At 39.6% G+C, this 72,089-nt stretch overlaps 1 pseudogene; it reads left to right on the top strand.

Annotated features, from left to right (window-relative positions):
- The first annotated feature begins 47,331 nt into the window (after positions 1-47,331).
- Positions 47,332-56,192, top strand: LOC127663659 (WW domain-containing adapter protein with coiled-coil-like; annotated as a pseudogene).
- The last annotated feature ends 15,897 nt before the right edge of the window (positions 56,193-72,089 follow it).

Below are 72,089 nucleotides of genomic sequence, written 5' to 3'. Positions count from 1 at the left end.
CCTTGCTAAATTTTGTTGTTTTGTTTTTGTGGCTTCTTGCTCCCACTATGAAAATCATCATAATTACTGTCCAGCTTCTAGTAGAGCTGACACCAGTCCTTTCCAATCTTGGGAAATAACTCTATGCTGCATAGTTATTTAGCATGTTCTTATCAAAGGGAGAAGCAAGTTATACAAATAGAACAGCCTCTTTAAAATGCTTTAGATCTAGCATTTTATCAGATGACAGGTGAATTCATTATTTTCATGACTCTAATTTGTAGCAGGCATATGCTGCACTAAGACTGGGAAGGCTGAAGGTGCCTGTGTAGCTCCAAGCAAATCCTCTGGTATTACACTTGGCTGAATCTGTTGAGTTTCTACCACCCTCTATTCTTCTTGTCCCCTTGTCTCATCTCACAGATGCTCTGGGCACTTGATAGTGAGAGTTAGGGATAGAGTAGGGTGGGGTGGAAGTTTGCCTTCCAGCCTAGTTTGCTTTCTCCTTTCATCATGAGGTAAATTTCTGGTCTAAGACACTAAGCATGACGCCTGTTGTTTTTCTCCCACCAGCCCTTTTCGTTTTCCAAGCACTTCTACCTCTATCTGCTAACTCTGTAAGTGCATAGGCAAATCTGCAATCTTCTCTAACAGAGGAGAATTGTATCTTTTCCCTTAAACTTTTTTCAAAATTGTATACATAAAAGCTATGAAGCAAAACCAAAAAATCCCCTCTGGGAGCAAGGCAGGAGACCAACCACTACCCGCAGCTGCTATTTTGTGAACCTCTTTAAACAACATTGCTAATTCATCTAGTACATTAAAAGTAGAGTTACTCTAGTATGTTAGAAGTTGTTATTCATAATGCCTAAGCCATATTGGGCACCACCTGTAGTCTTATATTATTTAAAACCAACTTTAATAAGTGTACTTAAATGTTTTAACCTCCATTCAAGCCTGCCACACACCAAAGGTAGTGAAAGGGAAAGATTAATAAGTCAGAGGAGGATATGGACCTGTTTAGTAATAATTCTTTGGGGGCAAATCCAGTCTGCATTGTCAGGATATCAGCTGTTCAGTTCATACAAATCATCAGCAATATCCACTCACAAATTCACCATTCATGAATCAACAAAGGCAGTTTGATCCAGACGAAACTGCTCTGCCAATTGCTTGAGTTTGCAGAAGTGTCGAAGCTTCCAGAACACCACCAAAAGTTCTTTGGTGTGTTTTTCTCTAAGAAGTCATGGCAAGAGATGATTGGCAAGGAGTGATAAAGCAACCCAATACAACACAGTGTCCTCAGTGAAGACCAGCATCAGCAAAGCCCAGTAAAGACCAGCAAAGAGTAGCAAGTCAAACCAATACCACACAGCATCACCCACTGTCTGCTGGTTTATATTTGTACTTTTCCCAAGCATCATGTATGCTTTCAAGCATCCACTCTAGCAAAAAATCACTTGCCCCCTTTAAAGACAGCTTCCAGAAAAACACCAGGAATCTGTTCTCAGAAAAACATCCACACATATGTCTGCCTCAGCAAAAACATCCTCTCATAAGAGTTTCTAGAAAAGCACCACGTGATACAACTGAGTCTCCAAAGAAACCAGAAATTTCCACTTCACATTCCTGAGGGATTTTTACAAATCTGTTTTATTTTTATCTCTATCTTTCCCCCCTTACATCAGGTATATTGCCGTGTAAATTATGGTAATGGTACCAGGAATAAAATTTAAGTAATTTTTAATTAAGAAATTATATTAAATGGTTAAAATATTAAAAAGGAAAGAATTACTAGCTTTTGAAATCCATCCTGCTTACTTTCAGTTTGCCTGAACGCTGGCAAGGATCTAGCAGCACTCTCCTTGCAGCCCAAAGAGCAGATTAACAGTTCTTTCAACCAAGTCTCAACCAAGATGCCTGCCATTTTGTCCAATTTATTAACCCTTTCCTGTCGTGACATTGTCTTCAGTGTAAACTAAACCATAGAGAAAACTGTTATGTTCTATAATGATAGACCAAAGAAAGGTTAGAAAAGTTCTAAGTCTCTTTATAGGCTATGTTTATAGATTAAAAAGTTTTGTTTTGATACTAGAAGAGCTTAAACTAAAAATCATAATCTTAAGGCTCAAACATAGTGGATTTATACTCAGTAACCTTGTAAATGATCAAATTCTTTAATATGTTCAGAAATGTATATGAAGTCATACTAATAACTGATGCAGTTAATTTCAAAAATCAAGCTTTATTTAGTCTCTGTTTTATGTTTAGAGGAGATAACTAAAAATAGACAAAAATTGTTTAACTAAGATATGCTAGGTAGGTTAATAGCCTTCAAACCTGTCAGAGATCTGCTCTTTATGGCATTTAATATGTTTAGATGTACCATGATAGACAGAAACTCTCATATCTTAACAGTAACCCACACAAGGTCTCCAAGAAGAGATGGGCACTACAACACAGGCACTAACTGGACTGTGGTACAATAACCACTGGGCATAACTGCTCCAGTGCCTTGCCCACTTGCAGGTTCTGGCCTGAGCTGTTGACAGAGGACACCAGAGAATGGATAGCCACACAGTGCTTAAGACAAGATGAGGTCAGTCTCTCTTGTGTTCTTCCTCTAAAGAAAAAGCCTCTTAATCTTCTTGGTCTGACGACCAAAGACTGCCTTTCCCCATGAAGACTAAGAGAACCTGGGACAACTTTTCAGGTAGTAAAATATGGACTAATTTCTGCATTTTAACTGATTTACAGGCTATTTAGATAACAACTTATTCTTATCAGTTCACTGATCACTTTGACGGCTAAGCTAACTAACTGTACCTTAACTGCTAGACAATGGGCAACTAGCTCATTTCCTCAAAGTAAGCCACCATTGTGTTAGTTTAGAACAGAAGTCAGAACAAAATTGTACAGTTAGCCATAATAATCTTGGACTGATCCAACAACCAACTATCACTTCCAGTACCTGTGTATGAACTTTTATGGTATTTGCCTTTTCAAGATGTTCCTGGGATGAACTCCAACATATGAGAGACACTTGCACCTATTGAGAATAAACTTACATTTTATTTTATTTTATTAGATATTTCTTTATTTACATTTCAAATGGTATCCTTTTTTTGAATTACCCATCTGAAAACCTCCTAATTCATCCCTCCTTTTCCTTTTCACACCCCCCTCGCCCCCCAATATCCTGACTTGCATTCCCCTATTCTGGGGAATTGAGACTTCACAGCACCAATGGTCTTTCCTCTTACTGATGTCTGAAATGGTCATCTTCTGCTACATATATAGCTGGAGCCATGGGTCCCTCCATGTGTACTCTTTGGTTGTTGTTTAGTCTCTGGGAGTTCTGGAGGTACTGGTTGGTACATATTGTTGTTCCTCCTGCAGGACTGCAAACCTCTTCAGCTCCTTGGGTCCTTTCTCTAGCTGCTCCATTGGGGACCCTATGTTCATTCTATTAGTTGTCTGTGAGCCATGGGTATGATTTTTAGTTTAAGCTCTTCTAGTATCATGTGATCCACTTTCCAGTAAGGATCAAAGTATCCACACTTTGGTCCTCCTTCTTTAGCTTCATGTGGTCTGTGAATTGTATCTTGGGTACTTCGAGCTTTTGAGCTAATATCCACGTATCAGTGAGAGCATACCGTGTGTGTTCTTTTGTGATTGGGTCGCCTCACTCAGTATGATATTTTCTAGCTCCATTCATTTGCCCAAGAATTTCATGAATTCATTGTTTTTAATAGCTGAGTAGTACTCCATTGTGTAAATGTACCACATTTTCTGTATCCATTCCTCTGTTGAAGGACATCTGGGTTCTTTCCAGCTTCTGGCTATTATATATAAGGCTGCTATAAGCATAGTGGAACATATGTCCTTGTTATGTTGGAGAATCTTTTGGGCATAGGCCCAGGAGTGGTAGCTGGGTCCTCAGGTCCAATTTTCTGAGCAATTTAATAGATATGGAGAGAGTGGGCAGCCTTGTCTGGTCCCTGATTTTAGTGGGATTGTTTCAAGTTTCTCTCCATTTAGTTTGATGTTGGCTACCTGTTTGCAATGTATTGCTTTTACAATGTTTAGGTATGGGTCTTGAATTCCTGATCTTGCCAAGACTTTTATCATGAAGGGATGCTGAATTTCATCAAAAGGTTTTTTCTAGCATCCAATGAAATGACCATGTGGTTTTTTTTCTTTCAGTATGTTTATGTAGTGGATTACATTGATGGGTTTCTGTATATTGAACAATTTCCTGGGATGAAGCCTACTTGATTGTGGTGAATTATTGTTTTGATGCATTCTTGGATTTGGTTGGCCAGAATTTTGCTGAGTATTTTTGCATCAATGTTCATAAGGGAAACTGGTCTGAAGTTCTCTTTCCTTGTTTGGTCTTTGGTTTAGGTATAAGCGTTATTGTGACTTCATAGAATGAACTGGGTAGTGTTCCTTGTGTTTCTATTTTGTGGAATAGTTTGAAGAGTAGTGGTATTAGCTCTTCTTTGAAGATCCGCTAGAATTCCCCACTAAATCCATCTGTTCCTGGGCTTTTTTTTTGGTTGGGAGTCATTAACAAATGACTGCTTCTATTTTCTCAGGATTTATGGGGCTATTTACATGGCTTATCTGATGCTGTGTTAACATTCGCAACTAGTATGTGTCTAGAAAATTGTCCATTTCATCCAGATTTTCCAATTTTGTTGAGTATAAGCTCTTGTAGTAGGAGTTGATTTTTTGAATTTCCACAGTTTCTGTTGTTATGTCTCCCTTTTCATTTCTGATTTTATTAATTTGGGTAGTGCCTCTGTGCCCTCTGGTTAGTCTGGCTAAGGGTTTTTCTATCTTGTTGATTTTCTCAAAGAACCAGTTCCTGGTTTTGTTGATTCTTTGTATAGCCGCCCTTTTTGTTTCTATTTGGTTGATTTTGGCCCTGAGTTTGATTATTTCCTGCCATCTACTCCTTTTGGGTATATTTGCTTCTGTTTGTTCTAGAGCTTTCAGGTGTGTTGTCAAGCTGCTAGTGTATACGCTCTCCATTTTCTTTTTTGAGGCACTTAGAGCTATGTGTTTTCCTCTTAGCACTGCTTTCATTGTGTCCTGTAAGTTTTGGTATTATGTGTCCTCATTTTTCATTAAATTCTAATAAGCCTTTAATTTCTTTATTTATTTCTTCCTTGACCAAGTTATCATTGAGTGGAGCATTGTTCAATATCCATGGGTAAGTGTGTTTTCTGTTGTTTTTGTTTGAACTTAAGACTAGCCTTAGACTGTGGTGATCTGGTAAGGTGCATGGAATTATTTCAATATTCCCATATCTGTTAAGGTCCATTTTATGACCACGTATGTGGTCAGTTTTGGAGAAGGTGCCATGAGGTGCCAGGAAGATGATATAGACTTTTGCTTTAGGATGGGATATTTTACAAATATTCATTAGATCCTGTCCTGACCCGCAGGACAGTCAACAGGGTCGCCGGATCACCTAGGGAAAGGCAAGAGACAAGAGACACAAGAGACGGACAGCAACACAGTATTCTGATCAAGCTGTCAAATTTTATTTTTTACACAAGGCCATATAAAGGCAAGCAAGCAGGTGTAAGGAGGGGCAAAGGGGGAAAGTCATTGTATTCAGGGAACAATCTCAGGGGCTTAACTTTTCTCAAGAACAGTTTCTTAGAATTATCTCTCAGAATCTCAGGGAAGAGTTGGCAAGTGCTGTAGGAACTTGGCATAGAAAATGCATCTTGAGGTGAAGTGGAAAGGAGTTGCTATGGTAACTTAACCACAGGTTGCTATGGTAACCTGATCACAGGTGAGCTTTGTTTGTACTGACCATTTAGCTTACTTGGCTAATCTTTAAACTAGTACATTTCCTTCTAAAAGCAGCCTAGAGAAAGCAGGCTAGAAACGGCTGAGAGGAGGGGGTTTTGAGATCTATGTGAGAATGGCTCCTGGCATCTCCCCATTCTCTGTATTAAAGAGAGCAGAGGTCAGACAGCCATTGATGGAAAGCAGATGAGGCACCAAGATAATGGAGCAGGGCCTGTCTTAGGACCATCCCAGTCACTAACCATCACCCTTTCCTGTCCTTGGGTATCTCCACCAGCCTCTAGAGACCCTGTCTTAGCTGGGTGAGGTCCTGGGAAGGTGCCCATCATCAGCAACTGCTCAGCAAATTGTTTATTGGTGCCTCCAGTTTGTGGGCTCCTTCTGGAGTCCTGACTGGAATGGTTGTGACAGGAATGCTCTCTCTGCCAGGGCACTCGAGTGTGCCATTTGGGCTGTTCTGTAACTGCCCTGGAGGGCTGGGTAGCCATCTCTTGATCCTCCATAGCCAAACAATGGTAATGTATCTGAATGGGCTTGGCTGCCAAATCATCTACCTGCTTTTTAATCAGGGCAGTGAGGTGATTAAAAGCCCATGGTCCAAAAGAACCTAACAATAATAGACCTACAAAGGGTCCTAGGATGCTGGGTAAAAGTGTAGTGAGCCATGGAGAGGTGAAAAACCAGTTTTTATATCAACATTTTTTCTGTTCTCTTTCTCACGTTTTTCTAGTCCCTCTCTGACTTTTTTCATGCTATCTCTTACAACTCCTGTTTTACTAGCATAGAAACAGAATTCTTCTTTTTTTTTTTTTTATTATTCGATATAATTTATTTACATTTCAAATGATTTCCCCTTTTCTAGCCCCCCCACTCCCCAAAGTCCCGCAAGCCCCCTTCTCTTCCCCTGTCCTCCCACCCACCCCTTCCCACTTCCCCGTTCTGGTTTTGCTGAATACTGTTTCACTGAGTCTTTCCAGAACCAGGGGCCACTCCTCCTTTCTTCTTGTACCTCATTTGATGTGTGGATTATGTTTTGGGTATTCCAGTTTTCTAGGTTAATATCCACTTATTAGTGAGTGCATACCATGATTCACCTTTTGAGTCTGGGTTACCTCACTTAGTATGATATTCTCTAGCTCCATCCATTTGCCTAAGAATTTCATGAATTCATTGTTTCTAATGGCTGAATAGTACTCCATTGTGTAGATATACCACATTTTTTGCATCCACTCTTCTGTTGAGGGATACCTGGGTTCTTTCCAGCATCTGGCAATTACAAATAGGGCTGCTATGAACATAGTAGAACATGTATCCTTATTACATGGTGGGGAGTCTTCTGGGTATATGCCCAGGAGTGGTATAGCAGGATCTTCTGGAAGTAAGGTGCCCAGTTTTCGGAGGAACCGCCAGACTGATTTCCAGAGTGGTTGTACCAATTTGCAACCCCACCAGCAGTGGAGGAGTGTTCCTCTTTCTCCACACCCTCTCCAACACCTGCTGTCTCCTGAATTTTTAATCTTAGCCATTCTGACTGGTGTAAGATGAAATCTTAGGGTTGTTTTGATTTGCATTTCCCTAATGACTAATGAAGTTGAGCATTTTTTAAGATGCTTCTCCGCCATCCGAAGTTCTTCAGGTGAGAATTCTTTGTTTAACTCTGTACCCCATTTTTTAATAGGGTTGTTTGGTTTTCTGGAGTCTAACTTCTTGAGTTCTTTATATATATTGGATATTAGCCCTCTATCTGATGTAGGATTGGTGAAGATCTTTTCCCAATTTGTTGGTTGCCGATTTGTCCTCTTGATGGTGTCCTTTGCCTTACAGAAACTTTGTAATTTTATGAGGTCCCATTTGTCAATTCTTGCTCTTAGAGCATACGCTATTGGTGTTCTGTTCAGAAACTTTCTCCCTGTACCGATGTCCTCAAGGGTCTTCCCCAGTTTTTTTTCTATTAGCTTCAGAGTGTCTGGCTTTATGTGGAGGTCCTTGATCCATTTGGATTTGAGCTTAGTACAAGGAGACAAGGATGGATCAATTCGCATTCTTCTGCATGCTGACCTCCAGTTGAACCAGCACCATTTGTTGAAAAGGCTATCTTTTTTCCATTGGATGTTTTCAGCCTCTTTGTCGAGGATCAAGTGGCCATAGGTGTGTGGGTTCATTTCTGGATCTTCAATCCTGTTCCATTGATCCTCCTGTCTGTTACTGTACCAATACCATGCAGTTTTTAACACTATTGCTCTGTAGTATTGCTTGAGGTCAGGGATACTGATTCCCCCAGATTTCCTTTTGTTGCTGAGAATAGTTTTAGCTATCCTGGGTTTTTTGTTGTTCCAGATGAATTTGATAATTGCTCTTTCTAGCTCTGTGAAGAATTGAGTTGGGATTTTGATGGGTATTGCATTGAATCTGTATAGTGCTTTAGGCAAAATGGCCATTTTAACTATATTGATTCTGCTGATCCATGAGCATGGGAGGTTTTCCCATTTTTTGAGGTCTTCTTCCATTTCCTTCTTCAGAGTCTTGAAGTTCTTGTCATACAGATCTTTCACATGTTTGGTAAGAGTCACCCCAAGATACTTTATACTGTTTGTGGCTATTGTGAAGGGGGTCATTTCCCTAATTTCTTTCTCAGCCTGCTTATCCTTTGAGTATAGGAAGGCCACTGATTTGCTTGAGTTGACTTTATAACCTGCCACTTTGCTGAAGTTGTTTATCAGCTGTAGGAGCTCTCTAGTGGAGTTCTTTGGGTCACTTAGGTAGACGATCATGTCGTCTGCAAATAATGATAGTTTGACTTCTTCCTTTCCAATTTGTATCCCTTTGACCTCCTTATGTTGTCGAATTGCCCGAGCTAGTACCTCAAGTACAATATTGAAAAGATAAGGAGAAAGGGGGCAGCCTTGTCTGGTCCCTGATTTCAGTGGGATTGCTTCAAGTTTCTCTCCATTTAGTTTGATGCTGGCTACCGGTTTGCTGTATATTGCTTTTACTATGTTTAGGTATGGGCCTTGAATTCCTGTTCTCTCCAAGACTTTAAGCATGAAGGGATGCTGAATTTTGTCAAATGCTTTTTCAGCATCCAATGAAATGACCATGTGGTTTTGTTCTTTGAGTTTGTTTATGTAGTGGATTGTATTGATGGATTTCCGTATATTGAACCAACCCTGCATTCCTGGGATAAAGCCTACTTGATCATGGTGGATGATCGTTTTGATGTGTTCTTGGATTCGGTTGGCAAGAATTTTATTGAGTATTTTTGCATCGATGTTCATAAGGGAAATTGGTCTGAAGTTCTCTTTCTTTGTTGGATCTTTGTGTGGCTTTGGTATCAGCGTAATTGTGGCTTCGTAGAAGGAATTGGGTAGTGTTCCTTCTGTTTCTATTTTGTGGAATAGTTTGAAGAGTATTGGTGTTAACTCTTCTTTGAAGGTCTGGTAGAATTCTGCACTGAAGCCATCTGGTCCTGTGCTTTTTTTGGTTGGAAGACTTTCTATGACTCCTTCTATTTCTTTAGGCATTATGGGACTGTTTAGATGGTCTAGTTGGTCCTGATTTAATTTTGGTATTTGGTATCTGTCAAGGAAATTGTCCATTTCCTCCAGATTCTCCAGTTGTGTTGAGTATAGGCTCTTGTAGTAGGATCTGATGATTTTTTGGATTTCCTCAGTTTCCGTTGTTATATCTCCCTTTTCATTTCTAAGTTTGTTAATTTGGATACTTTCTCTGTGCCCTTTGGTCATTCTGGCTAAGGGTTTATCTATCTTGTTGATTTTCTCAAAGAACCAGCTCCTGGTATTGTTGATTTTTTGTATGGTTCTCTTTGTTTCTACTTGATTGTTTTCGGCCCTGAGTTTGATGATTTCCTGCCTTCTACTCCTCCTGGGCGAAATAGCTTCTTTTTGTTCCAGGGCTTTCAGGTGTGTCATTAAGCTGGTAATGTATGCTCTCTCCATTTTCTTTTTGGAGGCACTCAGGGCTATGAGTTTTCCTCTTAGCACTGCTTTCATTGTGTCCCATAGATTTGGGTATGTTGTGTTTTCATTTTCATTGTGTTCTAAAAAGTCTTTAATTTCTTTCTTTATTTCTTCCTTGACCAAGGTATCATTGAGTAGAGTATTGTTCAGTTTCCACGTGTATGTGGGCTTTCTGTTGTTTCTGTTGCTATTGAAGACCACTTTTACTCCATAGTGATCAGATAGGAGGCATGGGATTAGTTCGATCTTCTTATATTTGTTGAGGTCTGTCTTGTGAGCAATTATATGGTCGATTTTGGAGAAGGTACCATGAGGTGCTGAGAAAAAGGTATATTCTTTTGTTTTAGGATAGAATGTTCTATATATATCTGTTAAATCTAATTGGTCCAAAGCTTCAATTAGTTTCATTGTGTCCCTGTTTAGTTTCTGTTTTCCTGATCGGTCCATTGAGGAAAGTGCAGTGTTGAAGTCACCCACAATTATTGTGTTAGGTGCAATGTGTGCTTTTAGTTTTAATAAAGTTTCTTTTACAAAAGAGGGTGCCCTTACATTTGGGGCATAGATGTTCAGGATTGTCAGTTCTTCTTTTTGTATTTTTCCTTTGACCAGCAAGAAGTGTCCCTCAGGGTCTCTTTTGATGACTTTGGGTTGAAAGTCAATTTTATCTGATATTAAAATGGCTACTCCAGCTTGTTTCCTGAGACCATTTGCTTGTAAAATTGTCTTCCAGCCTTTTACTCTAAGGTAGTGTTTGTCTTTGACCCTGAGGTGTGTTTCCTGTAAGCAGCAAAATGTAGGGTCCTGTTTACGTATCCATTCAGTTAGTCTGTGTCTTTTTATTGGGGCATTAAGTCCATTGATGTTAAGAGATATTAAGGAATAGTGATTGTTACTTCCTATCATTTTTGACGTTATTTTTTAAATTTGAATGCTTAACTTCTTTTGGGTTTGATGAAAGGTTACTATCTTGCTTTTTCCAGGGTGAAGTTTCCCTCCTTGTATTGGTGTTGTCCTCCTATTATCCTTTTTAGGGCCGGGTTTGTGGATAGATATTGGGTAAACTTGGTTTTGTCATGAAATATCTTAGTTTCTCCATCTATGGTGATTGAGAGTTTTGCTGGATATAGTAGTTTTGGTTGGCATTTGTGTTCTCTTAGAGTCTGCATGAGATCTGCCCAGGACCTTCTAGCCTTCATAGTCTCAGGTGAAAAGTCTGCTGTGATTCTGATAGGTCTTCCTTTATATGTTACTTGGCCTTTTTCTCTTACTGCCTTTAGTATTCTTTCTTTGTTTAGAACATTTGGTGTTTTGATTATTATGTGACGGGAAGTATTTCTGTTCTGGTCCAGTCTGTTTGGAGTTCTGTAGGCTTCTTGTATATTCATGGGCATCTCTCTCTTTAGGTTAGGGAAGTTTTCTTCCATAATTTTATTGAAGATATTTGCTGGCCCTTTAAGTTGTAAATCTTCACTCTCCTCTATGCCTATAATCCTTAGGTTTGGTCTTCTCATTGTGTCCTGGATTTCCTGGATATTTTGGGTTACAAGCTTTTTGCATTTTGCATTTTCTTTAACTGTTGAGTCCATGGTTTCTATGGAATCTTCAGCATCTGAGATTCTTTCTTCTATCTCTTGTATTCTGTTGTTGATATTTGTATCTCTGTCCCCTGATTTCTTCCCAAGGCTTTCTATCTCCAAAGTTGTCTCCCTTTGAGTTTTCTTAGTTGTTTCTACTTCTGATTTTAGATCCTGGATGGTTTTGCTTAGCTCCTTCACTTGCATGTTTGTGTTTTCCTGTAATTCTTTAAGAGATTTTTGTGTTTTCTCTTTCATGAGCTCAGCCTGTTGACCAAAGTTCTCCTGTATTTCTTTAAGAGATTTTTGTGTTTCGTCTTTCATGACCTCAGCCTGTTGAGCAAAGTTCTCCTGTATTTCTTTAAGTGTTTTTTGCATTTCCTCCTTGTTGGCTTTTGTATTCTCCTGGATTTCTTTCAATGATTTTTGTGTTTCCCTTGCAAGGGCTTCTACCTTTTGATCCATTGTCTCCTGAATTTCTTTATGTATGACCTTCATGTGTTCCTGTACCAGCATCATGACCAGTGATTTTAAATCCAAATCTTGATTTACTGGTGTGATGGGGTATCCAGGACATGTTGGTAGAGGAGAATTGGGTTCAGATGTTGCCATATTGCCTTGATTTCTGTTAGTGACGTTCCTGCGTTTGCCTTTTGCCATCTAGATCTCACTGGTGTTAGTTTATCTTGTCAGTGCTGGACTCACCAGTGCAAGCTGCCCCTTCCCAGTTGGCCTCTGGTGCACAGCTTACCTCCTGCACTGCTTGTAGACAGTGTGCTGCTGCCCAGGCTGTTCAGATCCCAAAGCAGGCACCCGAAGGCTCCCGCTGGGGCCCGCTGGATTCACTGGAGCACACTGACTTCTCCCAGCTGGCCGCCCGGAAGCCCAGCTAGCCACTTGCAGGACTTGGAGATGTAATGCTGCCGCCCAGACTGATCTGGATCCGGAAGCGGAGAGAGTAGAGCTAAGGGCTTCTGCCTGAGGCCTTGCCCCAGATTGTGTCTGTGGAGCAGATGGAGCCTGTGTGCACTCCCAGGGAGTGCCGACGGTGTATGCTACTGTGACCTCCCCTGAGTTCCGCTCACTCCGCTGGGCAGCCGATCTGCCAACCGGGCTATCGCACACAAGGTTAGCCTGGCCGCCCAGTCCCTGAGTCCAGGCAAAAGCCTGGGAGGCCAAGGTCCGAGCAAAGTTCCCCTACGGCTTTGACTGTTAATTGGGTTTGCCAGGTGACTAGGATGGCGGGCGTGTGCGCCCGCGCTCCCTGAAAGCGCCGGGAGAGTCTGCTTTGCTAACAATCACCTGGGCGGGTTGACTCACAGATGGCCCACCAAGCCGCCCAGTTCTTGGGGTCAGTCCTGTGCCTTTTGGGGCCTGGACCCCCGCTTTGTTAGCCTTAGGCTATGCCTGTTACAGGTCTGCCCGCCTGAGCTCTCTGTCGTCCTGCAGGCAAAATGGCCTGGGCAAAAAACCTCCTGGTTGGGTTGGCACCCCGATGGCCCCCCGACCCGCCCAGGGCCTGGGTGCAGGCCAACGCCCGTCGGGCTCAGACCACCGCGGTGTTGGCCTCGGATTATGTTTGTGTACCTCAGTCTGTCCGATTCCTGGAGTACGGAACCAAGATGGATCCTCCTCTCCTGACTGGTGGGAGGCCGAGTTCTGAAGTGGCCTCCGTGCAGGAAAGGCGCCGCACAACTGCAGCTGCTTGCTGTCCGGCTGGTCAGCGAAGGTCAGTGGTCGTGGGCGCAGGGCCTAACTGGTCCCTGTGACGCCTTGGTTCCACTGCTGATGGCCCTTCAGCTGGAGCAGCCACTGCTGCCGCTGCTGCCGCCGCCGCCGCCCACACAATAATTTGAGGGCCAGTTGATAATGGTACAAGCTGCCCACCTAGATTGGACAAGTTATTCCAGTTGTTCTATCCTTTATGATATCATATCTACTTGTGGCTATTTAAAGCCATGCGGGTTCAGGATCTTCTTCCCGTCTGTCCTCCATCTTGCTTCTCCTCTCTGTCCCTCGATATATTTTTTATTTACATTTCAAATGATTTCCCCTTTCCTAGCCCCCCCCAACTCCCCGAAAGTCTGCTTGTAATTGTCAGATATAATATTTGTCTTAATCTGATTTGGAAAATTTAGTATAGAAAAATAACATGTTAAGCAATTGTAAGCCATGATATATATAATCAATATGTAAATTAAAAGTTTGATTTTTTTTTAACATTTTAAAAATAGCAGCTACAGCACCCAATTTAATCTGTGCTGAAGCAAGGGGAAACTCAAAAGAATAAACATGTTATCTAATTTCATGAGCTTTATTCCCCCAGTAGATGTATTTTTTAGGATTTATGTATAGAAATATAAAAGCATGTATGAAAGCAATTCCTAAACAATTTATCTTTTGGATAATAATTATTAATTTTGCCTAAAAGGCTTGCCATATAATAGATTAACTATCAATAATAATTAATTTGATTGCTGTTTGAAACAAGGAACAAACATTTCATCAGGCTCTTAAAACATTCCTTTAAAAATATTTTTATGGAGAGGGGCTTCCGGGCGGCCAGCGGGGAGAAGTCGGTGTGCTCCGGTGAATCCAGCGGGCCCCAGCGGGAGCCTTCGGGTGCCTGCTTTGGGATCTGAACGGCCAGGGCCACAGCGCTCGGTCTCCAGGAAGTGCAGGAGACCCAGTGTGCACCCAGAGGCAGTCTGGGAGCTCGCAGTGCTTGGGTCCAGGTCCTGAGGCCTCTGGCGGGAGCCCTCAGCTCAACTCTCTCCGCTTCTGGATCCAGATCAGCCTGGGCTGCAACACCACATCTCCAGGTCCTACAAGAGGCTAGAGGGGCTTCCGGGCGGCCAGCGGGGAGAAGTCAGTGTGCTCCGGTGAATCCAGCAGGCCCCAGTGGGAGCCTTCAGGTGCCTGCTTTGGGATCTGAACAGCCAGGGCCACAGCGCTTGGTCTCCAGGAAGTGCGGGAGACTCAGTGTGCACCCAGAGGTAGTCTGGGAGCTCGCAGCGTGGCTTGCTCCTGCTGCTCAGAGCTTGGGTCCCAGTCCTGAGGCCTCAGGCAGGAGCCCTCAGCTCAACTCTCTCCGCTTCCGGATCCAGATCAGCCTGGGCGGTGGCACCACATCTCCAGGTCCTGCAACAGGCTAGAGGGGCTTCCGGGTGGCCAGCGGGGAGAAGTCGGTGTGCTCAGGTGAATCCAGCGGGCCCCAGCAGGAGCCTTCGGGTGCCTGCTTCGGGATCTGAACAGCCTGGACAGCAGCACCCTGTCTACAGGTAGTGCAGGAGGTAAGCTGTGCACCAGAGGCCAACTGGGAAGGGGCAGCTTGCACTGGTGAGTCCAGCACTGACAAGACCAACTAACACCAGTGAGAACTAGACGGCAAAAGGCAAACGCAGGAACGTCACTAACAGAAATCAAGGCAATATGGCAACATCTGAACCCAATTCTCCTCTACCAGCATGTCCTGGATACCCCATCACACCAGTAAAACAAGATTTGGATTTAAAATCACTGGTCATGATGCTGGTACAGGAACACATGAAGGACATACTTAAAGAAATTCAGGAGAAAATGGATCAAAAGTTAGAAGCCCTTACAAGGGAAACAAAACATCATTGAAAGAAATCCAGGAGAATACAAAAGCCAACAATGAGGAAACGCAAAAAACACTTAAAGAAATACAGGAGAACTTTGGTCAGCAGGCTGAGGTCATGAAAGAGGAAACACAAAAATCTCTTAAAGAATTACAAGAAAGCACAAACAAGCAAGTGAAGGAGCTAAGCAAAACCATCCAGGATCTAAAATCAGAAGTAGAAACAAATAAGAAAACTCAAAGGGAGACAACTTTGGAGATAGAAAGCCTTGGGAAGAAATCAGGGGACAGAGATGCAAATATCAACAACAGAATACAAGAGATAGAAGAAAGAATCTCAGATGCTGAAGATTCCATAGAAACCATGGACTCAACTGTACAGAGCCATATTGGGGCAGTCTTGCACTTGGTCAGAGTTTGACTTTGGTCAAGGTTAACTTCTCCCAGTTAGCCAGGATCCTGCTCCACCTAGTGTGGAGCGCACGTAGTAAAGGTTAAGCTCATTGTTCCTCCGCGTATAGGGATTCCTGAATTAAACAGGTGACCCACCCAGCTGCCGGAGCAGTCAAGACGAAGACCTCCAAGAGAAGCTAGACAACTTCCACCGGAACTCAGCCTGGAGTCTGGGGGGAAGGGTTTGCCCAAACTGTTAAAAGGTCCGGCGCCATTAAAGTTTACGGCTTTGATCAGTGAACATTGACTTAGCCGTACTTTCTTTTCGCCGCTCTTCCCTATGACCCCAAAATTCTCTCAACAGGTAACCCGGTTTACATGTAGCTGCTGGCGGCTACATAGTGGCGCCCAACGTGGGGCGACCTGGCACGAGAGAATTTCTTGAGGTAGCCCTATCCAGCGAAGCTTCGCAGAAAAAGGTGAAAATTAATGGTGTCCGCACGGTAAGCAACATAGAGGGCAAAACTAGCGCTAGTGAATTCGTGTCTATGGTTGTGAGTGCAGGAATGGATACAGTTTTTCAAGCATACTGCGTGGACCCAGCGCAGGACTGCTTGGGTTGATAAGATAGGGAAATATGGGGAAGGAATTTGGTAGGCATTTGCCCAAAGCTCGTAAGAGCTGATTTCGGCGAAAAGAAAGGGGTTTTTAAAAATAGGCATATGTCCACAGCTTCTAAGAGCTGTTTAAAGAGGAAAATGGATGCAATTGCTTAACAAGCACGCTTAACTTTCTGTGTATCTTTCCGTGTTTGTCCCGGTGCACCGACTGTCTATGTGTATGTTTATGTCCTCTCTGTGTCTTTGTGTGAATGACTGTTTCATGTTAAAAAGAAAAATTGGTAAAGATTACATTTGCTGGTAACCTCTTGAGCTAGCCACAGTTTGTGTGGGGATTGATTCAAAGCCACGCTGCAGCAGCGTAGCTCACTCACCCAAGAGGCAAGCATGGCTGGGGAAAAAGCCGCTCTTAAAGCCCAGAAACCTCGAGATTTGGGAAGACTTTGGTTTGGCCTGTGAAATTCATGTAGTCGCTTTATACTTGTTTCTAATTGGTTTTAATGATATAAGGCTTTACATTTCTTGACTAAAGAGTTATAAATTAATTGGTTATTATGTAAAAGGTATAGTGTTATTAAGAAAAGGTTAGTTTAAAACTGGTGATTCAGTGTTAGAGCTATCTTAACTAACTACACGTGGCCTAACGCCACTCATGCTTTGTTCTTGTTTATAATTGGATTTAAAGGTATATTTTACATGTCTTGACTATAGAGTATTGGCTTAAGTCACTGCACATGATTTAAAAGGTATAATGTTATTAACAAAAGTTAGGTTAAGGCTGGTAGTTTAGGGTAGTCGCCATTTTGAACACGTGGCATGATGGTTAAGGCTGGTAGTTTAGGGTAGTCGCCATTTTGAACACCACGTGGCATGACGCAATCCAGGAAATACAGGCCTTTGGGACGCTCCTAAATTGGCATGGTGTTTCATGTGAATCTTGGCCTGGAGATTAGACTTAATGAAGATTAAGATTTAAAATATTGTCTCTTTAATAAGTTACACTGTTATACACTTGAACATAAGAACTGGCAGACAAACCTTGTGCTGTAAATATGTGTTTGCCATTGATTTTAAAGAAAATAGATTGTTTAAAATTGAGATTTGCTTCCAAAATTACAATTGTGCTCTAATATTGCTAGAAAACATTGAGTTACAATAAAAATCAGTGTGTCATTGGCTACAGTTTTCAGTTTGCAGGCTCGTAATTAACATTTTGTAATTAAGATAATTTTGAGAGTGATGCAGCTATGGGTTTTAGAGGCCCATTGCCTCTTTTCCACAAGTTTATAGGCTACAATGGTAGGAGCAAAATTTAACCCTCCAAGATTAAAAAGGAGATCTCTGTAGAAATGTATTTGATATCAAGTAGGTTCCTTTGACCATGAAATTACAGGTTTCTTTTGTTTAATCCTCAAAATGTCCTTGCAGGACAGATAGTTTGGGTCTGGTCTTAGATAAAAGGCTCAGATTAGAAGATATTTACTTTCCAGTAATCTCATACAATGTTCTTGCCAAGGACTCAGGGTGGATCCTAGGGCAGAATTTTTACATTTGAGTTAATGCAAAGCTTAGAGCTGCCTCAGGGGAAGCTAGTGAGGAAGCTTGAGAAATTGTTTCTGCCTTACAGGCCCCACCTAGGGAGTGTTTGGCTTAAAAAAAAAAAAAAGTTTTTGACTTATCCAGGTGTGGGTTAAAATGCTGTTCAAATCTATGAAAGGTCAAGGAGGCTATAAAGGCATTAACATTTGGCCTGTCTACTCCCTACAAAATTATTGTAAATTTAAAGGGTTGGTTTTTTACTTTACATTCTGATAATTATAAAAGCATTTGCTTCTAATTTTAAAGAAACAACAAAGCAATTTCATTAGAAAGTTTTTGCCTCAAGGAATGGCTAACAGCCTTATGTCCTGTGAGAAAAAAATGTTTGTCTCTCTTTCAATACAAGAGTTAGGATCTTACATTTTTCAGTCTATAATCATAGAATGTTTGTTACAGGCCTTTGCTCTAACCATAGACTTTTAGAATTTTTAGGTAAATGGCTTTCAAAGGTTGTTAGGATATATTAATTGGCTTTATCTTATATTTACCTCATTTTAAGCTTGCCACAGAAGGTCTTAAACCTCTGTTTTCAAGGTAGGAAACGTTTGTTCCTTGCTTCAAGCAACAATCAAATTTATTATTAATGGTTGGTCTATTACATGGCAAGCATTTTTAGGCAAAATTAATAATTGTTATCCAAAAGATAATTTGTACTATCAGATCACATGTTTATTCCTTTAAGTTTCTCCCTGCTTCAACACAGATACCTGAATTGGGTGCTATAGCAGCTATTTTTAAGATGTTAAAGGTCAAGCTTTTAATAATAGTAGATATACATAGCTCATGGTTTATAATTGCTTAAAATTGGTCCATTTTTAATACTGCTAATTCTTAATTTCTACAGTTTGTACAAATGTGATTCAAATTTCTAAGAACAAAGGATATATTCTCTAAATGACTGTCCTTTAGGTATTTGAAATAATTTTATATTTTGTGCACATCAAATTATAAAGATTTGTTCTTGATGTCCTCAATTTCTACCTCTACCACGTAATGGTGTTAATCCTAGAGGACTTGTTATTACAGATAAATGATATTCATATTTCTAATTTAAAAGATTAAAAAAAAATATGTACATGTGACTAATGATTCATTTTTAGGCTGTCTAGTTGCAACTGCTCTAACAGAAAAAGCAACTATATTTTATATAATTACATAGTTATTGCCTATGTTATGGTTTATACTTTGTGTTCCAACTTAAATTAATAAAACAATATCTTCTTGGAAGAAAGAAGAGAGGGGAAATTGTGTCCCTGTGCATATAATTTAAATTATGCTTGCATGTTTTTAAAAAAAAAAAAAATTTTAAAATTTGGATCCCAAGAAACTCCTTGCTAAATGTATATGACATCTTGTAATTAGACATATTGATGTCTAGGTGAAATGAAGGAATTCACTTACTAACATATGCCATGATCCTGATTTAATATTGGGGGAGAAGGCATGTCCTCTGTTTTTTCCACAGAATGCGGCAGAAGATATGCTGACTGTGCTTGCTGAATGCCCAGACCATGGTAACATAAGAGCTATATTGGGTATATGTTCTTGACTTACCTTAATTGTTAAATGTCCCAGGTTAGATAAATTGCCTAGCTTCAAGCTTTTAGACTTTGTGGGACAGAACATGGAGACTGTTATGCTAGCTTAGGAAAAATTAATAAGAAGAGTTAAAATGACTCTTCTCCTTATTGTGCTCAGCTGACTCAACCATAGACTGGTCTAGAAATAATTCCAATATTGAAGATTCCAATTTTGAAGATGGCTAACAATCTTCAGCCAGCTGTGTTAATTTAACATATAGTCTCCACTTTTCCTGAGAAGTAACAGCTTATTTCTTGATTCACAAGGCTACCTCTCCCACCTCAGAGGCCAAGCTTTGGGTCCTTAAAGTTGTTAATTTACAACTGAATTGGATACTTCTGGGACAAGTTAATCCTATTCCACCTTTAACTCTTGACCTTGTCTGTTAAGCAGACTGGCTGTCTCCACCCAGGCTCACATGGATGGAGAGATTACATGTCTGTTAAAGACACTTGCAGACCCCCCTGGCTTCAAAACTTACACAAGTGGATCTCCAAAGAGGGAGCCACATAGAACTCAGATCTATGTGTGTTTGTTTATGAACAAACATGGGTACCAGCGAGACGTGCGAGGCAAAGCACTGCATGGGGAGGTGAATTTCTGCTTCTGAGTCCCCAGGAAGTACACCTAATTGCATAGGGGTTAACGTCGAGAGGCTGTCCTTAAAATAATAAGGGAGCCTATTACCCCTCCTCTGAAAAAGACGTTATACAATATTTAAGAGGAATTACGGTCAATGCTTCCCCTCCTGGTTAAGGCCCGCCTTCTTATGAAGGATATTTATCCACTTGTTTTCTACCTCCTCCTGTTCAAATTAATAAAAAAAGGGAGGACATGTACAGAGCCATATTGGGGCAGTCTTGCACTTGGTCAGAGTTTGACTTTGGTCAAGGTTAACTTCTCCCAGTTAGCCAGGATCCTGCTCCACCTAGGGTGGAGCGCACGTAGTAAAGGTTAAGCTCATTGTTCCTCCGCGTATAGGGATTCCTGAATTAAACAGGTGACCCACCCAGCTACCGGAGCAGTCAAGACGAAGACCTCCAAGAGAAGCTAGACAACTTCCACCGGAACTCAGCCTGGAGTCTGGGGGGAAGGGTTTGCCCAAACTGTTAAAAGGTCCGGCGCCATTAAAGTTTACGGCTTTGATCAGTGAACATTGACTTAGCCGTACTTTCTTTTCGCCGCTCTTCCCTATGACCCCAAAATTCTCTCAACAGGTAACCCGGTTTACATGTAGCTGCTGGCGGCTACACTCAACAGTTAAAGAAAATGAAAAATGCAAAAAGCTTGTAACCCAAAATATCCAGGAAATCCAGGACACAATGAGAAGACCAAACCTAAGGATTATAGGCATAGATGAGAGTGAAGATTCACAACTTAAAGGGCCAGCAAATATCTTCAATAAAATTATGGAAGAAAACTTCCCTAACCTAAAGAGAGAGATGCCCATGAATATACAAGAAGCCTACAGAACTCCAAACAGACTGGACCAGAACAGAAATACTTCCCGTCACATAATAATCAAAACACCAAATGTTCTAAACAAAGAAAGAATATTAAAGGCAGTAAGAGAAAAAGGCCAAGTAACATATAGAGGAAGACCTATCAGAATCACAGCAGACTTTTCACCTGAGACTATGAAGGCTAGAAGGTCCTGGGCAGATCTCATACAGACTCTAAGAGAACACAAATGCCAACCAAAACTACTATATCCAGCAAAATTCTCAATCACCGTAGATGGAGAAACTAAGATATTTCATGACAAAACCAAGTTTACCCAATATCTATCCACAAACCCAGCCCTACAAAGGATAATAGGAGGAAAACACCAATACAAGGAGGGAAACTTCACCCTGGAAAAAGCAAGATAGTAACCTTTCATCAAACCCAAAAGAAGTTAAGCCATCAAATTTAAAAAATAACGTCAAAAATGATAGGAAGTAACAATCACTATTCCTTAATATCTCTTAACATCAATGGACTTAATGCCCCAATAAAAAGACACAGACTAACTGAATGGATACGTAAACAGGACCCTACATTTTGCTGCTTACAGGAAACACACCTCAGGGTCAAAGACAAACACTACCTTAGAGTAAAAGGCTGGAAGACAATTTTACAAGCAAATGGTCTCAGGAAACAAGCTGGAGTAGCCATTTTAATATCAGATAAAATTGACTTTCAACCCAAAGTCATCAAAAGAGACTGAGGGACACTTCTTGCTGGTCAAAGGAAAAATACAATAAGAAGAACTCTCAATCCTGAACATCTATGCTCCAAATGCAAGGGCACCCTCTTTTGTAAAAGAAACTTTATTAAAACTAAAAGCACACATTGCACCTAACACAATAATTGTGGGTGACTTCAACACTGCACTTTCCTCAATGGACCGATCAGGAAAACAGAAACTAAACAGGGACACAATGAAACTAATTGAAGCTTTGGACCAATTAGATTTAACAGATATATATAGAACATTCTATCCTAAAACAAAAGAATATACCTTTTTCTCAGCACCTCATGGTACCTTCTCCAAAATCGACCATATAATTGGTCACAAGACAGACCTCAACAAATATAAGAAGATAGAACTAATCCCATGCCTCCTATCAGATCACTATGGAGTAAAAGTGGTCTTCAATAGCAACAAAAACAACAGAAAACCCACATACACGTGGAAACTGAACAATAGTCTACTCAAAGATACCTTGGTCAAGGAAGAAATAAAGAAAGAAATTAAAGACTTTTTAGAACACAATGAAAATGAAAACACAACATACCCAAATCTATGGGACACAATGAAAGCAGTGCTAAGAGGAAAACTTATAGCCCCGAGTGCCTCCAAAAAGAAAATGGAGAGAGCATACACTAACAGCTTAATGACACACTTGAAACCCCGGAACAAAAAGAAGCTATTTCACCCAGGAGGAGTAGAAGGCAGGAAATCATCAAACTCAGGGCCGAAATCAATCAAGTAGAAACAAAGAGAACCATACAAAAAATCAACAAAACCAGGAGCTGGTTCTTTGAGAAAATCAACAAGATAGATAAACCCTTAGCCAGCCTGACCAAAGGACACAGAGAAAGTATCCAAATTAACAAACTTAGAAATGAAAAGGGAGATATAACAACGGAAACTGAGGAAATCCAAAAAATCATCAGATCCTACTACAAGAGCCTGTACTCAACACAACTAGAGAATCTGGAGGAAATGGACAATTTCCTTGACAGATACCAAATACCAAAATTAAATCAGGACCAACTAGACCATCTAAACAGTCCCATAATGCCTAAAGAAATAGAAGGAGTCATAGAAAGTCTTCCAACCAAAAAAAGCACGGGACCAGATGGTTTCAGTGCAGAATTCTATCAGACCTTCAAAGAAGAGTTAACACCAATACTCTTCAAACTATTCCACAAAATAGAAACAGAAGGAACACTACCCAATTCCTTCTACGAAGCCACAATTACGCTGATACCAAAGCCACACAAAGATCCAACAAAGAAAGAGAACTTCAGACCAATTTCCCTTATGAATATCGATGCAAAAATACTCAATAAAATTCTTGCCAACCGAATCCAAGAACACATCAAAACGATCATCCACCATGATCAAGTAGGCTTTATCCCAGGAATGCAGGGTTGGTTCAATATAAGGAAATCCATCAATGCAACCCACTACATAAACAAACTCAAAGAACAAAACCACATGGTCATTTCATTGGATGCTGAAAAAGCATTTGACAAAATTCAGCATCCTTTCATGCTTAAAGTCTTGGAGAGAACAGGAATTCAAGGCCCATACCTAAACATAGTAAAAGCAATATACACCAAACTGGTAGCCAGCATCAAACTAAATGGAGAGAAACTTGAAGCAATCCCACTGAAATCAGGGACCAGACAAGGCTGCCCCCTTTCTCCTTATCTTTTCAATATTGTACTTGAGGTACTAGCTCGGGCAATTCGACAACATAAGGAGGTCAAAGGGATACAAATTGGAAAGGAAGAAGTCAAGCTATCATTATTTGCAGATGACATGATAGTCTACCTAAGTGACTCAAAAAACTCCACTAGAGAGCTTCTACAGTTGATAAACAACTTTAGCAAAGTGGCAGGTTATAAAATCAACTCAAGCAAATCAGTGGCCTTCCTATACTCAGAGGATAAGCAGGCTGAGAAAGAAATTAGGGAAATGACCCCCTTCACAATAGCCACAAACAGTATAAAGTATCTTGGGGTGACTCTTACCAAACATGTGAAAGATCTGTATGACAAGAACTTCAAGACTCTGAAGAAGGAAATGGAAGAAGACCTCAAAAAATGGGAAAACCTCCCATGCTCATGGATCAGTAGAATCAATATAGTTAAAATGGCCATTTTGCCAAAAGCAATATACAGATTCAATGCAATACCCATCAAAATCCCAACTCAATTCTTCACAGAGTTAGAAAGAGCAATTATCAAATTCATCTGGAACAACAAATAACCCAGGATAGCTAAAACTATTCTCAGCAACAAAAGAAAGTCTGGGGGAAATCAGTATCCCTGACCTCAAGCAATACTACAGAGGAATAGTGTTAAAAACTGCATGGTATTGGTACAGTGACAGGCAGGAGGATCAATAGAACAGGATTGAAGATCCAGAAACGAACCCACACACCTATGGCCACTTGATCCTCAACAAAGAGGCTGAAAACATCCAATGGAAAAAAGATAGCCTTTTCAACAAATGGTGCTGGTTCAACTGGAGGTCAGCATGCAGAAGAATGTGAATTGATCCATCCTTGTCTCCTTGTACTAAGCTCAAATCCAAATGGATCAAGGACCTCCACATAAAGCCAGACACTCTGAAGCTAATAGAAAAGAAACTGGGGAAGACCCTTGAGGACATCAGTACAGGGAGAAAGTTTCTGAACAGAACACCAATAGCGTATGCTTTAAGAGCAAGAATTGACAAATGGGACCTCATAAAATTACAAAGTTTCTGTAAGGCAAAGGACACCATCAAGAGGACAAATCGGCAACCAACAAATTGGGAAAAGATCTTCACCAATCCTACATCAGATAGAGGGCTAATATCCAATATATATAAAGAACTCAAGAAGTTAGACTCCAGAAAACCAAACAACCCTATTAAAAATGGGGTACAGAGTTAAACAAAGAATTCTCACCTGAAGAACTTCGGATGGCGGAGAAGCATCTTAAAAAATGCTCAACTTCATTAGTCATTAGGGAAATGCAAATCAAAACAACCCTGAGATTTCATCTTACACCAGTCAGAATGGCTAAGATTAAAAATTCAGGAGACAGCAGGTGTTGGAGAGGGTGTGGAGAAAGAGGAACACTCCTCCACTGCTGGTGGGGTTGCAAGTTGGTACAACCACTCTGGAAATCAGTCTGGCGGTTCCTCCGAAAACTGGGCTCCTCACTTCCAGAAGATCCTGCTATACCACTCCTGGGCATATACCCAGAGGATTCCCCACCATGTAATAAGGATACATGCTCTACTATGTTCATAGCAGCCCTATTTATAATTGCCAGATGCTGGAAAGAACCCAGGTATCCCTCAACAGAAGAGTGGATGCAAAAAATGTGGTATATCTACACAATGGAGTACTATTCAGCCATTAGAAACAATGAATTCATGAAATTCTTAGGCCAATGGATGGAGCTAGAGAACATCATACTAAGTGAGGTAACCCAGACTCAAAAGGTGAATCATGGTATGCACTCACTAATAAGTGGATATTAACCTAGAAAACTGGAATACCCAAAACATAATCCACACATCAAATGAGGTACAAGAAGAAAGGAGGAGTGGCCCCTGGTTCTGGAAAGACTCAGTGAAGCAGTATTCGGCAAAACCAGAACGGGGAAGTGGGAAGGGGTGGGTGGGAGGACAGGGGAAGAGAAGGGGGCTTATGGGACTTTCGGGGAGTGGGGGAGGGCTAGAAAAGGGGAAATCATTTGAAATGTAAATAAATTATATCGAATAAAAATATTTTTATGATTTTATCTTGTAATACTTTATTATCAGACCAAATCTTTATTGGAGGATGTCAAAACTTTATTTGGAGAGATTTTACATTAATGTTCTCTTTGTTAAGGAATCATAAACTGTTGACAAATACTTACAGTAGCTTTCTCCAAGTTATGTCTCTTCATATTTATTTTGTATTTACCTTAAGAACATCAGGGGCTTAAATCCTCTTGTGGCAAGCTTGAAGCAGTGTCTTAGCCAAATGATTTATCTTAACACGTTTTGAAAATCATTTAAAGATTTTAAAAGTCGCCTGTAATAAAATTCTATTAATAATACATATATTGAAAAATTTAAGATCTTTGCTTTTTGTACTGAAGTAGAGACAAACATTTTTTTCCCACATAAGGTAAGGCTATTAGCCATTTCTTGAGGAAAAACTTTTAATGAAATTGCTTTATTGTTTTTTTTTAAAGTTAGCTTATGTTCTTTTAAAGTTAGAAGCAAATGCTTTTATAATTATCAAGACCCACAAAGCAAAAACAACCCTTTACATCTATAATAATCTTGTATATAGGAGGCAGGCCAAATTTTAATGCCTTCATAATTTCTATATAGCCTTATTAATCTTTCACAGATCTAAGTTTGAATGGTATTTTGAACCACATCTATATGAATCTGTTAAAAAGGGTTTCTTGGCCAGAAACTCTCTAGGTGAGGCATGCATGATAAGGCCAGACCTATACCCACTGGTCCTGCATGGAGGTCAAATAACAAAAGGAACGTGCAATTTTAAAGTATAACTACAATTTTGAAAGCAAAACCCATTTTTAAACAATCTTTTTTTTCCTTAAAATTAATGGCAAACACATTACTTTCACATTGCAAGTTTGTCTATCAGCTTGTATGTTTCAAAGTATGACAGTGTATCTTATTGAAGAGACATTATTTTAAATTTTATTTCTTATAAGTCTAATTTCTATGATAAGAATCACATAAACCATTATGCCAATTTAGAAATATCTTAGAGGCTTGTTTTTCTTGGGTTGTGTCATGTCACGTGCTGCTTAAGATAGCTCTAACCCTAAATTATCAGTTTTAAACTTACCTTTGTTACCATCATTATACCTTTTAAATTGTGTATAATAACTTATGAGCTAATACTCTATAGTCAAGACATGTAAAACATACCTTTAAGACCAATTAGAAATAAAAGCGAAGCGATTACATGAATCTCATAAATTTAAACCAAACAAAATTTTTTTTTGAGGGAAAAAGCACTTTGAACTCAATCTTCACCATTTTAGAAACCCTTTAAAGGAGAAATATCTATTAGTCCACTTGTTCCAGAACTGCTGGCCCTTTAAGAAGCAGCTTTTTCTATAGCTGTGTTTGACTCCTGGTTAAGAAGGTGAGGCACCTTAAATCAGCTTCCGCTGTGTAAACTACGACTGGCAGGACTGCCAGCAGATCATGTTTTTTTCTTTTTTCTTTTTCCTTTTTATTATTTTTTTTAAAACATAAAACATCAAACAACAGTTATTCAGAGCCAAACATAAATTAAACATAAATTGACACACATATGGACAGGTTTTGGTGCACCAAAGACAGACAATAGACAGAGAGGGAACTTAATATCCCAAAGAGATCCAAATATCCTAACCAGAACTAAGGATGTCTCCAGGAGGATCCAGGGAGAAAGTAGGACGTTTCCTGCTTTCCTCTCCTCTCTAGGAGAGTTTTGAAATAGCTTTTAACCATTTTTTGATACAACGTCCTACACATGGAATAATTGCTTTTCTGAAACCTGTTTTTTTTCTTTTGTTTAAGATTTAACTCTGTCTTTTTTCTTTCTGGGAATTCTGTCAGAGATGAGAGCAGAGGCACAGTAGCAGCCAGTAATAGTTGCTCCACAGTGCCCTGCTTTTTAAACCTCTGTTGGGTTCATAAAAAGAGAAATGTTTAGAGAATGTGATATACAGCTGTGTAGGGAAGGGGGGGGTGCCTAAGCGGACACACACACAGACATGGTATAGAATAGAGTTTATTCAGTACGAAGGATGAAAGTTAATGGGGTAGTAGAGGCAGAGAAAGGCAGAGAGAGAGTGTAGAGAAGTAGAAATTGGGCATGACTCTGTGGAGATAGGTGGGAGGGGAGGAGAGCCCAGGAGTTTTTTTGCAGTCCAGGACTTACACTCTGCCCGTGAGCAGTTTTTACTTCTGATTTCTCTGACCACTTCAGCTGCCTCTGACTTCCAAAGAACAAATTCTCCTCCAGACAGCTCAGCTTGGACAAGCTGGATAAATTCCTCAGGTGTGAGCCAGCCTTCAGTGGAAGATTCTAAGTGCCAAAGTGAAGGGAGCAGTCTGCCCATAGGCCGTGATTGTGGACTTTAATTTTTCTAAAATTTTAAAGTCAAGGGGCTTGTTTTGGCTCTGGCTTTTCTTGGGTATTTGTCTTTGAAATAAATACTGAAGTTAAAGTGACCATTTGTCCCTCTAAGTCTTGTAGCGCCTTTAAGAGGGCTCCTTGCTCCTTGTGGCTCTCTACCATTTGGCGGGGAGAAGAAATCTCTTCAGTGGCTCTCCTGGGGGTAGCAGAAGCTGAGGGGGCAGTAAAAATCTCATCAAAAGGCATACATGGTGGAGGGATGAGAGAACACAGAGACAGTGTCTGGATGAGTGCTTTTTCAGAGAACGCTCTCCCTCAGAAACTAGATCCTGGAAGCGGGATGAATTCTGAATAATGTCATTAATCAAAGACCAGTAGTTAAAGGAAGTAACCAGAACTTTTTCTGGACCAAAAGTTGCATAGTAATCTCTAAAACAATCACCTACTCTAGCCCAAGTTTTCTTATCTATGGTTCCTTCCTCTGGGAACCAGGAACAAATTTGTCCAACATAATAACTTAAGACCCTAAGTACTTCTCAAAGAAGTACCTAAGATCTCTTTTTCTTAACCCAGCCCCTCACGTCTTGAGAAATTCCTTGAGCCTTAAAATAGGCTGAATAAATGCTTGCCCCATGGGGGTCTCACCTTCTGAGGCGTTGTTGCCATGGAGATTTTCCCCTGGCCGAGCTCCGGCGGGTCAACTGTGCCTTGACCTAACCTGCTCCTGGAGCTGCGCATAAAGGGCCCTTCCACCTTGTCTCCTATGGCATCCTTTCCCTTGATAGCTCCACAGGGGCCTCACTGTTAGATGCCAGAGTGTCCTGACCCGCAGGACAGTCAACAGGGTCCCTGGATCACCTAGGGAAAGGCGAGAGACAAGAGACACGAGAGACGGATAGCAAGACAGTATCCTGATCAAGCTGTCAAATTTTTTTTGTTTTGTTTTGATTTTTTTATTTTTTTATTATTAGATATTTTATTTTTTTATTCGATATAATTTATTTACATTTCAAATGATTTCCCTTTTCTAGCCCCCCCCCACTCCCCGAAAGTCCCGTAAGCCCCCTTCTCTTCCCCTGTCCTCCCACCCACCCCTTCCCACTTCCCCATTCTGGTTTTGCCGAATACTGTTTCACTGAGTCTTTCCAGAACCAGGGACCGCTCCTCCTTTCTTCTTGTATCTCATTTGATGTGTGGATTATGTTTTGGGTATTCCAGTTTTCTAGGTTAATAACCACTTATTAGTGAGTGCATACCATGATTCACCTTTTGAGTCTGGGTTACCTCACTTAGTATGATGTTCTCTAGCTCCATCCATTTGCCTAAGAATTTCATGAATCCATTGTTTCTAATGGCTGAATAGTACTCCATTGTGTAGATATACCACATTTTTTGCATCCACTCTTCTGTTGAGGGATACCTGGGTTCTTTCCAGCATCTGGCAATTATAAATAGGGCTGCTATGAACATAGTAGAACATGTATCCTTATTACATGGTGGGGAGTCTTCTGGGTATATGCCCAGGAGTGGTATAAGCTGTCAAATTTTATTTTTTACACAAGGCAATATAAAGACAAACAAGCATGTGTAAGGAGGGGTGAAGAGGGAAAGTCATTGCATTTGGGGAACAATCTCAGGGGGCTAACATCATTTCTCAGGAACAGTTTCTCAGAATTGTCTCTCAGAATCTCAGCGAAGAGTTGGCAAGTGCTGTAGGAACTTGGCATAGAAAATTGATCATGAGGAGGTGAAGTGGAAAGGAGTTGCTATGGTAACCTAACTACACGTGAGCTTTGTTTAAGCCTGCTTGGGTGAACTCTGAATGTACTGACCATCTAGCTTACTTGGTGAATCTTTAAACTAGTACATTTCCTTCTAAAAGCAGCCTAGAGAAAGCAGGCTAGAAACGGCTGAGAGGAGGGGGTTTTGAGATCTATGTGAGAATGGCTCCTGGCAAGATCCATTTGGTTCATAACTTCTGTTAGTTTTCTTATATCTCTTTTTAGTTTCTGTTTCCATGATTTGTCCATTGCTGAGATTGGGGTGTTGACGTCTCCCACTATTATTGTGTGGAGTGCAATGTGTGCTTTGAGCTTTAGTAAAGTTTCTTTTATGAATGTGGGTGCGCTTGCATTTGGACCATGGATGTTCAGAATTGAGAGTTCATCTTGGTAGATTTTTCATTTGACCAGTATGAAGTGTTCCTCCTTATCTTTTTGACAACTTTTGGTCGAAAGTCAATTTTATCTGATAGAAGAATGGCTACTCCAGCTTGTTTCTTGGGACCATTTGCTTGGAAATTTGTTTTCCAACTTTGAGGTAGTGACTGTCTTTGTTACTGAGGTGTGTTTGTTGTATGCAACAAAATGTTGGGTCATGTTTACGTATCTAGTCCATTAGTCTATATCTTTTATTGGGGAATTGAATCCATTGATGTTAAGAGATATTGAGAAAAAATGATTGTTACTTCCTGTTATTTTTGTTGGTAAAGGTGAAATTATGTTTGTGTGGCTATCTTCTTTTGGGTTTGTTGAAAGAAGGTACTTTATTACTTTTTCTAGGGTTCAGTCTCCCTCCTTGTGTTGGCATTTTCCATCTATTATCCTTTGTAGAGTTGGGTTTATAGATCACAGCCCAGACCAGAAGGAACTTGTGCCAGTGGTCAGGTGGGGTTCCTGTGTCCCTGTGTTCCGTTGGTCGCAGTCATTCCCAGTGGTGTTGGGACAGATGTTAAGTCCTCCTCACTTCTGTTCCTGTGATCCTGGGCATGTTAGAGCACCTGGAAGGGGAGGTTCCTCTGGGTGTTGTGGGGTTGGCTGGGGAAACCAGCCCAGACAGGAAGGACTGTACTCCATTTTTAATTGGATTGTTTAGATTTAATTGGATTTATTTAGATTGTTGGTGTCTTCTTGAGTTCTTTATAAATTTTGGATATTAGTCTTCTATTGGATGTAGTATTAATGAAGATCTTTTCCCAATCTGTTCATTGCAGTTTGTCTTATTGACAGTGTTCTTTTCCTTATAGAAGCTTTTCTGTTTCATGTGGTCCCATTTATCAATTATTGATCTTAGAGTCTGAACTACTTGTGTTCTGTTCAGGAAGTTGTTTCCTGTGACAATGATTTCAAGACTATTCCCCACTTTCTCTTCTATTAGATTTACTGTATATGGTTTTATGTTGAGGTCCTTGATCCACTTGGATTTGAACTTTGTTCAAGGTGATAGATAGTGGTCCCTTTGTGTTCATCTACATACAGACATCCAGTTATATCAGTCCCATTTGTTGAAGATTCTTTTTGTCTTCCTGGTTGACAACTTAACTGTATGTAGAATGAACTATACATTTCTCCCAGAAATGGAGAGCACAGCTGTTGTCACCTGATCTTGTGGCTGGAAGACACAGGTTCCTGACCCTGATCTTGACATAGAATTATTATTCATCCAGATCTTGAGTCATAGTGGCCTTGAAAAGCTTAGGCCCAGGAAAAATACTATATGCCTTTAATTCCAGGATACTGAAGCAAGCAGATTTCTAGTTCAAGACCAGACCCTATGCATGATAGTACAAACCTTTAATCTGGGCCATACCTTATTCTGGAGGCCTACATAAGGACAATGGAAGAAGGAAGGGTCTCTTCTTCACTTGCTTGCACTTACCAGCATATCTGTTGGAAACTATGTCTTCAGGGTTCTAGTATAAACAAATGGCCAGCTGAAACACCTAGTTTTGTGGGACTGAGAGACTACTTGGATTTCCCATTCACTGCTGCCTATTGTCAGGTTCTTTGGTGTGCAGATTGTAAGTTATTCCAACAAATTCCCTTAATATATAGAGGCAGTCCGTAAGTTTTGTGACTATAGAGAAACCTGACTAATACATATGGTTTTGCCATCTTTGTCAAACTCAAGTGTCCATACAAGCATGGGTTTATTTCAGGGTCTTTGATTCAATTTCATTTATAACCTGTCTGTCTCTATACAATACTACACAGCTTTTATTATTGTTGCTCTGTAGTACAGCTTGATATAAGGAATGGTGATTTCTCCAGAGTTTTTTTTATTGATCAGGGTTGTTTTAGCTATCCTAAGTTTTCTGTTTTTCCATAGGAAGTTGAGAATTGATATTTCAAGGTTTGTAAAAAAATGTGTTGGGACTTTGATGGAGATTGTATTGAATTGGTAGATTATTTTTGTAAGATGAACATTTTGGCTATATTAATCCTACTGATCCATAAGCATAGGAAATCTTTCTATCTTTTGAGGTCTTCTTCAGTTTCTTTTTTCAGAAACGTGAAGTTCTTGTCATAAAGGTTTTTAACTTTCTTGGTTAGAATTACATCAAGATATTTTGTATTTGTCATTATTGTATAGGGTGTTGTTTCCCTAATTTTTTCTCAGCCCATTTTCTTTCTTTTTTTGTTTTCTTTTTTTTTATTAGATATATTCTTTATTTCCATTTCAAATGATTTCCACTTTCCGGGTTCCCCCTCCATGAAAGTCTCATAAGCCCTCTCCACTCCCCCTGTCCCCGAATCAACCCCATCCCATTTCCGTGTCCCGGTATTCCCCTACACTGCTGCATCGAGTCTTTCTAGGACCAGGAGGCTTTCTAGGAGCCTCTTCTTCCTTCTTTGACATCATTTGATATGTAAATCGTGTCTTGGGTATTGTGAGCTTCTCAGCTAATATTCACTTATCAGTGAGTGCATACCATGTGTGATTTTTTGTGATTGGCTTACCTCACTCAGGATGATATTTTCCAGTTACACCCATTTGCCCAAGAATTTCATGAATTCATTGATTTTTAATAGCTGAGTAGTATTCCATAGTTTAAATATACCACATTTTCTGTATCCAGTCTTCCATTGAGGGACATCTGGGTTCTTTCCAGGTCATGCCAAGTTTTCTGAGGAACTGCCAGACTGATTTCCATAGTGGTTGTGCCATCTTGCAATCCCACCAGCAGTGAAGGAGTGTTCCTCTTTCTCCACATCCTCACCAACACCTGCTGTCTCCTGAGTTTTAAACCTTAGCCATTCTGACTGGTGTGAGGTGAAATCTCAGGGTTGTTTTGATTTGCATTTCCCTAATGATTAATGATGTTTAACATTTCTTAAGGTGCTTCTCAGCCATCTGAATTTCTTCTGGTGAAAATTCTTTGTTTAGCTCTGTACCCCACTTTTTAATAGGGTTATTTGGTTCTCTGGGGTCTAACTTCTTGAGTTCTTTGCATATATTGGATATTAGCCCTCTGTCGGACTTAGGGTTGGTGAAGATCCCTTCCCAATTTGTTGGTTGCCATTTTGTCCTTTTGACAGTGTCCTTTGCCTTACAGACACTTTGTAATTTTATGAGGTCCCGTTTGTCAATTCTTGATCTTAGAGCATAAGCTGTTGGTGTTCTGTTCAGGAACTTTTCTCCTATGCCTATGTTCTTAAGGGTCTTCCCCAGTCTCTTTTCTATTAGTTTCAGTGTGTCAGGTTGTATGTGGAGGTACTTGATCCACTTGGAGTTGAGCTTAGTACAAGGAGATAAAAATGGATCAATTCGCATTCCTCTGCATGCTGACCTCCAATTGAACCAGCACTATTTGTTGAAAAGGCTATCTTTTTTCCACTGGATGTTTTCAGCTCCTTTTTCTTCACTATCTCTTCTGTTTTACATTTCTATGACAGGCCCATATAACTATTTAGCACTATGGATTATGTATATCCACTGACCAATTTTTATTGAATTTTTGTTTGATATTTTTGCTTGAAAATATTGTTGGTATATAAATATTGTTTTTTATTTTGTTTTTTCAAGACAGGATTTCTCTGTATAGTCCTGGCTGTTCTGGAACTCACTCTGTAGACCAGGCTGGCCTTGAACTCAGAAATCTGTCTGCCTCTGTCTCCCGAGTGTTGGGATTAAAGGCGTGCGCCACCACTGCCCAGCACCAAAGACATTTCCTTAATATTAGAATGTAGATTTGTTTATGTATTTATATATTTATTGTTCTGTATTATTATTATTCTTTAATCTTTTTTACAGTCCAGTCATTATCTACCTCCCTGTCCTCCCTACAACTGTTCTTCATCTCATTCCTCCTCCTCTGTCTCCAAGAGGATGTCCCCATCCCCAACCCTTCCCTACCAGACCTCCCCACTCCCTGGGGCCTCAAGACTCTTGAGGGTTAAATGTGTCCTCTCTCTCTGAGGTGCGAATAGGCAGTCCTCTGCTGTATATGTGTCAGGGGCCTCATATCAGCTAGTGTATGGTTCAGTGCCTGAGAGATCTTTAGGATCCAGGTTAGTTGAGATTGCTGGTCTTCCTATGGGGTCACCCTCCTCATTGGCTTTTTCCAGTCTTTCCCTAATTCAACTACAGTGGTCCTTCTGTATTTTGGTTGGGTGTAAGTATCTGCATGTGACTCTTTTAGCTTCTTGTTGCATCTCTCAGAGGGCAGCCATGCTAGGATTCTGTCTGTCAGCACATCATAGCATCAGTAATAGTGCCAGGCCTTGAAGCCTTCTCTTGAGCTGAATCCCAATTTGGGCCTGTCATTGCACCTCCTTTCCTTCAGTCTCTTCTCCAGTTTTGTCCCTGCAGTTCTTTTAGACAGGAACAATTCTGGGTTAGAGTTTTTGACTGTGGGATTGCAACCACATACTTCCACTTGATGTTCTGTCTTTCTATTGGAGGTGAACTCATGAGTTCCCTCTCCCTACTGTTGGGCATTTTATTTAAGATTCCTCCCTGGAAATAGGGAACTTTGGGAGGTAGGAGGTTGGAGGACCCTCTAGAATGTACCAGAGCCCTGGAAGGTCAGAGACTCTTAGAATGTAGATTTATGTTTGATTCAAATGTCTTTTTAAAACATTTTATTTATTTATTTATTTATTTATTTATTTATTTATTTATTTATTTACATCCCAAACACTGCATTCATCCTGGTACCCCCTCACATAGTCCCTTCCCCATCCACTCTCCCCTTCTCTGAGAAGGTAGGGCTTCTGGGTATCCCCTACCCTGGTATATCAAATCCCTGTATGATAGTACATCCTCTGTCACTGAGGCCAATTATGGAAGCCCTGCTGGGGAATGGATACCACAGTTAGAATACACCTTTCTGGGAGAGCCCTTGCTCCAGTTGTTGAGAGATCCAGATGGAGACTGAGCTGCACAATTACTACATATATACGGGGGGCCTCCATCCATCCCATGTTTGCTCTTTGGTTTGTGGCCCAGTCTCTGGGAGTTCCCAGGGGTATAGGCTAATTAACACTGTTGGTCTTCTTGTGTGGTTCCTATCCTGTTCATGGCCTTCACTTCCTTCCACCCCTACTCTTCTATAAGTGGCCCTGACCTCCAGCCAATGTTTGGCTGTGGACATCTGTATCTGTTTCATTTAGCTGCTGGGTAGAGCCTTACAGAGGACAGTTATGCTAGGCTCTTGTCTGTAAGCATAACATTATTATTAATAATAGTGTCAGGGATTGGTGCTTGCCCATGGGATGCATCCCAACAAAAAAAAGCCCAGGGTCAGATGGTTTCAGTGCAGAATTCTGTCAGACCTTCAAAGAAGAACTAATACCAATACTCTTCAACTATTCCATAAAGATAGAAACAGAACACTACCTAATTTATTGTATGATGCCACATTTGCTCTGATACCTAAACCACACAAAGACCCAACAAAGAAAGAACACTTCAGAATAAAATTGCTTATGAATACTGATTAAAAATACTCAATAAAATTATTACAACCTGAATCCAAGAACACATCAAAATTATCATTCACCCCGTAAGTAGGCTTCATCCTAGGGATGTAGGGATGGCTTAAAATACAAAAATCTATCAACATAATCTACTTTATAAACAAACTCAAAGAAAAAAGTCACATGGTAATCCCATCAGATGCTGAAAAGCCTTTTACAAAATACATCACCCTTTCATGTTAAAGTCTTGGAAAGATCAGGAATTCATGATACATACCTAAATTAATTAAAGCAATATACAGCAAATCAACTGCCAACACAAATTACATGGGGAGAAAGTTGAAGCAATTCCACCAGGGACAAGACAATGATATTCTCTCTCTCTCTCCCTCTCTCTCTCTCTCTCTCTCTCTCTCTCTCTCTCTCTCTCTCTCTCTCTCTCTCTCATATTGTACTTGAAGTTCTAGATAGAGCAATTAGACAACAAAAACAGATCACAGGGATATAAATTGGCAAAAGAAGGCAAGGTGTTACTATTTGTGGGTGATGTGATAATATACCTAGAAACCCCAAAAATTCTACTATAAAACTCCACAGCTGATAAACAACTTCAGCAAAGTGGCTGGATATAAAATTAACTCAATCAAATCAGTAGCCTTCCTTTATACAAGTGATGGCCTAAGAAAGAAACTATGGAAACAATGCATTTCACAATAGTCACAAAACATACAAAATAACAGTATAATTCTAACCAAGCAAGTGAAAGATCTGTATGACAAGAACTTCAAGTCCCTGAAGAAAGAAATCAAAGAAGATTTCAGAAGATGGAAAGATCTCCCATGCTCATCGATTAGTAGGATTAGCATAGTGCCTTAGAATTTTACTATTGTTAACAGATACCATGACCAAGGCAGTTCTTAGAAGGAAATATTTAATTGGAGCTGGCTTAATGGGTCAGAGGTTTAGTCCATTATCATCAAGGGAGGATCATGGCAACATCCAGGAAGGCATGGTGGAGGAGATGAGAGTTCTACATCTTGTTCTGAAGGTAAACAGGAAAAGACTGATTTCCAGACAGCTAGGATGAGGATCTTAAAGCTGAGAGTTCTACATCTTGTTCTGAAACTAAACAGAAGACTGATTTTCAGACAGCTATTATGAGGGTCTTAAAGCCCACACCCACAGTGTCACACTTACTCCAACAAGGCCATACCTACTTCAAAAAGGCCACACCTCTTAATATTAGTACATCCTGGGCCAAGCATATACAAACCAGCACACATAGTAAAATTGATCATCTTATCAAAAGCAATCTATAGATTCAATGCAATCCCCATCAAAACTCCCACACAATTCTTCAGACATGAAATGAGCAATTCTCAACTTCATATGGAAAAACAAAAACCCAGAATAGTGAAAACAATAAAAGAACTTCTGAATTACCACTTCTGACCTAAATCTGTACTACAGAGCAACAGTGATAACCACATGGTATTGGTACAGAGACAGACACATCGATTAATGGACTAGAATTGAAGATCCAGAAATAAATCCATGCACCTATCGACACTTGAGTTTTGACAAAGAAGCCAAAACCATACAGTGGAAAAAAGAAAGCATCTTCAACAAATGGTGTGGGTCTAACTGGCAGTCCCCATGTAGAAGAATGCAAATTGATCCATATTGATTACCTTGTACAAAGTTCAAGTTGAAGTCAATCACAAACTTCAATCTACAACGAAATACACTGAATCTCCTAAAAGAGAAAGTAGGAAAATACCCTCAGATGCATTGGCACAGGGGGAAATTTCCCGAATAGAATGCCAATGGCTTGGACTTGAAGATCAACAATTGACAAATGGAACCTCATGAAACTAAAAAGCTTATGTAAGGAAAGGATACTGGTTTTTTTTTAAATTTATTGATATATTTATTTACATTTCAAATGATTTCCCCTTTTCTGGACCCCCACTCCTTGAAAGTCCCATCAGTCCCCTTCCCTCCCCCTGTTTTCCCACCCAACCCTTCCCACTTCCCTGTTCTGATTTTGCTCTATACTGCTTCACTGAGTCTTTTCAGAACAAGGGTCCACTCCTCCGTTCTTCTTGTACCTCATTTGATGTGTGGATTATGTTTTGGGTATTCCAGTTTTCTAGGTTAATATCCACTTATTAGTGAGTACATACCATGGTTCATCTTTTGAGTCTGGGTTACCTCACTTAGTATGATATTCTCCAGCTCCAACCATTTGCCTAAGAATTTCATGAATTCATTGTTTCTAATGGCTGAATAGTACTCCATTGTGTAGATATACCACATCTTTTGCATCCACTCTTCTGTTGAGGGATACCTGGTGGGTTCTTTCCAACTTCTGGCAATTATAAATAGGGCTGCTATGAACAGAGTAGAACATGTATCCTTATTACATGCTGGGGAATCTTTTGGGTATATGCCCAGGAGTGGTATAGCAGGAACTTCTGGAAGTGAGGTGCCCAGTTTTCGGAGGAACCGCCAGACTGACTTCCAGAGTGGTTGTACCAATTTGCAACCCCACCAGCAGTGGAGGAGTGTTCCTCTTTCTCTACATCCTCGCCAACACCTGCTGTCTCCTGAATTTTTAATCTTAGCCATTCTGACTGGTGTAAGGTGAAACCTCAGGGTTGTTTTGATTTGCATTTCCCTAATGACTAATGAAGTTGAGCATTTTTTAAGGTGTTTCTCTGCCATCCGAAGTTCTTCAGGTGAGAATTCTTTGTTTAACTCTGAACCCCATTTTTAATAGGGTTGTTTGGTTTTCTGGAGTCTAACTTCTTGAGTTCTTTATATATATTGGATATTAGCCCTCTATCTGATGTAGGATTGGTGAAGATCCTTTCCCAAATTGTTGGTTGCCGATTTGTCCTTTTGATGGTGTCCTTTGCCTTACAGAAACTTTGTAATTTTATGAGGTGCCATTTGTCAATTCTTGATTTTAGAGCATATGCTATTGGTGTTCTGTTCAGAAACTTTCTCCCTGTACCGATGTCCTCAAGGGTCTTCCCCAGTTTCTTTTCTATTAGCTTCAGAGTGTCTGGCTTTATGTGGAGGTCCTTGATCCATTTGGATTTGAGCTTAGTACAAGGAGACAAGGATGGATCAATCCGCATTCTTCTGCATGCTCACCTCTAGTTGAACCAGCACCATTTGCTGAAAAGGCTATCTTTTTCCATTGGATGTTTTCAGCCCCTTTGTCAAGGATCAAGTGGCCATAGGTGTGTGGGTTCATTTCTGGATCTTCAATCCTGTTCCATTGATCTGCCTGCCTGTCACTGTACCAATACCATGCAGTTTTTAACACTATTGCTCTGTAGTATTGCTTGAGGTCAGGGATACTGATTCCCCCAGAATTTCTTTTGTTGCTGAGAATAGTTTTAGCTATCCTGGGTTCTTTGTTATTCCAGATGAATTTGAGAATTGCTCTTTCTAACTCTGTGAAGAATTGAGTCGGGATTTTGATGGGTATTGCATTGAATCTGTATATTGCTTTTGGCAAAATGGCCATTTTAACTATATTGATCCTGCCAATCCATGAGCATGGGAGGTTTTCCCATTTTTTGGGGTCTTCTTCCATTTCCTTCTTCAGAGTCTTGAAGTTCTTGTCATACAGATAGATCTTTCACATGTTTGGTAAGAGTCACCCCAAGGTACTTTATACTGTTTGTGGCTATTGTGAAGGGGGTCATTTCCCTAATTTCTTTCTCAGCCTGCTTATCCTTTGAGTATAGGAAAGCCACTGATTTGCTTGAGTTGATTTTATAACCTGCTACTTTGCTGAAGTTGTTTATCAGCTGTAGGAGTTCTCTAGTGGAGTTTTTTGGGTCACTTAGGTAGACTATCATGCCATCTGCAAATAATGATAGTTTGACTTCTTCCTTTCCAATTTGTATCCCTTTGACCTCCTTATGTTGTCTAATTGCCCGAGCTAGTACCTCAAGTACAATATTGAAAAGATAAGGAGAAAGGGGGCAGCCCTGTCTAGTCCCTGATTTGAATGGGATTGCTTCAAGTTTCTCTCCATTTAGTTTGATCCTGGCTACCGGTTTGCTGTATATTGCTTTAACGATGTTTAGGTATGGGCCTTGAATTCCTGTTCTTTCCAAGACTTTAAGCATGAAAGGATGCTGAATTTTGTCAAATGCTTTTTCAGCATCCAATGAAATGACCATGTGGTTTTTTTCTTTGAGTTTGTTTATGTAGTGGATTGCATTGATGGATTTCCGTATATTGAACCAACCCTGCATCCCTGGGATAAAGCCTACTTGATCATGGTGGATTATCGTTTTGATGTGTTCTTGGATTCAGTTGGCAAGAATTTTATTGAGTATTTTTGCATCGGTGTTCATAAGGGAGATAGGTCTGAAGTTTTCTTTGTTTGTTGGATCTTTGTGTGGTTTTGTTATCAGTGTAACTGTGGCTTCGTAGAAGGAATTGGGTAGGGTTCCTTCTGTTTCTATTTTGTGGAATAGTTGAGGAGTATTGGTGTTAGGTCTTCTTTGAAGGTCTGATAGAATTCTGCACTGAAACCATCTGGTCCTGTGCTTTTTTTTGGTTGGAAGACTTTCTATGACCCCTTCTATTTCTTTAGGGGTTATGGGACTGTTTAGATGATCTATTTGATCCTGATTTAATTTTGGTATTTGGTATCTGTCTAGGAAATTGTCCATTTCCTCCAGATTCTCCAGTTGTGTTGAGTATAGGCTTTTGTAGTAGGATCTGATGATTCTTTGGATTTCCTCAGTTTCTGTTGTAATATCTCCTTTTTCGTTTCTAATTTTGTTAATTTGGATACTTTCTCTGTGCCCTTTGGTCAGTCTGGCTAAGGGTTTATCTATCTTGTTGATTTTCTCAAAGAGCCAGCTCCTGGACTCATTGATTCTTTGTATGGTTCTCTTTGTTTCCACTTGATTGATTTCAGCCCTGAGTTTGATGATTTCCTGTCTTCTACTCCTCCTGGGTGAAATAGCTTCTTTTTGTTCCAGGGCTTTCAGGTGTGTCATTAAGCTGCTGGTATATGCTCTCTCCATTTTCTTTTTGGAGGCACTCAGGGCTATGAGTTTTCCTCTTAGCACTGCTTTCATTGTGTCCCAAAGATTTGGGTATGTTGTGCCTTCATTTTCATTAAATTCTAAAAAGTCTCTGATTTCTTTCTTTATTTCTTCTTTGGCCAAGGTGTCATTGAGTAGAGTATTGTTTAGCCTCCATGTGTATGTGGGCTTTCTGTTGTTTTTGTTGCTATTGAAAACCACTCTTACACCATAGTGATCTGATAGGAGGCATGGGATTAGTTCGATCTTCTTGTATTTGTTGAGGTCTGTCTTGTGACCAATTATGTGGTCGATTTTGGAGAAGGTACCATGAGGTGCTGAGAAAAAGGTATATTCTTTTGCTTTGGGGTGAAATGTTCTATAAATATCAGTCAAATCCAATTGGTCCAAAGCTTCAATTAGTTTTACTGTGTCCCTGTTTAGTTTCTGTTTTCCTGATCGGTCCATTGAGGAGAGTGGAGTGTTGAAGTCACCCACAATTATTGTGTTAGGTGCAATGTGTGCTTTGAGCTTTAGTAAAGTTTCTTTTATGAATGAGGGTGCCCTTGCATTTGGAGCATAGATGTTCAGAATTGAAAGTTCTTCTTGGTGTATTTTTCCTTTGACCAGGAAGAAGTGTCCCTCAGTGTCTCTTTTGATGACTTTAGGTTGAAAGTCAATTTTATCTGATATTAGAATGGCTACTCCGGCTTGTTTCCCGAGACCATTTGCTTGTAAAATTGTCTTCCAGCCTTTTACTCTAAGGTAGTTTTTGTCTTTGACATTTAGGTGTGTTTCCTGTATGCAGCAAAATGTAGGGTCCTGTTTCCTTATCCAGTCTGTTAGTCTATGTCTTTTTATTGGGGAATTGAGTCCATTGATGTTAAGAGATATTAAGGAATAGAGATTATTACGTCCTGTCATTTTTTATGTTATTTTTATATTTGAGTGATTATCTTCTTTTGGGTTTGATGAAGGAAGGTTACTATCTTACTTTTTCCAGGGTGTAGTTTCCCTCCTTGTATTGGAGTTTTCCTCCTATTATTCTTTGTAGAGCTGGGTTTGTGGAAAGATATTGTGTAAATTTGGTTTTGTCATGGAATGTCTTGGTTTCTCCATCTATTGTGATTGAGAGTTTTGCTGGGTATAGTAGTCTTGGCTGGCATTTGTGTTCTCTTGGAGTCTTCATGAGATCTGCCCAGGATCTTCTAGCTTTCATGGTCTCTGGTGAGAAGTCTGGAGTGATTCTGATAGGTCTTCCTTTATATGTTACTTGGCCTTTTTCTCTTACTGCCTTTAATATTCTTTCTTTGTTTAGTGCATTTGGGGTTTTAATTATTATGTGGCGAGAGGTATTTCTGCTCAGGTCCAGTCTGTTTGGAGTTCTGTAGGCTTCTTGTATATTCATAGGCATCTCTCTCTTTAAGTTGGGAAAGTTTTCTTCCATAATTTTGTTAAAGATATTTGCTGGCCCTTTCAGTTGTAAATCTTCACTCTCATCTATACCTATAATCCTTAGGTTTGGTCTTCTCATTGTATCCTGGATTTCCTGGATGTTCTGGGATACAAGCTTTTTGCATTTTGCATTTTCTTTGACTGTTGAGTCAATGGTTTCTATGGTATCTTCGGCATCTGAAATTCTCTCTTCCATCTCTTGTATTCTGTGGTTTATATTTATATCTATGGCCCCTGATTTCTTTGCAAGCCTTTCTATCTCCAAAGTTGTCTCCCTTTGTGATTTCTTAGTTGTTTCTACTTCTGTTTTTAGATCCAGGATGGTTTTGCTCAGTTCCATCATTTGTTTGTTTGTGTTTTCCTGTAATTCTTTAAGAGATTTTTGTGTTTCCTCTTTCATGACTTCTGCCTCTTGACTCAAGTTCTCCTGCATTTCTTTAAGTTTTTTTTTTTTTTGCCTTTCTTCTTTATTGGTTTCTATCTCTTGAGCCTTATTCTCCTGCATTTCTTTAAGTGATTTTTCTGTTTCCATTATACGGGTTTCTAGCTTATTCATGTTCCCCTGTATTACTTTAAGAGATTCATTTATATCCTTTTTGTGTTCTTCTAGCAGCATCATGATCAATGATTTTAAATCCAAATCTTGTTTCTCTGGTGTGTTGGTATAACCAGGACTTGCTGATGTTGGAGAGTTTGGTTGAGATGCTGCCATATTGCCTAGATTTCTGTTAGTAGCGTTCCTGCATTTGCCCTTTGCCATCTTGTTCTCTGGAGTTAGTTAGTCTTGTCCCTGGCTGGTGTTTGGGCCTCCTGAGGGGCTCTGGGGCTATTTCTGCAACACTATATGGCTGGGTTTCCCCTGTAGCAGATTGCTGATGTGCTCTTGGGTGCCCTTGCAGCTCTAGTGTGCTTTGCCCCAGATTGTGTCTGTGAACCAGATGGAGCCCGTGTGCACCCCCAGGGAGCGCAGAGGGTGTATGCTGCCGGGACCTCACCCGTGTGCTGATCACTCCGCTGGCAGCTGATCCCCCAACCGGCCTGGCGCACACAAGGTTAGTCTGGCTGCCCAGGCCCTGGGTCCATGCAAAAGCCTGGGAGGCCAAGGTCCGAGCAAAGTTCCCCTCGGGCTATGACTGTCAATGGGGTCCGCCAGGTGACTAGGATGGCGGTGTGCGCGTTCGAGTTCCCCGAAAGCGCCGGAAGAGTCTGCTGGGCTAACAACCTCCTGGGCGGGTTGACACACAGATGGCCCACCAAGCCGCCCAGTTCTTGGGGTCAGTCCAGGGCCTGTTGGGGCCTAGACCCCCGCTTTGTTAGCCTCAGGCTATGCTTGTTAGCCGTCTCTGCCCTCCCGAGCTCTCTGGGTCCTGTAGGCAAAATGGCGGCACGCGCCAGCTAGGGCAAAAAACCTCCTGGCTGGGTTGGCACCCCGATGGCCCCCACCCCCCCTGAACAGCCCAGGGCCTGGGTGCAGGCCAACGCTCGTCAGGCTCAGACCCCCGCGATGTTGGCCTCGGGTTATGTTTGTGTACCTCAGTCTGTCCGATCTCTCTGGAGTCCGAAACCAAGATGGAGGTGAGCCTCTCCTGACTGGCGGGAGGCCGAGTTCTGAAGTGGCTTCCGTGCAGCAAAAGGCACCGCAAATCCACAGCTGCTTGCAGACCGGCTGGTCAGCAAAGGTCAGTGGTCGTGGGCGCAGGGCCTAACTGGACCCTGTGTCGCCTTGGTTCCACTGCTGATGGCCCTTCAGCTGGACCAGCCACTGCTGCACTGCCGCTGCCACCGCCGCCGCCGCCAGACTGATGATCGAAAGGATACTGTTAATAAGACAAAACTGAAACCTACAGATTGGGAAAAGATCTTCCCTAACTTTACATCTGATAGAGGGCTAATATAAAAAATGTATAAAGAAGTTAAGATTCCAAAAATCCAAATAACCCATTTAAAAAAATGGGTACAGAGCTATACAGAGAATTCAGAACAGAAGAATCTCTATTGGCCAAGAAACAAAGAAATGTTCAAAGTCCTTAATCATCAGGGAAATGCAAATTAAATCGACTGACATTCCACCTTACACCAATCAGAATGGCTAAGATAAAAACTCAAGTGACAGCACATGCTGATGAGGGTATGGAGAAAGAGGAACACTCCTCCATTGCTGGTGGGATTGCAAAAATGTTACAACCACTCGGGAAAACAGTTTAGCTGTTCCTCAGGAAATTGGAAATATTTCTAACTATGCCACTTTCGGGTATATACCTAAAAGATGCTATACCATATGTGTTCCACTAGCACCATTGCAGCCTTATTAATAATAGCCAGAAGCTGGAAACAACCCATATGTCCCTCAACTGAAGAATGAATACAGAAAACATGGTTCATTTGTGCAATGGAATACTATTCAGCTATTAAAAATAAGGACATCATGAATTTTGCAGGCAAATGGATGGAACTAGAAAATATCCTGAGCGAGGTAACCCAGACCCAAATAACATGCACAATATATATTCACTGATAAGTAAATACTAGCCAAAAAAGCACAGAATTCTCATGATACAACTCATAGACATATGAAATTTAACATGAAAAAAGGTCCAATTGAGGATTCTTCAATCTTACTTAGAAGGGGGAACTAAATAATCATGGGAGGCAGAGGGAGGAAGGGGCCTGGGTGGGAGAGGGGACAGGGAGAGGAAAAGAGGGCAGGATGAGGGAAGACAGGAGAGAAGCCCAGAGGGCCAGGAGAATGAATGGAAATTTGCAGCTGTGGGGGTGGGGTTCTGTGGAGACCTGGGATGTGAGAGGCTCCCAGGATTCAATGGGGATGGCCTCAATGGAAATGTCTAACAGTGGAGAGATGGAACCTGAAGAGACCACCTCCAGTAGATGGACAGGGCTCCCAGTAGAGAAATGGGGCCACCCACCCATCTTCAAAAATTTTGACCCAAAATTGTTCTTGTCTAAAGGAAATAAAGGGACAAAAATGGAGCAGAGACTGAACAAACGTCATCCAGTGGTTGACCCAAGTTGTGATCCATCCCATGCACACACACCAAACCCTGACACTATCACTGTTGAACTTGCAGACAGGAGCCTAGCATGGCTTTCCTCTGAGATGATCTACCAGCTCCTGACTGAGACAGCCAACTTCTGGACTAAGATTAGGGATCCCTATGGAAGAGTCAGGGGAAGGATTGAAGGAGCTGAGGGGATGAAAAACCCATATAAGGAATAACAGTATCAATTAATCTAGACCCCTCAGAGCTCACAGAGACTAAGCCACCAACCAAAGAGCATACATGGGCTGGTCTGTGGCCCCTGGCACATATGTAGCAGAGTACTTCCTTTTCTGGTCTTGGTGGGAGAGGATATGTCTAATTCTGTAGAGACTTGATGCCCCATGGAAGTGGGGAGGTGTTGGTGGGTAGGTACATGAGGAGAGTTGGTGGGTAGGTGGCTTGTGGAATAGACTCTCAGAGGCAAAGAGGAGGAGGGAATGGTGTGAAGAACTCTTGGAGGGTGGACCAGTAAGGTGGGCAACATTTGGAATGTAAATAAATGAAACAATTTAATAAATAAACAAACAATCACTGAATCTTAAGTAATGCACTACTTTTCCAAATGGCATTCCTCAACATGGTCTGCCCATGCCCTAGTATGCTTTTAAAATGTTACATATTCAGGAAGGGGCATTTGCATATGCAATTATTAGATTATATAGTTATAGTTAAGGTTATTAAGGTGGAATTATATTTGTTTACTATGATGCACACTAAATCCAATGATAAGTGTCTTTATCAAGGTGGAAGATATAGATTGAGTAGAAAGCTATGTAAAATCGAGTCACAGAATGGAGTAATATAGTCATAAGAAATGCTGATGTTCAACAGAATCTGGTCATGGTAAGGGGCGTAATCTCCTCTTATGCTTTGAGGAGGAATATAACCTTATTAACCTATCAATCTCATAAATTTTACCTCTAGAACTGTGAAAGACTGTATTTGTTATTTTTTATTTTTTGCCACTGTCTTAGTCAGGGGTTCTATTCCTGCACAAACATCATGACCAAGAAGCAAGTTGGGGAGGAAAGGGTTTATTCAGCTTACACTTCCACGATGCTGTTTATCACTAAAGGAAGTCAGGATTGGAACTCAAGCAGGTTAGGAAGCAGGAGCTGATGCAGAGGCCATGGAGAGATGTTCCTTACTGGCTTGCTCAGCCTGCTCTCTTATAGAACCCAAGAATACCAGCCCAGGGAAGGCACCACCCACAAGGGGCCCTCCCCCTTGATCACTAATTGAGAAAATGCCCCACAGCTGGATCTCATGGAGGCACTTCCCCAACTGAAGCTCCTTTCTCTGTGATAACTCCAGCCTGTGTCTAGTTGACACACAAAACCAGCCAATACAGCCACCATATATGTGGTAAATAGGCATGAAAATGAATACAAGTGCTTTCCCATATTATTTCATTTTAATATTTTAGGTAATTCAGTCTACTTTAGTGAAAAAAATAACTGAAATCATTAGGATTGAATGAAAAATGTCCCATGACGTCTCAGGCATTTAAACGTTTCAGCCTCACTTGGTAGTGCTGCATAGGGAAGTTTAAAAGTTTCAATTTTCTTTACAAGGCACTTGTCAGTAGAGGCAATCTTTGAGAGCTTAAAGACTCATACCAAGTCTAGTTTTCTTTCTCTACTTTATGCTTGCAGTTTAAAAATGTGAGTTTCTCAGCATCCAGTTCCAGTTACTATCCCTTTGCTTGATGATACACTTCAACTCCATAAAGAACTCTAACTTTTGGCCAAATAACTCCTTCTTTCTATGGGTTGCCTTGCTCATGGTATTTTATGACAGAAATAAAGACAAATACACATTGCAACAGTGTTTAATTGGGAGGAGAGCTGTCTTAGTCAGGGTTTCTATTCCTGCACAAACATCATGACCATGAAGCAAATTGGGGAGGAAAGGGTTTATTCAGCTTACACTTCTGCATTGCTGTTCATCACTAAAGGAAGTCAGGACTGGAACTCAAGCAGGTCAGGAAGCAGGAGCTGATGCAGAGGCCATGGAGGGATGTTTCTTACTGGCTTGCTTCTCCTGGCTTGCTCAGCCTGCTCTCTTATAGAACCCAAGAACACCAGCCCAGGGGTGGCACCACTCACAAGGGGGCCTCCCCACTTGATCAATAATTGAGAAAATGCCCTACAGCTGGATCTCATGGAGGCACTTCTCCAACTGAAACTCTTTTCTCTGTGATAACTCCAGCTTGTGTCAAGTTAACACACAAAACCAGCCAGTACAAGAGTCATACAGATCCCTGATGGCCCTTGAACCAACCCATTATTATGATGAATAGAGAGTAAATATAAAAACAAAGAATTAAAAAACATATCAAGAAATACTAAATTTGCCCCTGACACTCCGCATTTAGTCCGAGATGGCATCCTTCTGGCCTCACGGTTCTCCTCCTGAAGGTTGCTCCCACCCTGTACAGCCTGGAGGCCCCAGGGCCCGCCTCCCACAGGCTCCCGAGCATGACTACCCCTAAAGTGGAATGGGAGTGGCCGGATTCAACACTGTCATGACCGGAGGGGGGACTCTCAGCCTTTCCAGGCACTAAAATATTCATCAAAGAGTCTCCCCAGTAGTGGTGTTCACAGACATGAAAAGATGTGAGACACCGCAGATCCTTCACCACCAAACAAAATGTTGCAGAGATCTAACAATCCTGAAAACAAATACAGTGACAGCACAGGTCACAATAAGGCCAAAAATGTGCATACTCAGAGTTAGAGAATGGGTTGGTGGGACCAGTTACTCTCCACAAGAAAATTCACACAACTTCAGCACTCTTCATAGTTCAAATTCACATTCTTCTAATCCAAGCAATAATCCAAGTAAAACTTCAGATGCATCTTCTGATTCTGCAGCGGATTGTTCTGAGAATATTAGCTCATCTGGAAAAAAATACTACTACAATTGTTGCACAGAAGTTTCACAGTGGGAGAAACCAAAAGAGTGGCTTGAAAGAGAACAGAGACAAAAAGAAGCAAATAAGCTGGCAGTTAGTAGTTTCCCAAAAGACAGGGATTACAGAAGAGAGGTGATGCAAGCAACAGCCGCTACAGGGTTCACCAGTGGAAAGTCTGCTCCAGGAGACAAGTCAGTATCACATTCTTGCACAACTCCTTCCACATCTTCAGCCTCTGCCCTGAATCCTACATCTGCACCTGCAGCATCTGCTTCAGCAGGACCTGTTTCTCCCATTCCACAATCCACAATACCTCGATTACCCCAGGACCCAAATCTTTTTACACAGTTGCTTCCTGCTTTGCAAGCCATGCTACAGCTTAATAATTCTAATGTGGACATATCCAAAATAATAAGTTCTTACAGCAGCTGTAACACAAGCTTCTCTTCAATCTGTCATCCACAAGTTTCTTACTGCTGGACCATTTGCTTTCAATATCACCTCATTGATTTCTTAAGCTTCCAAGCTTTCTACACAACCCCAGCCATCTAATCAGACTCCAATGTCTCTGATGTCTGATGCTTCATCCCCAAGCTCCTATGTTTCTCCAAAAATAAGCACAACTCAGACTAACACAGTCCCTATTAAACTTTTGATTAGCACTCCACTCGTTTCATCACAAAGGTTTGTACTCCAGTAGTTAAGCAAGGACCAATGTCACATTCAGCTTCAAAGCAGCCTGTAACTGCTGACAAGCAGCAGGGCCATGATCCTGACTCTCCAAGAAGTCTTCAGCTCTTAAGTAGCCAGAGAAGTCCATCACCTAGTCCAAATCATACTTGTAGTAGTAACACATCAACTGCAACTGTTATATTGCATAATCCATCTGCTAGGTCTGCGTGCTCATTAATACCAACTCTAGCAGCGCACTTCAATGATAATCTCATAAAACATGTTCAAGGTTGGCCTGCGGACCATGTGGAGAAACAGACATCAAGATTGCATGAAGAGAGCCTGGGCTACAACACCACGTCTCCAGGCCCTGCAAGAGGCCAGAGGGGCACCTGGGAGGCCATCTGGGAGGAGTCAGTGTGCTCTGGTGAGTCCAGCAGGCCCCAGGCAGGAGCCTTCAGGTATCTGCTTCGAGATCTGAACAGCCTGGGCCACAGCACCCTGTCTCTGGCAGTGCAGTAAGTCAGCTGTGCACCAGAGGCCAGCTGGGAAGAGGCAGCTTGCACTGGTGAGTCCACCATTGACAAGACCAACTAACACCAGTGAGAACTAGATGGCAAAAGGCAAACGCAGGAATGTTACTAACAGAAATCAAGGCAATATCTGAACCCAATTCTCCTTTAACAGCATGTCCTGGATACCCCATCACACCAGAAAAACAAGATTTGGATTTAAAATCACTGGTCATGATGCTGGTACAGGAACACATAAAGGACATATTTAAAGAAGTTCAGGAGAAAATGGATCAAAAGTTAGAAGCCCTTACAAGGGAAACACAAAAATCATTGAAAGAAATTCAGGAGAATACAAAAGCCAATAAGGAGGAAATGCAAAAATCACTTAAAGAAATACAGGGGAACTTTGGTCAACAGGCTGAGGTAATGAAAGAGGAAACACAAAAATCTCTTAAAGAATTACAGGAAAACACAAACAAGCAAATGAAGGAGCTAAGCAAAATCATCCAGGATCTAAAATCAGAAGTAGAAACAACTAAGAAAACTCAAAGGGAGACAACTTTGGAGATAGAAAACCTTGGGAAGAAATCAGGGGACATAGATGCAAATATCAACAACAGAATACAGGAGATAGAAGAAATAATCTCAGATGCTGAAGATACCATAGAAACCATTGACTCAACAGTTAAAGAAAATGCAAAATGCAAAAAGCTTGTAACCCAAAACATCCAGGAAATCCAGGGCACAATGAGAAGATCAAACCTAAGGATTATAGGCATAGATGAGAGTGAAGATTTACAACTTAAAGGGCCAGCAAATATCTTCAATAAAATTATGGAAGAAAACTTCCCTAACCTAAAGAGAGAGATGCCCATGAATATACAAGAAGCCTACAGAACTCCAAACAGACTGGACCAGAACAGAAATACCTCCCATCACATAATAATCAAAACACCAAATGTACTGAATAAAGAAAGGATATTAAAGGCAGTAAGAGAAAAAGGCCAAGTAACATATAAAGGAAGAGCTATCAGAATCACACCAGACTTCTCACCCGAGACTATGAAAGCTAGAAGATCCTGGGCAGATCTCATGCAGACTCTAAGAGAACACAAATGCCAGCCAAAACTACTATACCCAGCAAAACTCTCAATCACCATAGATGGAGAAACTAATATATTCCATGACAAAACCAAGTTTACCCAATATCTATCCACAAACCCAGTCCTACAAAGGATAATAGGAGGAAAACACCAATACAAGGAGGGAAACTTCACCCTGGAAAAAACAAGACAGTAACCTTCTATCATCAAACCCAAAAGAAGATAACCAATCAAATTTTAAAAATAACATAAAAATGACAGGAAGTAATAATCACTATTCCTTAATATCTCTTAACATCAATGGGCTCAATGCCCCAATAAAAAGACATAGACTAACCGCTGGATACATAAACAGGACCTTACATTTAGCTGCATACAGGAAACACACCTCAGTGTAAAAGACAAACACTACCTTACAGTAAAAGGCTGGAAGAGAATTTTACAAGCAAATGGTCTCAGGAAACAAGCTGGAGTAGCCATTCTAATATCAGATAAAATTGACTTTCAACCCAAAGTCATCAAAAGCGACTCTGAGGGACACTTCTTGCTGGTCAAAGGAAAAATACAACAAGAAGAACTCTCAATCCTGAACATCTATGCTCCAAATGCAAGGGCACCCTCATTCATAAAAGAAACTTTACTAAAGCTCAAAGCACACATTGCACCTAACACAATAATTGTGGGTGACTTTAACACTGCACTCTCCTCAATGGACTGATCAGGAAAACAGAAACTGAACAGGGACACAGTGAAACTAATTGAAGCTTTGGACCAGTTAGATTCAATATATATATATATATATATATATATATATATATAACATTTTATCCTAAAGCAAAAGAATATACCTTTTTCTCAGCACCTCATGGTACCTTCTCCAAAATTGATCATATAATTGGCCACAAGATAGACCTCAACAAATATAAGAAGATTGAATTAATCCCATGCCTCCTATCAGATCACTACAGAGTAAAAGTGGTCTTCAATAGCAACAAAAACAGCAGAAAACCCACATACACGTGGAAACTGAACAATATTCTACTCAATGATAACTTGGTCAAGGACGAAATTAAGAAAGAAATCAAAGACTATTTAGAATTTAATGAAAATGAAGACACAACATACCTAAATCTATGGGACACAATGAAAGCAGTGCTAAGAGAAAAACTCATAGCCCTGAATGCCTTCAAAAAATGGAGAGAGCATGCACTAACAGCTTAACAACACACCTGAAAACCCTGGAACAAAAAGAAGCTATTTCACCCAGGAGGTGCAGAAGGCAGGAAATCAGGGCCGAAATTAATCAAGTAGAAACAAAGAGAACCATACAAAGAACCAATTAATCCAGGAGCTGGTTCTTTGAGAAAATCAACAAGATAGATAAACCCTTAGCCAGACTAACCAAAGGGCACAGAGATGGTATACAGATTAACAAACTTAGAAATGAAAAGGGAGATATAACAACAGAAACTGAGGAAATTCTAAAAATCATTAGATCCTACTACAAAAGCCTATATTCAAAACAACTGGAGAATCTGGAGGAAATGGACAGTTTCCTAGATAGATATCAGACACCAAAACTAAATCAGGATCAAATAGATCATCTAAACAGTCCCTTAACACCTGAAGAAATAGAAAGGGTCATAGAAAGTCTCCCAACCAAAAAAAGCATGGGACCAGATGGCTTCAGTGCAGAATTCTATCAGACCTTCATAGAAGACTTAACACCAATACTCTTCAAACTATTCCACAAAATAGAAACAGAAGGAGCTCTACCCAACTCGTTCTATGAAGCCACAATTACTCTGATACCAAAACCACACAAAGATCCAACAAAGAAAGGGAATTTCAGGCCAATTTCCCTTATGAATATTGATGCAAAAATACTTAATAAAATTCTTGCCAACCAAATCCAAGAACACAACAAAATGATCATCCACCATAATCAAGTAGGCTTCATCCCAGGGATGCAGGGATGGTTCAATATAAGGAAATCCATCAATGCAATCCACTATATAAACAAACTCAAAGAAAAAAACCATATGATCATCTTATTAGATGCAGAAAAAGCATTTGACAAAATTCAGCATCCTTTCATGCTAAACGTCTTGGAAAAAACAGAAATTCAAGACCCATACCTCCATCCTTTCATGCTAAACGTCTTGGAAAAAACAGAAATTCAAGACCCATACCTAAACATTGTTAAATCAATATAAAGCAAACCAGTAGCCAACATCAAACTAAATGGAGAGAAAGTTGAAGCAATTCCACTAAAATCAGGAACTAGACAAGGCTGTCCTCTCTCTCCATATTTATTCAATATAGTACTTGAAGTTCTAGCTAGAACAATTAGACAATATAAGGAGGTCAAGGGGACACAAATTGGAAAGGAAGAAGTCAAATTATCACTATTTGCAGATGACATGATAGTCTACTTAAGTGACCCAAAAACCTCCACCAGAGAACTACTACAGCTGATAAACAACTTCAGCAAAGTGGCTGGTTATAAAATCAACTCAAACAAATCAGTTGCCTTCCTATACTCAAAGGATAAGCAGGCTGAGAAAGAAGTTAGGGAAATGACACCCTTCATAATAGCCACAAACAATATAAAGTATCTTGGTGTGACTCTAACCAAACAAGTGAAAGATCTATATGACAAGAACTTCAGGTCTCTGATGAAGGAAATCGAAGATCTCAGAAAATGGAAAAATCTGCCATGCTCGTGGATTGGCAGGATTAATATAGTTAAAATGGCCATCTTGCCAAAAGCGATCTACAGATTCAATGCAATCCCTATCAAAATCCCAGCTCAGTTCTTCACAGAGTTAGAAAAAGCAATTCTCAAATTCATCTGGAATAACAAAAAACCCAGGATAGCTAAAACTATTCTCAACAACAAAAGAATTCTGGGGGAATCAGTATCTCTGACTTCAAGCAATACTACAGAGCAACAGTGTTAAAAACTGCATGGTATTGGCACAGTGACAGACAAGTGGACCAGTGGAATAGAATTGAAGACCCAGAAATGAATCCACACACCTATGGTCACTTGATCTTTGACAAAGGAGCCGAAAACATCCAGTGGAAAAAAGATAGCCTTTTCAACAAATGCTGCTGGTTCAATTGGAGGTCAGCATACAGAAGAATGTGAATTGATCCATTCTTATCTCCATGTACTAAACTCCACTTCAAGTGGATCAAGGACCTCCCTGTAAAACCAGACACAATGAAACTAATAGAAAAGAAACTGGGGAAAACCCTTGAGGACATAGGCACAGGGGAAAAGTTCCTGAACAGAATACCAATAGCTTATGCTCTAAGATCAACAATTGACAAATGGGACCTCATAAAATTACAAAGTTTCTGTAAGGCAAAGGACACTGTCAAAAGTACAAAATGGCAACCAACAGATTGGGAAAGGATCTTCACCAACCCTAAATCTGACAGAGGGCTAATATCTAATATATACAAAGAACTCAAGAAGGTAGAACCCAGAGAACCAAATAACCCTATTAAAAAGTGGGGTATGGAGCTAAACAAAGAATTTTCACATGAAGAACTTCAGAGGGCTGAGAAACACCTTAAATAATGTTCAACAACATTAATCATTAGGGAAATGCAAATCAAAACAACCCTGAGATTTCACCTCACACCAGTCAGAATGGCTAAGGTCAAAAAATCAGGAGACAGCAGGTGTTGGCAAGGATGTGGAGAAAGAGGAACACTCCTCCACTGCTGGTAGGATTGCAAGATGGTGCAACCACTTTGGAAATCAGTCTGGCGGTTCCTCAGAAAACTGTGCATGAAACTTCTAGAGGACCCTGCTATACCACTCCTGGGCATATACCCAAAGGATTCTTCAGCATGCAATAAGGACACATGCTCCGCTATGTTCATAGCAGCCCTATTTGTAGTAGCCAGAAGCTGGAAAGAACCCAGGTGTCCCTCAGTGGAGGAATGGATACAAAAAATGTGGTATATTTACACAATAGAGTACTATTCAGCCATTAGAAACAATGAATTCATGAAATTCTTAGACAAATGGATGGAGCTGGAGAACATCATACTAAGTGAGGTAACCCAGTCTCAAAAGATCAATCATGGTATGTACTCACTGATAAGTGGATATTAGCCTAGATACTTTGAATACCCAGGTCATAATCCACAAATTAAATGATGTCCAAAAAGAATGGAGGAGTGGTCCCTGGTTCTGGAAAGACTCAGTGCAAGAGTATAGGGGAATTCCAGAACAGGGAAGTGGGAAGGGGTGGATGGAAGAATAGGGGGACGGAAGAGGGCTTACAGGACTTGCGGGGAGTGGGGACCCAGAAAAGGGGAAATCATTTGCAATGTAAATAATAAAATAATGGATACAAAAATGTGGTATATTTACACCATAGAGTACTATTCAGCCATTAGAAACAATGAATTCATGAAATTCTTAGACAAATGGATGGAGCTGGAGAATATCATACTAAGTGAGGTAGCACAGTCTCAAAAGATCAATCATGGTATGCACTCATTGATAAGTGGATATTAGTCTAGAAACTTTGAATACCCAAGACAGAATCCACATATTAAATGATGTCCAAAAAGAATGGAGGAGTGGCCCCTGGTTCTGGAAAGACTCAGTGCAACAATATAGGGGAATACCAGAACAGGGCAGTGGGAAGGGGTAGATGGAGGAACAGGGGGAGGGAAGAGGGCTTATGGGACTTTCGGGGAGTGGGGACCCAGAAAAGGGGAAATCATTTGAAATGTAAATAAAAATATATCAATAAAGAAAAAAAAAAGAAAAAAAAGGACAAAACTGCAACCAACAAATTGGGAAAGGATATTCACCAACCCTACATCTGATAGAGGGCTAATATCCAATATATACAAAGAACTCATGAAGTTAGACCCCAGGTAACCAAATAATCCTATTAAAATTGGGGTACAGATCTAAACAAAGAATTTTCACCTGAAGAAATTCGGATGGCCGAGAGGCACCTTAAGAAGTGCTCAACATCATTAGTCATTAGGGAAATGCAAATCAAAACAATCCTGAGATTTCACCTCATACCAGTCAGAATGGCTAAGGTCAAAAACTCAGGAGACAGCAGGTGTTGGCGAGGATGTGGAGAAAGAGGAACACTCCTCCACTGCTGGTGTGGCTGTAAGATGGTACAACCACTTTGGAAATCAGTCTGCGGTTCCTCAGAAAACTGGACATGAGACTTCCAGAGGACCCTGCTATACCTCTCCTGGGCATATACCCAAAGGATTCCCCAGCATGCAATAAAGACACATGCTCCATTATGTTCATAGCAGCCTTATTTATAATAGCCAGAAGCTGGAAAGAAGCCAGATGTCCCTCAAAGGAGGAATGGATATAGAAAATGTGATATATTTACACAATGGGATACTACTCATCAATTAGAAACAATGAATTCACAAATTTTTTAGGCAAATGGTTTGATCTGGAAAATATCATCCTAAGTGAGGTCACCCAATCACAAAAGAATACACATGGAATGCAATCTCTGATAAGTGGATATTAATTAGCCCAGAAGTTCTGAATACCCAAGGCACAAATCGCATAACAAATGACTCTCATGAAGAAGTATGGATAGGGTCCTGATCCTGGAAAGGATTAATCTAGGGTTGGAGGGGAATATAAGGACAGAAAAAGGAGGGATGTGATTGGAGAATGGGTGGAGAGAAGAAGGTTTATGGGACATATGGGAAGGGGGGATCTGGGAAAGGAGAAATCATTTAGAATGTAAATAAAGAATATGGAAAATAAAAATATTAAAAAAAAGATTGCGTGAAGAAAGCTGGGCGGTGGTGGCACACGCCTGTAATCCCAGCACTCTGGGAGGCAGAGGCAGGCAGATTTCTGAGTTTGAGGCCAGCCTGGTCTACAGAGCGAGTTCCAGGACAGCCAGGGCTATACAGAGAAACCTTGTCTCAAACAAAGCAAATCCAAAACAACCCCCCCAAAAAAAAGATTACGTGAAGAAACCCATAATGGGAAGTGTACACATGTCAGAAATATGTAGAGTTAAAAATTTGAGATCATTAGTTTGAGTATGTGAAATTCAAGTAACTTTCAGAGACCAGAGGATACTAATTTTGAGATAACAAATTAAGGAACTCAAAAAACTAAAAAAATCAGAATTCCATCATTGCACATGATCTCATAGAGGAACTGTAAATCTGTTGCCCAGTCATAACATTTTGAGCTGCATTTAAGTAGACCATGGACTGTTAAGCGGGGCAAATGAAATGACATGGGGACAGGGTCTGTGAGAGTCAATTCATGGGGAAGATACAAGATTGATTTGTAAAACCCTTGAAATATAGATTTTTTTGTAGATGTATCTTCACTTTGTAAATGTTTTGTAGGGTGAAGCCATGGGAAGCCATGTGTAACAGAGCGTAGACATCTGAAACTAATCAATGCTGAGGTGTCTACATACCTAGCCTTTTACATGAAAACCTGTCTGCAAAATTAGCTTTTTTTTAAAAGAAAAATATTGGGGGGTTAATTTATCATTTAGAAATCTTGCATTTTCAAAAATCCAGTGCAAGCACCAGGTGATCTGTGTCTGAGGATGCGGGTTTGAACCTTATGAGCAGTGTACAAATATCATGAGACAACTGATCAGCACTTGCACCTGACCCAGAGCAGTGCCGCTCCATTTGTTTTGCAAAGAAATGTTTTCATTTCCTGTATGTTCCTTTCCCTCTGAAGTCCCTTGGCCTGAGTTTATCCATTTTTTTTAAAGGTGCCCCCTTCCTTTCTTCAGGCACTGTGGCCGTGGCACTTTTCTATAACCTTCTCATTCCTATGTACAGTAGCTGGAAGTCGCAGGGATTGAGCATAATCCATGTTTGTATAAATTATTGAAATCCATTTTCACCATGTAAGGATGGACTTAAAATTAGTGCTGGGCAGGTGTGCTGAAAGGACACTGATAGCTCAAGTACGAGGAAGCGGCCCAATGAACATGGATGTGGGGAGAGAAAGGAGAACGCTAGTCAGATGTGACCTGTATCTGTTGTAATAAACATGTTTAAACAAACAATAAAAAGAAATACTAAATTTGGCTATAAGGCTTCCATGGTAGTTGTGATATTGTAATTGAATGACACACATAGGCACTTGTATTTGAATGCTTTGTTCTTGCTTGTTGGCACTGTTTTGGAAGAACCAGGAATTGTGGTCCTATTAGACATATGTCATTAAGGGTGAGCTTTGATGTTTCAAAAGAATCCCATTACTTCCAGTGTGTTCTCTGCCTCCTGCTTGCAGGTTCAGATGTGAGGTCTTATCTGTTCCTGCTCAATCATCCAGGATCCCAACCCTGTGAACCCATAAGCTCAATGAAAGGCTTTCTCTTATAATTTGTATTGACAATTTAATTTTATCATTACAATAGAAAAATAACTAATATACATAGTTTAAATGATTAAAAATAGATCTTTGTTGGGGTGTACCTTTAATCTGTGAACTTGGAAGGACAAGAGAGAAGGACCAGAAGTTCAAATCCAACCTGAAATACGTAGAAAGGCCTAACTTAAAACAACCACAGCAAAATAAATTATGAAATTGTATTAACTGGATTTGGAAGGAATGTTTTACTTTAATTCATCTTTATAATGTTATATGATCATGTATAAATATTCTATGTTATTTTATGTAATTCATAATATAATGTCTTTGTATTTCATATCATATATCAAGCTCTTCAATAACTGAAAGGAAATTTCTTCTGATGAAAAATTTTGTGATAATAAAGAATATGGAATGATCTGTAGTAGTGGACAGCAATGCACTTGACATCAGAGAACTCATACTGTTGAAAAATCCAGAAGTACAGAATGAAAGAATTTGAAAACTTGTTTATATTTAAACAGTCTTTTCCTGAGCATAATATGTTTACATTAGTCAGAAACCCATAAGTATTAAGAACATGAGAAATATGTGATCATTTTAAATAATCAGAATCTGAGAATTCATACTGGTTAAGAAAACCAATGAAAATAAGAAAGACAAAATATCTATTAAGCTAGTTGAATTTGTTCTGAAAATGAGAGAATTCATACTGTGTATTGTTATGAATGATAGGAATATGGGACATCCTTTATTGTATATGATAATTTAATAAATAATAGAATATTTATACCACTGAGAAAAAGTAATGAATTTAATGTACATGGATCTTCAGGGTTAAATTTTTTATTATGTAGTAGAGAATGGATACTGATAAGAAGACTCATGGATGTAAGAAATACAGTAACATTTTCATGAACTGTAGCTAATAGATTAAACACCATAGCATTCACACGTTTCAAAAATTCCCTTATTGTATGCAATACAAGAAAGTCTTTATATGAAATTGAGTTCTCACAAAACTTAAGTTATGCTTCTCGTAACAATTTAATGTAGTAAATATTTAACTGTCTCTATTCTTTGTGAATTCCTTAATAGAGAATTCATATTGTTAAGGACTATTTAACTCTTGTTAACTATTGTTAGAATTATTTAAACTTTATTTTATTCTTATATTCCAGAGAACTCATACTGATGTTTTCTCATAGTTTTAGTAAAAAAATGCAATAAAGCCCTTACTGTGCTTGATCAATTTGATAAAATTTTAACATTTAAATTAGTTATAAAATTCATTATAAATATAAGAAAATTGATAAGACTATTTGTATGCACTGACAAGTGACTCAGAATCACTATTATAGAGAAGGTCTTTATATGTAAGTTATTCAGGAAAGATTCTAGATTTAAGGCAAACCCTAGGATCAATCAGTGTATTTATATCTATGCAAATTATGCATGTGTAGTATACCCAATAAAGCCTTTAGTCAAAAAAGAATAGGTAAATGTTATTATACAAAAGAGATTTATTGTCATATACTATAAAGGATTTGCCATATTCCTCTCATCCATAACAATACACAGTATGAATTCTCTCATTTTCAGAATGAATTCAACTAGTTTAATGGATATTTTGTCTTTCTTATTTTCATTGGTTTTCTTAACCAGTATGAATTCTCAGATTCTGATTATTTAAAATGATCACTTTTTTTTCATGGTCTTAGTATTTATTGTTTTTTACTAATATAAACATATTATGCTCTGGTAAAGACTGGTTTAATATAAACATGTTTTCAAATTCTTTCCTTTTCTCATTCTGGATTTTTCCACAGTATGAGTTCTCTGATGTAAGTACATTGCTTTCTGTCCACTACTACAGATCGTTCCATATACATTATTACTGATAAAAATCCTATGATCATAGAAACTGTGGAAAGATTCATTACCTAAATTTTCCTAATATGACCAAATACTTCACATAGAAATAATAAAGATAAATTTCTTTGGGTTCATGGATTTAGTGAGTTAATTCCATGGTCATTGGGTCTACCATGGTGTTTGGGATATCTGTAAGGACAGATGTGCTCACTTTATAATGGACATGAAGTTGAGAATAGGAGCCAGGGAAACGTGTCCCATGACCCTATACATAGAACTTACTTCAGCTAAGGTTTAGCTTCTAACATTTGCATAACATCCCAAAACAATGGCACACAATGGGGTTCATATACTCTTATACATGATTCATTAAAGACATTTTAAATTCATATAGAGAAAATGATAATAAATGGTTATCAATTTTCTCAATTTAAGAGAATTCATATATGAGTGAAAACATGAATATCAAATATTTTAATTAAATAATTGATTCTATCAAAAATGTATGTAAAGCCTATAGGAAGGACTATAACCAACATGTGTCTGTTCTTCAGCATTAGAAATTCATGATATAAACAGTATGCAAGAAATTGTCTAATAAAGAAAACAGTCTTAACATACAAAAGAGAATTCATACTAATAAAAAGCCTGTGATTATATAGCCTGTTCCATGTGGTTATTAAACTAGTGATGAATTATTTTTTTGAGACAGTGTCTCACTATGTTGTCTTGACAGATACTTAGACCAAGCTGGCTTCAAATACACAGGAATTCACCTCCCTTCCTCCCCAAATACAGGGATTAAATTATGTACCAGAATGCCTATCCTGCATACATTATTATATTTGTATTTGTAGAATATCATATCTATTTTTAAGACAAAGTGCAAAACAGAATTTTCATGCTATCTTAAGCTCACATATATCTAAGTTAAATGGTTTTACAGATACAATTTGGAATCACAAGGTCATTTTGAATAATATTTGATATTATAGTAGTTACTTTTCTTTTTTCTTTTCTTTTTATTAGCTATTTGCTTTATTTACATTTCAAATATTATCCCCTTTCCTCATTACCCCTCCAAAACCCCCTATCCCATCCACTCTGCCCCTACTTATCAACCCCCTCCCACTTTTCTGTCCTGGCATTCCCCTACACTGGGACATCGAGCTGTCATAGGACCAATGGCCTCTCCTCTCATTGATGTCTAAAAAGGCCATCCTCTACTATATGTAGCTGGAGCTGAGTCCCTGCATGTGTACTCTTTGGTTGGTTGTTTAGTCCCCAGAAGCTCTGGAGGTTCTAGTTGGTACATTTTATTGCTCCTTCTATGGGGCTGCCAACCTCTTCCACTCCTTGGAAGCTTTCTCTAGCTCCTCCATTGGGGACCCTATGCTCAGTCCATTGGTTGGGTCTGAGCCATGGGTATTTTGATCCCCCTTCTAAGAAGGACCAAAATATCCACACTTTGTTCTTTCTTTTTCTTGAGCTTCATGTGGTCTGTGAATTGTATCTTGGGTATTCTGAGCTTTTGGGCTACTATCCACTTATCAACGATTACATATCATGTGTGTTCTTTTGTGATTGGGTTATCTCAGGATGATAATTTCTAGTTCCATCCATTGCCTAAGATTTTCACGAATTCATTGTTTTTAATAGCTGAGTCATACTCCATTGTGTAAATACCACATTTTCTGTATCCATCCCTCTGTTGATGGAATCTGGATTCTTTCCAGCTTCTGGCTATTATATATAAGACTGCTATGAACTAGTGAAACATGTGTCCTTATTACATGTTGTAGCATCTTCTGGGTATATGCTCAGGAGTGGTATAGCTAGGTCCTCTGTACTATGTCCACTTTTCTGAGGAACTGCCAAATTGATTTCCAGAGTTGTTGTACCATCTTGCAATCCTACCAGCAATGGGGGAGTGCTTCTCTTTCTCCACATCTTCTCCAATATCTGCTGTCCCCTGAGTTTTTGATCTTAACCATTTTGGCTGGTATGAGGTGGCATCTCAGGGTTGTTTTGATTTGAATTTCCCTGATGATTAAGGATGTTGAACATCTCTCTAGGTGTTTCTCAGTCATCTGGTATTCATCAGATGAGAATCCTTTGTTTAGGTCTGTACCCCATTTTTAATAGGGTTATTTGTTTCTTTGGAATCTAACTTATTGAGTTCTTTGTATATATTAGATATTCGCCATCTGTTGGATGTAGGATTGGTAAAGATCTTTTCCCAATCTGTTAGTTGCCGTTTTTTCCTACTGACAGTGTCCTTGGCCTTATAGAAGAGTTCCAAATTTATGAGGTCCAATTTGTCATTTGATCTTAGAGCATAAGCTATTGGTGTTCTGTTCAGAAAAATTCCCCCTGTGCCCATGTGCTCCAGGTTCTTCCACTCTTTCTCTTCTATTAGATTCAGTGTATCTGGTTTATGTGGAGGTCTTTGATCCACTTGGACTTGAGTTTTGTACAGGGAGATAACAATGAATCAATTTGCATTATTCTACATGTTGACTGGCGGTTGAACCATCACCATTTGTTTAATATGCTGTTTTTTTCCCACTGTGTGGTTTTAGGTCCTTTGTCAAAGATCAAGTCACCATAGACGTGAGGGTTTATTACTATGTCTTCAATTCTATTCCATTGATCTACCTGCCTGTCATTGTACCAACACCATGCAGTTTTTAATCACTATTTCTCTGTAGTATATCTTGAGGTCAGGGATGGTGATTCTGCCAGAGGTTCTTTTATTGTTTTCGCTATCCTGGGTTTTTATTATTCCAGAAAAATTTGGAAATTGCTCTTTTTATCATTATTAAAAATTGAGTTGGAAATTAGTTATTTTTCTACTTGCTATGATCAAATGAACTGAAAAAAAGAGGTGGCTTATTTTGCTTTACTGTTCAGAGTCCAGCCTATCATGGCAGGGATGTAATATAACTGAGGTCTCTGATCATATTGTATCTAAAGCCATAAGGTAGTCAGGTGAATGCTCATGTTCAGCAAGCCTTCTCTATTTTGTGTAGCTTGCTCTTCACCCCATGGTATGCTGGTGTCCAAATTCATGGATTTTTCTACTTAAACTAACTTAAAAATCTCTCACAGTCTTGTCCAGAGACTCATGTAATTTAAACAATTCCTCTTGGCATGGTCAGAAGTTTGTTGAATGGTTGATCGTAGATTGCATCAAGTTGACACTCAATATTAAGTATCACAAGTCTAACTTTTGTTAACATGTCAGATGAACACCCACTTATGCTAAAACCTTTTTCTCCTTGTCCCTATAGATATAAGGGAATCTCATAATGCAAATAATAATATAGTCTTACTTCCAAAATTTTTGTAGTTTTTGACTGTCCCCACAATTTAAAAGTTTAATGGCTTTCTTCAGCCCCAAAGAAATTTCTTAACATTAAAATACCTCAAGCTTCAGACCGGGCATGATAGCCTATGCCTTTAATCCTAATTTTCGGGAGGCAGAGGCAGGCGGATCTCTAAATTAAAGGCTAGCCTGATCTACAAAGTGACATCTAGGACAGCCAGTCTACACAAAGAAACCCTGCCTCAAAACAACAACAATAAAATAATAATAACAAAGTTTCATACACTATCACAAGGTAAGGGTTAATATTCCAAAATGGAAGAATTGAGATATAGGATGGAAAATACAACCAAAGCAATACAAAAAAATCCCACAGGGCAAATACCAAGTCCTTTAGTTGTATGCTTGGCATCTAGATTTTGTGTTAGAATCATTTGAGCTTGAAAAGGCTCACAAAATACTCAAAAGGTTATCCCCCACATCCAGTAATGCTTCCTGTAGTACTCATAGACTTTGATTTAGGCATGGGCCACTATGGCTTCAGTGTTCTCTGGAGGAAAACCCACTGTCTGGCATCTTCAGCATCCAGTAGGCTTTGACTCGTAGTTTCAAAAAATATCCTCTCAAGGGTAAGACTCTCATATTCACTCAATCTTGCTTCTTTTAATGTCTATGAACTGATATGTATGCATGATTCCTGCTATTTCTTCTGTCAGCATAAAATGTAGCTTGACAACCTTGATATATAGCTATATCCACTCCTGTTCCTGTGTGATGAATCCAGGGAGAATACTTTTCTAGGTGTTTACTTTCAAGGAATAAGATGCACTTCACATTCATATCTGCTGGATATGAATCATATCCACACCATAGCTGTGGCACAGGAGCCCATGGAAGGGTTCTGCTAGGAATCCTTGGCTGCAGGCTACATTATGGGCCAGCCAATGGGCAGCTGCAGATCAGACCCTGTTCTCCATGGGGTTCCACTAGGCTGTTTTCTACTGAAATACAGAGCCCATGTTTGGTTCCAAAAGTCATAGAAGTCCTACTGGGCCAGACAGGGGAGGGTATTTAATGGAGAGCTTGCTCTGTGGAGAAGTGGGGCCTCAGTGGTAAAAGCATAGTTTGACAATGTTTGCCTGGTTTCCAAAGCTTTGGTTCCTGGGGAGCTGATGGTCACACCCCTGTTGTAGAAGAATGGGGAGGAACCTCTATTATTTACATTTTCAGTTCAAATGCTCTCTTTTCAAATAAGATTGATTTTCACAACCAGAAGTCTTTGCTGGATGATTGCTCCATGTTAGGCACTATTTTTTGATGCAGGGACAATATTTCTCTTTAATGGTTACAGCATCTTTTTTTTACAGGACATGTATTGGCTTAAAAGTTTAACTTGTTTTAGATCTTTTCATCACTGACAAACTACATTTTTTATATATTTTGCCCCACCTCTTTGCTCCTTTTCTCCTTGTCCATGGAATAGTGTATCAAAAAGTAGTCATATGACAACTTGACTGTAGTTTTTTACTCAGATTTCCTCTATCAATTAGATACATACTTTATTATTAAACTCAACTTTATGCAAGTTCTCAAGACATGGGTGAAAATATTATATTATAAACCTAAATCACACACGAATGGCTACAGCTCCCAATAGAGTTTTTTCACTCTTGAAACCTCATGAGACATTCCTTCATAGTCTGCATTTCTCTTGGCCTTCTCGTATACCCAATTCCTGTCATAATGGCTGACAAATCTCCAATTACAGTATTTAAGTGCTTTTATAGTTCACAATTCCAAACACTTCTACACTCTTCCCTCAAATCTGTTCCAAAGGATTTAGAAATACATGGTCAGGTTTATCATAGCCACAGACCTCTTTCATAGTACCACTCTTCTGTATTTGTTATATTTTCTTTTTGCTGTAATAAAATAACTTGAAAAAGCAACTTAAGGAAGGATGGAAGGACAGAAGGAAGGAAGGATGGAAGGAAAGTGTTTATTATGGCTCAGAATTCCAGGGTCCTATACTGGAAGCCATAGCAGTAGGAGATTGAGATAACTGTTCTCATTAATCACACAGTCAAGGAGTAGAAGAAAATAAGTATTTGTGCTGTTACTTTTCACTTTTTTATATAGTTTGGTACCAAAGCCAATGGTGTGGTGCTGCCCAAATATATAGCATTGTCACATTCCATTCATGAAAATTCTGTGCAGACTTCCCTAAAGGCTAACATAAGTAATCTTTTACATGTGTGTTTGTTTTATGACTGATTCTATTATGTTGAAAAAATTAACTATCACAGATATGGAGTACAATTCAGAGGCATGTTGGAACTAAAAGCCAATAATATTTATGTTTTTGATAGGCTTTATTTTTCTTATTTGGTGAAAGAGGGTTTTAAGTAAAATATGGACCTAAATTTTTTCAACAAATATTCTCTTAGCCTAAAGCAATGGAGAAACATTTGAAATTCTAAACTAACACATTTGCAGATCCAGGAAAATCCACTCTATTCATTTTCCTATGCAGCCTACATTTCTCTTATGCATTCCTAAGACCTCATTCAAATTTCATTAGTTCTTCATTTTACTATTTCTTTTTACCTTGATACATCTTAAAATCCTTAAGTGTGAGGGACTGGGATTATGGATCAGTGCCTAAAAGGACTGACTGTTCTTTCTGAAGATCTAGGTTCAATTCTGCACATCCACATGACAGCTCACAACCATCTGTTACTCCAGTCATAGGATATCCAATATTCTCTCCTGGTGTACACATGCATCAGGTACTCTTATACAGTACATATATATGCACTCAGACAAAAATGCTTGCAGACATATAAAAATATTATTTAAAAATTGTATGTGGGTCCTGAGCATATACCCAGAGTATTCCCCAGCATGGAATAAGAATATATGCTCCACCATGTTCATAGCAGCCCTACTTATAATAGCCAGAAGCTGGAAAGAATCCAGGTATCCCTCAACAGAAGAATGGATGCAAAAATGTGGTATATATACACAATGGAGTACTAGTCAGCCATTAGAAACAATGAATTCATGAAATTCTTAGGCAAATGAATGGAGCTGGAGAACATCATACTAAGTGAGGTAACCCAGTCTCAAAAGATCAATCATGGTATGCACTCAGTAATAAGTGGATATGAGCCTGGAAAACTGGAATACCCAAAACATAATCCACACATCAAATGAAGTACAAGAAGAATGGAGGAGCGGCCCCTGGTTCTGGAAAGACTCAGTATAGCAGTATAGGGCAAAACCAGAACAGGGAAGTGGGAAGGGGCAGGTGGGAGAACAGGGGGAGGAAAGGGAGCTTATGTGACTTTTGGGGAGTGGGGGACCAGAAAAGGGGAAATAATTTGAAATGTAAATAAAAATATATCGAATAAAATTAAAAAAAGTAAAAAAAAATTGTATGTGGGAACATCACATGACAGTATCACTTAGATTTCTAGACCATTGTTTCAAGTTCTTACATACCAAAATCAAAATATAAAAGCATCTATTGAGGTTATCTGTATGATTATATGTTTATTAGTATAGATTACTTTATTAATATGTTTTAAGATGTTGAAACAAGTTTGAGTTCCTTTGTCATTGACTTGGGCAAATTTATATTGGTGTTAAGAGACATCACAACCAAGGAAACTTATTGAAGAGTGTTTGTTCCACTTAGAGTTGAGCTTAGTACAAGGAGATAAGAAAGGTTGGAATTGGAAAATATCATCCTAAATGAGGTAACCCAATCACAAAAGAATACACATGGAATGCAATCACTGATAAGTGAATATTAATTAGCCCAGAAGCTTTGAATACCCAAGACACAATTAGCATATCTAATAACTCCCATGAAGAAGTAAGGAGATGGCCCTGATCCTGGAAACTCCTGATCCAGCATTGTAGAGGAGTACCAGGACAGAGAAAAAGGAGGGAGGTGATTGGAGAATTGGTGTAGAGAAGGCTTATGGGACATATGGGGTGGGGGGAACTGGGAAAGGGGAAAGCATTTGGAATGTAAACAAAGAATTTAGAAAATAAAAAAAGAAAGTATTGTAGCTTACAGTTTCAGAGGGTAAGTTCTCGAGCGTCATGGCAGGAATAATGGTGGAAGGCAGGCAGGTATGATATTGCAATGGTAGTTGATAGCTTACATCTAGCATCAAAACCATGATTAGAGAGAACTAACTGGGAATGGCAGGGGCTCTTTGAAACCTTAAATTCTGACTCCAGTGATACATCTCCTCCAACAAGGATACTTTGTAACCCTTTGCAAACAGTTACACTAATTTTGGACCAAGTAATTATACAAATGTACCTATACAGTTATTCTCATTCAAACCACTATTGTCATCATTCATATTCTTCAGGGACATTTGTGGATTTTTATGCCATTATGTCCTTGAATGTTCTTACATTTATATTCATTGAAGGTATTTCTAAAAAGTGTTTTCCATTGTAATAGGATTTATATTATCAGAGTATGAGGGATTTTATAGAATTTGATGGATCAAATTTACTTTTATTTTGAGACAGGATCTTATCATGTACCCCTAACTGGCATAGAAATTACTATATTGGCAACACTCAACTCACAGATATCCACTTGTTTTTGCCTCTCAAGTGCACCATTATGGCAAGAATGAAAATTCAAAGAACCAACATTTGTTGATATTGATTTCCTCCATTTGTTTTTTATTTCTTACCAATGGTGGTATCAAACACAATTTCTGTTCTTTATGTTTGTAATTACATCTATCTGTGGTTTAATGATGTTAATACATTTTAAGAGAAGCATCAATAGGTCATTTTTTGTTGTGATAATAGTAATGAATGCATTTACAGAAACTAAGATGACTACAATGTCATTAAGTATATTATTTTATGGTATTATCATATATATATATATTTATAATAAAATGAAACATTATTACCTTGTACATGATTACATTGTGTTTTTTCCTCATGTGTTAAAGCTGTAAGCTTATTCAATGATATAAAATCTTTCTGTTTTATCATCATGGCAGTTTTTAGCTTCTCTTTGTCTAGTATGGGTCATTAAGTAGTATGGTGCTTCCCCTCATCTGGAAAGTAACTATATGAGGTTAGTCATAAGTGAACAACTACTCATCAGAGCCCACTATCTCCCAGAACTATACCACTCACTCATTCTTCCTATTTCATTCTCCCAAGTACTTGATTATATGCATACACCACAATTTAGCAGTTAAGAGCACTTTCTGTTCTCAAAAAGGACTTTGTTTCATTTACTAGAATCCACATTGTATTTCACAGCCATCCAATTCAAGGGGGATCCTATGCTTCTTTCTGAAATCCTGGGACACTAGACAGAAAGCATGCAGGCAAAACATCATACACATAAAGATTTTTTTAAATGTGAGGTCTCAGCTTGCTTCTCCAGTCTCAGTCCTGCCTGATACCATGCTTCCTTCATCATGATGGTGATGAATGCGTATATCTATGGAATGGTATGCTCAAATAAATCTTTCCTTCTATAACTTGCTTTCCTCATGGTGTTTTATTACAGCAATAGAAAAGTACTTAATACAACTCTTGACCTTGTTTCTTTTTAAAGAACAGATCTCTCATTGTACTGAGATCATCAATTCAGCTAGACTGGCAGGCAAGGGAGTTCTAGAGATATTTTCCCTACTTTTTTTGTACTGAGATTTAATCTTAGGCTGCCATGCTTAGCATTTTTTGTGAACCCTTGTCCTCTTTCTTGCATGGCTTATTGACTGAGCCATGTTTCTAGCCCTAAACCCTTCCAGTTTCCTCCCTTCATTGTCTTCCTAACACTATTTTATTCCCCCTTCTAAGTGAGGTTCAAGCGTCCTTTCTTGGGCCTTTCTTCTTATTTAGCTTCTTTGTGTATATGGAATATTATATGAGTAGCCTGTATTTTATGGCTAATATACACTTATACATGAGGTCATATCATGCATGTCCTATAGGGTTACCTTACTTACTCAGGATGATATTTCTCAAGTTCCATCCATTGGCCTGCAAAATTCATGATATCTTGGTTTTTAATATCTGAATCATATTCTATTGTGAAGATGAACCACATCCATTCTTCAGATGAGGGATATCTATGTTGTTTCCAGTTTCTGGCTGCTCCAATTAAAGCTGCTATAAACATAGTTGAGCAAGTGTCCCTGTGGTATAGTGGGACATCTTTTGGGTATATTTCCAGGAACGGTATAGCTAGGTCTTGAGGTAGAACTATTTTCAGTTTTCTGAACGACTGCCAAAGTTGTTTGTACAAAGTGAATGTACAAGTTTGAACTCCCACCAGCAATGTAGGAGTGTTTCCTTTGCCCCACATCCTCTCCAGCATGTGCTGAGTCTTGAGTTTTTGATCCTATCCAATCTGAGGGGTATACGATGGATCCTCATAGTTATTTTGATTTGTATTTTCCTGATGACTAAGGCCTTTGAACACTTCTTTAAGTGCTTTTTGGCCATTTGAGATTCATCTGTTGAGAATTCTGTTTAGCTCTGTACTCTATTTTTCAATTGGGTTATTTGGGTTGTTGATGTCTAACTTCTTGAGTTCTTTATAAATTTTGAATATTAGCTCCAGATGCAGAGGTTTGTGAAGGTCCTTTCCTGATCTGTAAGCTGCCATTTTGTCCTATTGTGTCAGAAGGAAAGGCTCAAAACATACAAACGACATTCTGGAGATGACAGTTCATATTGCATGGTCTGTGATAGATAATTCTGAATTGCGAGGCTTTCAGAAAGCTCATCTCAGGATTGATTCTTACAGCTGATATGCCTTTCCTATCATTATTAAATTGATATAACAATTCCTGGGCATTAACCCACTTATTGGGCAGATTTTCTCTTTATCAACAAAGATGTACCGTCTTGTAGTGATGTTATGTACACAAATAGATGATTTCTTAATTCATTTTTTCCTTTTTGAAAATTTTATTTATTATTTTATTTGTTTACATTTATAATGTTATCCCTTTTCCAGGTCTCCCCTCCATGAACCCCCCATCCCATCATCCTCCCCTTTCCCTCTAAGAGGGTGATCATCTACCCATCCACTCACTCCTGCCTTACCCCTCTATTTTCCTCTTCCTCTTGGGCATCAAGATTCCACAGGAACAAGCGCCTCTCCTCTCACTAATGTCAGATGAGGCAGTCCTCTGCTACATATGTAGCACCAGCCTTAGACTGGCCCATTTATATTCTTTGGTGGGTGGTTTAGTCCCTGGGAGCTCTGAGGTGTCTGGTTAATTGGTATTGTTGTTCGTCCTATGGAGTTGCAATCCACTTCAACTCCTTCAGCTCTTCTCCTAACTCTTTCATTGGGGTCTCTGTGCTCAGTCCAATGATTGACTGTGAGTATCTGCATCTGTCTTAGGTGTTAGAAAAGCCTCTCCAACCATGCTGTCTGTAAGCACATCTTGGTATCAGCAATAGTGTTAGAATTTGGTGTCTGTGATGGAATGGATTGCATGGTGGAGCAGTCTCTGGATATCCTTTACTTCAGCCTCTACTCTGTTTTTGTCCCTGTATGTCCTTTAGACAGGAACAATTCTGGATTTAAATGTTTTAGATGAGTGGGTGGCTCCATCCCTCCACTGGGGGCCATGTTTATCTACTGGATGTGGTCTCTTCCAGTTCTTTCTCCTTGCTGTTGGGTATTTTAGCTAATGTCATCCACATTGTGTCCTGGGAGCCTCTTGCATCCCTCAAGTCTGGGACTTTCTAGTGGTTCCTCAAGTTCCCCATTCCCCACTGCTAATTATTTCTATTCATTCTCCTGACTCTTTGGACTTCTCTCCTGTCTTGTTCCATACATGGTCTTTTTCTTTACCCCGTTTTCTTTCCCCTTCCCTCTCCCACCAGCTCCCTCCATCTCTTTACCTCCTATAATTATTTTGTTTCCCCTTCTGAGTGGGTTTGAAGCATCTGCACTTTGGACTTTCTTCTTGTTAAGCTTCATAAGGTCTTTGAGTTGTATCACGGGTATTCTGAGATGTTGGACTAATATCTACTCATCAGTAAGTACATACCATGTGTGTCCTTTTGGGTCTGGGTTACCTCACTCATGATGATATTTTCTAATTCCACCCATTTGTTTTCAAATTTGTGAAGTCGTCATTTTTAATAGCTCAGTAGTATTCCATTGTGTAAATGTACCACATTTTCTGTATCCATTATTCCACCGAGGGGCATCTGGATTATTTCCAACTTCTGTATAAGTAAGGCTGCTATGAAGATAGTGGAGCACATGTCCTTGTTAGATGTTTGAACACTTTTTGGGTATATATGCAGGAGTGATGTAGCTGGGTCTTCAGGTAGAGCTATTTTCCAATTTTCTGAGGAACCACCAGATTGATTTTCAAAGCAATTCCACCAGCAATGGAATCTCTTTCTCCACACCCTCACCAGGATCTTCTGTCACCTGAGTTTTTGATCTTAGCCATTCTCATTGGTGTGAGGTGGAATCTCAGGGTTGTTTTGATTTGCATTTCCCTGATGACTAAGAAAGTTGAACATTTCTTTAGGTACTTCTCAGTCATTCGAGATTCCTTAGTTAAGAATTCTTGGTTTAGTTCTGTACCCCATTTTTAAATTGAATTATTTGGATTTTTTGGAGTCTAACTTGTTGAGTTCTTTGTATATTTTGGATATTAGCCATCTATCAGATACAAGGTTGGTAAAGATATTTAGGTTGCAGTTTTGTCCTATTGACAATATTTTTTTCCCTTACAGAAGATTTTCAGTTTCATGAGGTCCTATTTGTCAATGTCCTGAGCCATTGTTATTCTCTTCAGGAAATATTCCCTTGTGCAAATGTGTTCAAGGCTCTTTCCCTCTTATTCTTCTATTAGATTCAGCACATCTGGTTTTACCTTGAGGTACTTGATTCACACAGACTTGAACTTTTTACAAGGAAATAAAAATGAATCAATTTGCTTTCTTCTACATGCAGACTGCCAATTAAACCAGCACCATTTGTTGAAAATTCTGGCTTTCCCCCCAATTTATGGTTTTTGGTTTCTTTGTCAAAGATCAAATGACCATAGGTGTGTGGGTTTATTTCTGGGTCTTCAGTCCTATTCCATTGATCTGCCTGTCTGTCTCTGTATTAATACCATGAGTTTCTTAAAATCACTATTGCTTTGCAGTACAGCTTGAGGTCAGGGATGATGATTCCCTTAGAAATTATTTTATTGTTGAGAATAGTTTTCACTATCCTGGGTTATTTGTTATTCCAGATGAAGTTGAGAATTGCTCTTTCTATCTTTGTGAAAAATTGTGTTGAAATTTTCATCAGCATTGCATTGAACCTGTAGATTGCTTTTGGTAAGATGGCCATTTTTACTATATTAATTCTGCTGGTACATGAGTATGGGAGATCTTTACATCTTCTTTTTTTTAATTGATTGGTTACTCCCAGTCAAATATTTTTTAAAGGATTTATTTA

This window comes from Apodemus sylvaticus, chromosome 13 (genome assembly GCF_947179515.1).
Source record: "Apodemus sylvaticus chromosome 13, mApoSyl1.1, whole genome shotgun sequence".
Classification (NCBI taxonomy): domain Eukaryota; kingdom Metazoa; phylum Chordata; class Mammalia; order Rodentia; family Muridae; genus Apodemus; species Apodemus sylvaticus.
Note: the sequence above shows the minus strand (reverse complement) of the source record. Positions and strands in the feature narration are given on the sequence as shown.